The sequence below is a fragment of the Trematomus bernacchii genome, unplaced genomic scaffold (genome assembly GCF_902827165.1).
Source record: "Trematomus bernacchii unplaced genomic scaffold, fTreBer1.1, whole genome shotgun sequence".
Lineage (NCBI taxonomy): Eukaryota > Metazoa > Chordata > Actinopteri > Perciformes > Nototheniidae > Trematomus > Trematomus bernacchii.
In genome coordinates, this window is record NW_022987528.1 from 26,434 (window position 1) to 98,522 (window position 72,089).

General features: G+C 39.3%; 2 protein-coding genes and 1 non-coding gene across 3 annotated transcripts; 2 read left to right on the forward strand and 1 right to left on the reverse strand.

The window, feature by feature from the left end:
• The first annotated feature begins 2,360 nt into the window (after window positions 1-2,360).
• trnal-cag lies at window positions 2,361-2,443 on the forward strand. The gene has a single exon. It is a non-coding gene; the product is annotated as a tRNA-Leu (tRNA).
• Window positions 2,444-4,872: 2,429 nt separating this feature from the next.
• On the reverse strand, window positions 4,873-19,248 carry tdrd15 (tudor domain containing 15). The gene is made up of 5 exons (XM_034121132.1): window positions 19,155-19,248; window positions 15,851-15,908; window positions 6,947-12,547; window positions 6,481-6,632; window positions 4,873-5,337 (listed from the first exon to the last, which is right to left on the reverse strand). The coding sequence occupies exons 2-5, from the start codon at window positions 15,874-15,876 to the stop codon at window positions 5,324-5,326; spliced, it is 5,793 nt and encodes a 1,930-aa protein (XP_033977023.1). The 5' UTR covers window positions 15,877-15,908; window positions 19,155-19,248; the 3' UTR covers window positions 4,873-5,323.
• Window positions 19,249-22,379: 3,131 nt separating this feature from the next.
• rfx6 (regulatory factor X, 6) lies at window positions 22,380-37,309 on the forward strand. The gene is made up of 20 exons (XM_034121440.1): window positions 22,380-22,536; window positions 23,588-23,741; window positions 25,151-25,274; window positions 25,555-25,616; window positions 25,728-25,805; window positions 25,910-25,937; window positions 26,289-26,396; window positions 26,674-26,751; window positions 26,860-26,973; window positions 27,312-27,361; window positions 28,155-28,314; window positions 28,845-28,989; window positions 29,575-29,684; window positions 29,785-29,902; window positions 31,675-31,797; window positions 33,341-33,541; window positions 34,614-34,932; window positions 35,217-35,500; window positions 35,991-36,188; window positions 37,131-37,309. Exons 1-20 carry the CDS (start codon window positions 22,380-22,382, stop codon window positions 37,307-37,309), a joined length of 2,790 nt encoding a protein of 929 aa, XP_033977331.1.
• Window positions 37,310-72,089: the final 34,780 nt, after the last annotated feature.

Below are 72,089 nucleotides of genomic sequence, written 5' to 3' on the forward strand. Positions count from 1 at the left end.
AATACATACTAACATGATTGTGACGAGCATCATATTTGTTCCCCGCCCAACTCTCTAAGTCTAAGTGCTTGAACTCCGTGACAGGAGGATGAAGTATGTATAAATGGATGGAACTATCAACAAAACAGCGTTTTATTCCCCAATGTCATATTTAATAGAAAAATAATAATAATAATGTAAACCAAAGAGGGAGATGGAAAACAGTTCCATGTAGAGCACAAACAGCTCTCTTAACCCTCGCTGTTAACAAAGGGCTGCACTCAACTATAAGGTTCACCGCTGTCCCTTTCCACTTATAGAGGGTTGGGGTTCGATTCCCTGCCTGTCCACCTATAAAGCGCCCAAGGTAGCGCAGCTTTTTTTCTGTTCTTTAGTGGCTCACATGGACATTTAGAGGTCATGCAAAGAAAGGGTTATGTATGTTGTGTGTGTGACAGAGAGAACATTGGCAAAGGGGATTTGTTTGTCCTAGCATGGCTGTACAATTACAAATACAAAGGTTTACCCATTTAGACTCCATAGCATGGAGAAAAAAACTCATTTTAAATGACTCTAAGGATATAACAAGTTTTAGAAAATTGAAAGATTGATGGATTTTTGCCCACATGCGGTAAACATCTTAATTGAATGTTCTATGTGCAACATGAGGACAATAACCACAAGTGTACTCACAGTACCTTTTTTCTCTGGCACTGAAGTTGCAAGGTTTCAGCATGTTGTCCCTCTCTAAACCTTTCTGTTCCCCATTCTTCTTTCTCCAATAAGTGGTGCATCATTATTTTTCTATTAAATATGACATTGGGGAATAAAACGCTGTTGTTTTGTTGATAGTTCCATCCATTTATACATACTTCATCCTCCTGTCACGGAGTTCAAGCACTTAGAGAGTTGGGCGGGGAGCAAATATTATGCTCGTCACAATCATGTAATTATGTATTTGAAGACAAAAACAAATGTTTGCTTCAGCATGCAGACTGTGCCAAGTAAAGCCATATTCCTCCAGTCTCTGTATTAATGCTAGCGCTGGGTGACCACACACACACACACACACACACACACACACACACACACACACACACACACACACACACACACACACACACACACACACACACACACACACACACACACACACACACACACACACACACACACACACACACACACACACAGCTTATTTTTGGTCAATTTCTACCTTTATCTTCACCTAAATGCATTTTCTTGAATTCTGGCGATCTCAAAAGTATCATCAAATGATTGGGCATCCCTAATTTAGTTGGATATGACACCTTAAATGTTTTTCTACAATGTTTGGTTCCAAAATTAAGCGTGTTTGAACATTTGACCCGAGAGACTGGCGGCCATCTTGGATTTGACCTCTCACGGTCCTGGTCCTCACAGGTCAAATCTGACTTCCCTCCACATCTGAAAATAAACCTTATGGTATGCACTAACTATGTTAGAAATGTCATGCTTTTCTCATAAAATGCACAATTGTTGTGCTTATCCGCTGTACTATTCATACATTTCTTCTTGAAATGCATTGTTAACCAGTAAGAAAGAAAATGTAAAAATGACTTCACGTAGTCAAGGCAATAGTGACGTAAACACGCTTTAACGTCCTATTCAAAACTCACAACGTGACTCCTTAACTTCACACCAAAGCTAACATTAACAGTTTGCAACAAAAAGTAGGTCCTGGTCTCATTAGCTGATATTCCCCGTTTAAACTGGGGTGTATTTTTCAATATTTAACCCGTTTTTAATTATATATCGGTTGCCTGTCACACATTTTCAGTAGCGGCTTTGAGTGACATGTGGGTGCTGTCTCGATTAGTGAAAATAATGGCGCAGTGATACTACAGTAATACGGTCAAAGCTTGCTTATGATTGGCCAAATGTTGAAGAATGATGGCGCAGTGATACTACAGAAACTAGCCTAGGTTTCGAGAGCAGCTCATCTCATCCAGTCACAATAACCTTACATCTTCTTCTTGAAATGCATTTAACCTCCATTGAAAAATGAATAAGAATCTGTAAAAACTACTTCACGTCGTCAAGGCAATAGTGACGTCCACACGCTTTAACGTCCTATTCAAACTCACAACGTGACTCCCAACTTCACGCTAAAACTTCCTATTTTAGAATACACCCCACGTCTGTTTTGTACGTGGGGTGTATTCTAAATTATGTAACCCATTTTAATCATATATCGGCTTAAACACATTTTCAGTTGCGTCTTTGAGTGACATGTGGGTGTTGTCTCGATTAGTGGCACTGGCAAGACAGCTGCAACTTCTTTTTTGAGCTTCTTTTATAGCTTAACTATAAGTAATGTTCGAGGACTGCGACGATCCCATGTCAGGATGGCCGAGCGGTCTAAGGCGCTGCGTTCAGGTCGCAGTCTCCTCTGGAGGCGTGGGTTCGAATCCCACTTCTGACAACACTTTTTTTTTTGTTGGCTAAACACAATTTCAAATCTGGATTACAGTTATAACAAAACAACTGCTTCTTCTCATTTAAAACATTCACGCATTGCAGGCTCAATGGGGCACTTTGACGCTTATATTGCTGTACTATCGGTAACATAAACTTGAACACATTTCCACATTATGGGTGAATGAGAAGCAACAACTGAAAACAAAAACACTATTTATTTGAATTACATACTATAGTTCAATAAAAAAAAAGTGTCTGTATTTGTGCAACTGTTGGACTTATATGTACATTTGAACCAAAATATTTTTAAACATTTCATTAATAAAAGAAAGAATAAAAAATTACTTTTGTAACTGAAAAGCCCCCCCCATCTGCATCCTTACATTGCTGAAATACAGTCAGGGATGCAAACTCATCAGGTATGAAAAAGGTGACCAGGATCCGAGCCCCCCGACCCCACGGAATATCGTCTTTAAAATTAGGAATAACAGAGGATTTTAGCAGTCAGAACAACTAAAGCAGCAGTTAATAATAACAGAAACGCCAAAGAGTCACATCTAATAGAAATATATAAAAGCATTTATTTTAATTGTGTAGCAGTCAGTTTATAATTTTGGCAGGACTGTTGAGCATTTTGAAAATGTATTTTCATGCCTCTGTGCAAGGCTTAGTCTTTCTATCTTTATAGCCAGTGGTGTAAAGTAACTAAGTTCATAAACTCAAGTATTATACTTGGGTACCATTTTGAGATACTTGTACTTTATTTAAGTATTTCAATGTTTTGCTACTTTGTTCTTCTTCTCTACAGTTCAGAGGTAAATGGTGTACTTTTCCTCCACTACATGTATTTAATACCTTTAGTTACTTCACAGATGTGGATGAATGATGTGAAATATAATCAAGTGTTAAATCAGACTTTAGTTCCACCTGGAGTAAATTCACAAGCTACCCTGCAGTATATAAGTCATTAAAACTAGCTGCACCTTTACCAGCTTTGAGAACACTTTCATGATCAATCATTATAAAACATATCATATTATTCTGAAATGGACCAATCTGCACAATGACTACTTTCACTATATTTTGATGATAATACTTTTCTACTTGAGGAACATTTTGAATGCAGTACTTTTACTGTAACAGAGTATTCCTACACTCTGGTACTTCTACTTTTACTCAAGTACAAGACCTGAGTACTTCTACTAAAGTACAAGATCTGAGTACTTCTACTTTTACTGTCGCTACTTTAACAATACTTTTGTACTTTTATTTGAGGAACATTTTGAATGCAGGATTGTTCCTACACTCTGGTACTTCTACTTTTACTCAAACCTGAGTACTTGTACTTTTACTCAAGTACAAGATTTGAGTACTTGTACTTTTACTCAAGTACAAGATTTGAGTACTTGTACTTTTACTCAAGTACAAGATTTGAGTACTTCTACTTTTACTAAAGTACAAGACCTGAGTACTTCTACTTTTACTCAAGTAAAGATCTATACTTATACCACCTCCGTTTATAGCCTATGAAAAAAACTATTAGAAAACGAAGGCTAAAGCTAACGTTAGCAGATAGTGACAATGTATGCTAGTTAGCTAGCTCAACGATAATATTGCGACAGAAAAACGTTTCAGTGCACATCACGCTCTGCCGCTCCGACAGGGAGCTCTGCTCTGAACAGCTGTTCACCAGCGGTCCAGTCTGTGCCACAGTGACTCCGGACCGCACAGTTAATATTAACGAACGCACCCGTAGGTAATGTAGCTGCTGAAGCTAGACCATCATCACGGAGCAGCAGAGCCTTATTATACATCCATGAGCAGAGCCGACAGGCAGGAAGACTCGAGCACACAGCTCGCGCTTCATTAGAATATATAAAAAAAGAACACCATGCGTGTCATGATGGCACATAACAGCTCGCGGCCGCAGATTACTCAGGGTCCCAGACCCCCGCCATACCCCAAAAATATTTTTATTGCAGATCTACATGAATCACACAAACGACCTATTTTGGATTGATGACAAGTTTGCAGCCCTGTACAGTATTGAGTTTGTAATCGAAACACCTGCAGAAAGAGAGACTGAAAAGTGGTCCCAGTCTTTCCCAAATTGGGATTAATAACGTATCTATCAATTAAGTAAAATCAGCGCTGACAGGTGCTTTTTTGAGTTTATCACCGTTTTGATAGACTTACCCGTACCTTACACACTGTAAAGTTGGTTGTACCATTGAACAGCAGGGCCGGATAAGTTACTTTATTTGAACAAACATGGATCAACAGCACCCTCTAGTGGTGGTGGTGAACATGAACTGGATTTATTTTTTTAAGTGGTCATTTCAGGATTTGTTCTGCTTTTCCACACCCCTAAAAGAAACTCTGTTACATAACTAGTTAAGTCAATAAAGTATATAAGAACAAAATAAAATGTACCAAGGTTCAATGCTGCTTTTTTAATTTAGATTAATACAAAAGCCACTAAACGTAATGTAAAAAAAACACTGCAGTTTTGACTGCCCCAATTAATCTTTTTTGGACATAAAACACTGAACAGTTTAACGTAGAAACACAAATGAACATATCTAAAGGCTCAATAACATTATTAATGTATAAACCCTGTATGAGAATAACTCCTAATTTAAATAAAACAGTTTACCAACTCAGATTGCTTCTGCTTTAAAGTAACAGTGCAGCCGACATATAATCTAACTGAGGTATTCGTTAACAAAAGAATGTATAAAATATGAATAAAAATAAGTTGACATAATACAATCTTAAGGCAAAGTGCTGAGACTCAATATTTAGCCAAAATATCCAACAATCAGCATCTCACTTGGATAAATCTTACGCAGAGTGATTGGGAATCGCTGGGGAGTTGCTGCCCTCACGACAGAAAACCTGGAACAGAAGATAACAAAGTGACCGAACTGTACATTACTGTGCTAGAGGCAGTGATATACCATGTTTTATGACATACTATATTATATTTTAAGACAAAGATCTTTATCCAAAGCGACTTACAATAAGTGCATTCGACCAAGAATATACAAACTTGAAGAAAACAGAATCATATAAGTACATCAGGTTTCATAGAGCCAAAACATTTCAAGTGCTACTCAACTAGATTTAGATAAGCCAGTCCTTTGTTAGTATATAAGTGCTTTGTTAGTATATAAGTGCTTTGTTAGTATATAAGTGCTTTGTTAATATGCAAGTGCTTAGTTAGTATATAACTACGTTTTTGTGACTGCATCATACATGGTTGCAACTAGGGATGCTCCGATCGATCGCGAGAGCCGATCGCATGACGTAAAATACATGACACTTGTCTCTGTGCACGGCAAAACAAGCTCGCCAAAATGGCTTCACCAGTTTGACAGTAAAATGTTAGACCTAACACACTTTGCTATTTTATCTACCTCTGGAACAAGCTAAACTAGTTATAAATATATGTATTCTTCACTGTCGGGTCACTCATTACTGGATCAGTGAGCTGCATGAGATTCTCTCTCCCTCCTCTGACAGCCTGAGAGAGAGAGAGAGAGAGAGAGAGAGAGAGAGAGAGAGAGAGAGAGAGAGAGAGAGAGAGAGAGAGAGAGAGAGAGAGAGAGAGAGAGAGAGAGAGAGAGAGAGAGAGAGAGAGAGAGAGAGAGAGAGAGAGAGAGAGAGCTTCCGCTCATTTCTCCCGTGTTATTATCCAAAGTTAATGTAAACTTGAATAATGTACTTCATTTGAATGTAATAATTATGTTGGTTGTTGTTTGTGGAAGCGCCATTAACTGAGTTTTAAACATCACTTTAAATGGAAGATCCCCATAGGCCCCGCCCACTCGATCGGTATCGGTATCGGCCGATACTGATTCCAGCGATCTGCCCCAAAATTGGCGATCGGAGCATCCCTAGTTGCAACACTAATGGAGCAACAAAATATTTCCCCAGAGGGAAATCAATGAAAGCCAAGTGTTGGTAAAAAAACACCTTCCAGTTGTGATAAAGATACACTTTCACTTGAAGCAAATACAATACAAAGTATTTACTTACATTTCCGTAATGTAGACACGAGACTCAGTGGCATCTCCGGCTCCGATTCATCAGTAGAGTCAACCAAGAGATCTGACTGATTGTCGGAGCCTTCATCTTCCAGACCGTACTCTTCATCACTCTCGGGGCAACGAGAAATCTGTTCCTGGAACCTGAATGTATCAGAAAAATTGTTTTTATACAGAGAGTATTCATTGATTTCCAAAGCAAAACATGTGGTTAGCTGAAGACAGCTCATTAAATGTCACTACTGAATTAAAGTCATTATGATTTATTTATTTTTTAAACAATGAACCAAAGTAATGGCTAATGAAAGGAAGTGGTATTTATTTTATACTGCCTCAGTTAAATTGGAATGGTGTGTTTACAGTGTATACAGAATATAAATGATTGTTAAATGGTGAAAATTGGACTGACTAGTGGCTTCAATGAAAGTGTAATAAAAACATAAATAATAAAAGCTTACATCATTCCCAGTATGTGGTCGGTATAATCGGCATGTCCATCATCCACCAGCTCCTTGGCCACATGGACGCCATCTGCCAGAATGTCCACCTTCCAGTGTGTGTTCGACACAAACTCTCTGAAGGAGATCTGGAGGTTCTTCTGGTAAAAACACTGCTGGAAGAAGACCGCAGCTTCATCGCTCCACTGGCCACTATCCTCACCTACTGGCTTCACCCCTTGCAGGATACAGGGGAACTTTACTTTTGGGGAGTTTGTTAACTCCTCAGGAAGCCTCTTCAGCTGGGAGCATTCTTCGTACGGGATGCATTCGTAATGGCCGTAATCGACAAGGTTCAGGACCGCTGTGGTGTCAATGTTTACGATTTCAGCTCTGCACCACTTGTCCTTGGTGTCTGATTTAAACAGGCAGCAGGTCCCAGGGACGATATGGGCTTCAGGAAGAGAAGACATCGTCTCAGGGAGGTCCTCCAACATTATGGAGACTTGGTTTGTGACGAGAAGCAGGTCGTCCAGAACCACGCAAAACTCCATGGGAGTCGTCACTTCAGTAGCAAAGCCTGAATACTCTTTATATAAATCAATAGAAGCAAAGGCAAGCTGCCGAGGCGGGTTTGTGTCCAAGTTGGATTCTTCTTCTTCTTTAATGTCAGCTGGTGAAGAGACCGTCTCTTTATTCTGCTGCAGTGAAGTTGTGATATGACTAAAGAGGAACAGTCCATTCATGACTATTTCAACCTTCCACGGTTCATTAGCTTCTGATCGAGACACAAAGACAAGTTTGACTTCTTTGCCAATCATTGGTTTGAGAGTTTCACACCAAAATGCATGAGCATCTTCTGCCTCACTGAACCCAAGGCAGTTCATCTTGCACAATACTGCAAAGTTGTGGATTTGTGTCAGCTTAATACACTGTCGTCGGATTGAGCAACTTTGAACTTCTTCTGTTGTTCCATGATCCACGAGGAGGACCTGGCATTTTCCCTGGCCTATAACTTGAACAACAGCCCTGTGCCACTTTTTGTCATGGTCTACCTGGACCAAGCACTTGAGGCCTTGTTTGACATCCTCTTCAGCCAAGAGCTTGCACACGGATAGGTTTTCAGCAATAAAATGTTCCAATGCAGCAAGCCGTTCCCTGGTCTGATTTAGTCTGATGTAAAAATGTCCATTGCTCAGGACTGACAGAACTGTACCACTCTTTGTGTCTTTAGCTTGAACAGTTGAAGGCATGATTTCATCCGCTTTGACAGTCGGTTCCAGTGTTTGGTTTTCACCATCAAGAGAAGCTCTTTCAGATTGAGTTGTTTGATTCTCACTCACTTTTTTTCTCATGTAGATCTGCTCAGAGGATCTTGCTTTCTCTTCATTTTTAGATGAATCTGCATGAAACACTTCTTCCTTTTTGGTTTCAGAGGTACTTTCAACATCTGCTTCAAGTGCCGTTGGAAGACCAGCAGCTTCATCAATAATTTCAAACTTGACTACCCAATGGAACTCTTGATGGGAGACAAATTCAACCATGAGAGGCTTTTCCATTACAGCATCAGTGAAAGAAGCATCATTTTGGTACATGCTTGTGTCCATCAAGGAGCATGATATGCTGAATCTTGGCTGAGAGAGATACTCCTTTGGTACGGAGTAGGTCTTCTTCTTGATGACTGCAGAGTTTCCATAGTCCACAAACTCAACTTTGATACAGGAATTTCCTTCACAGTCCGTCACAGCAGAGCGATACAGAGCGCCGTCTTCCTCAAACTCAGCCAGAACGATATCATTGACTCTCAAAGAGGTGGTAGTCTTCAAGGTTTCTCTGAAACTACTCAAGTTGAGATCTTCACCCATTTTTAAGATGGAAGGTTCATCCTCCGACAGTTGAAGGTAAAAACTGCTGACTGAGTCGATGTGGGAGACAAAACACTTCGCCCTGAAACCTGCGCTCACACTTCTGTTTGGTAAACACGAGCATTGAGGGATCTCCGATTTTTCTGTCATTTGTGGTTGTTTTGAGTTTGTGTTTGTATAGGTGTACTTTCCTTGTTTTTCAACCCTTGCATTTGTGTTCCGAGTTTGCCCATGAACAGTTTTTACCAGGTTTTCTTTCTTTTTGCAGGGAGCCCTTCCAGCTCGAGTACTTCTGTAAGCATCCAACGTGCAGGAAGAATCTGAAGACGCTTTCTTGCACTTTATTGAATCCTTGGTGTTGGGTTTTTGATGAGTTTTGTGGTTTGTCTTTGTGCTGCTCACGTCAAAAGTCACAACAGTCTTTGGCGTTGGTGAATGACTAAGAATCAGTTCCCTAATCTTCTCATTGATGTTAACATCTCCATCAAAAAGTTCAACAACAAAAGAGCCATCTTTGTACTTTCCATTTACGACGGCTCTTACTTGCTTGTTGAGGATTGCACCATCAAGCCAATCTTTGACATCTGCATAGAGCGGTTCCTTGGACACAGAAGCAAGGTGGCATTTCACAGCCTGCATGGGTGTGTACAACACATCCATAGAGTCTCTGGGGATACACATGACATTGGTTTTCTCAGATATGGTTGCATTTCCATAATCTACAAAAAACACGTTGAGATGCAGAGGTGACTGAACAGGTCGTACCAAGCCCCTGTACCATTTGCCATCCAAGTATTTTGCCAGGCACAGCTTTGTCACTGCTGTCGTACTGGCTTGCATCATTTTCTCACTCTCTGTTGAAATGTTATTTTCAAGCTCATTGATGATATCAGTGTTTCTGTCAAGTTGGCAGTAGACTTCCCAATGACTGCTTACATGAGTGACGTGGACTTGTTCTTCATTTCCAGGACTTATATCATATGAAGAGTAGACGAAAGACTGCGGCAACACTATGGACTGTTGCTTTGTTGAGAATACTGCTTCTCTTGGCAGGCCCTGATCCCCCAGATTAGTTAAGGTCTTTTGAGTTTGGATGTTGTAGAGTTGAACAACACTGCACAGTCCTTTGTTCTTCACATTGAACTGGGAGACAACTTGACATCTTAGACCGATGGGGGTGTCAAGGACAAAGTCTTTCATCAACTCGCACTCCGGACTGCAATTCCCAATGTCATCGGGGCCAGTAGTTTCGATCGGGGTGCTAAGGCTGCATCTGAAAGCTTGTCCTTCCAAATGAACGAATTCTGGCTTTATTGCCTGAAGATTGTGCTCCTTGATGCAGATGGTCAAGCCGTAGTCAACCAACATCACTGTGGCATGGCCATTATGTTTCTGTGTGATGAAGGCTCTGTACCATCTTCCATTTAGAGGTGACTTGGCAATACAACAAGAATCGCCTGGTTGGAGGGGAACTGTGTGGGTTGAGTAATATTGATTCACTTTATCCATCAGTTCCTCCAAAGCTGGAACCTTATCTTGCAGCCGGCACCAGAAATCTGATGGAGACTTGATGTAAGTGCAAGACACAGCAAAGATATACCCAGGCTTAACGCTTATGGTTTTGAATAAAGCAGGGGCTTGCGCCTTCTCAGTTTGAATTTTTAAGGTCTTCTCTTCCTCTGCACAGTCCCTCAATTGCTCTGAATTCCCAGTGATGTCTGGAGTCACACGATGCTTGGGGCGCCTTGTTTTTTCCGTGAAAGTTGTTTTGTTTTTCACCCCAGGCTCTAGGTCAATGTTGTTCCAGTATTGAGCTTGTTTGAAAGAGATCAGGAGGTCAGTGATACTTTGATTGTTGTCATCTTCCACGACAGAGAGATCAACAACACATTTGTTTTTTCCCTTTTGGACAATGTGGACTAGCAGGGCCTTGTTTGACACAGCTCGTCTAAAAAAGTCCGTTTTGGCGGTGGTCCAGAATTCATCCATAGGAAAAACATTAACAAGAGTACAACAGAAGGCAAACTCAGCTTTTTTGGCCAATGTCTCAGGTATCTTCTTGATCATCATGCGGGGCACTTTCTCAATGTTTCCAAAATCGATAAAAAGTACTTCAGATCCATGCTCAAGGGACTCCACCACTACACACCTGTAGAAATGCATGTCTTTTTCATAAACTGCACAGCACAGTGTCCCAGGCTCAGGATTCAACAGCACGTCTTCATCCAGCTTCACTTGACTGTAGTGATCTGCCATTGTTCTCATCATTTCTTCAAACTCATCATTTCGTTTTTGTGATCTGATCCAGAAGACGTTTGGATTCTGGACATGCTCGACATAGCCCACAAAGACAGAGTCTACATCCAACTCTTCTTCTGTGAGTGTTCTAGCCATTGCTTCGCCCATGATTGTTTCACAGTTTAAATGGCCACACTGCGGTGACTTTTTTTCCGTCTCAAAAACTGTGGGAACTTTCATTTTAGGAAGCTCTTGAGTTGGCTTAGGTTCAGCCACTTGATTTTCCTCAGCACCAATTACTGTGATGGAGTACAGGTGCTGTTCTTCCTCAAAACATTTGATCTCCACATCTAACACTTTGCCAAGCAAGCCTGCCTTTAGAAAACTCAACTGCTGAGTTTTCACCGCTTCAACCTCATCACCCAGGGAGAAGAGCGAGCATGGGAATGCCATGATGGGTGTTGAAAGTAATTCAGGTGGCAAACTGTAGACGTTTTCAACTTTGACAGAATCAAAGAATCCGTAGTCAATGTACAAAACTCGAAGTTGAGAGTTGACTGGAAGAAACTGCACAAGGCCTCTGTACCATTTCTCATCTTTGCCTTTTACTGAACACAGCAAACCAAGGTTTTCTGGAGTCTTCTGATTGTGTTCTATGGTTCGGTACTCATTAACTTCAGCCAGCTTCTTTGACATTTCCCAAAGATCTGTGTCCACACTGGTCATCTGACAGTAAAACAGCTCAGGGTTAACAGCAGCAGTTACACGCACTTTAGCACGGGTCCCACAACTCAATCTAGGCCCACAGAGAGGCAGAATTGTTTCGTATCCCTGCAAACCAGACCGTTTGAAGCAGAATTCTTGTGCCCTTGGCTTTTCAATGAGTAAGTCAGGAACTTGCTCTGTGCTTTGCTTGAGTGGCACCTCTGTGAGCATACCAACTAAGAGAAAGAAGGTATCTGTGTCCACATGTCTCCCGAACCCATGTTTAACAAGATCATTGTTAATTTCCGGGGCTTCCAATAGGAGCACTTTGTGGGGCAAAAAGGCTTTAATGTAACCTGTGACATTTCTTCCAATTAGGTTTGTGAAGTATGCCTCCACTACAGAATGAGAACATCCCTGCGGTAATAGTACATTTGCAAGAAAGCCGCAAACTATCTTGGGAGGCAGGCTGAAAAGGTTGTTTGAACAGGAATATATGAGGGCTTCGTCAACACTCAAGACATTACCATGATCTATGAGGAAAACATCAAATAAGTCTTCTTTTCGGTTTTGAACTCTTCCTCTGTAGCAGCGGCCTGAAGTAAAATCTTCCACGAGGCAAAACTCTCCGATAGCCACTGCAGCTTGAGTCTTTGGTGTGTTCTGTATTTCCCCTTGCAAGATGTTGTAGTCAAGATCACATATGGAATGGTAATGTCCCTGGAAGTGTATCAGGGTTGCTTCAGGGTTCCAGTCCAAGTGAGTTAACTTGAGGTCCACAGACCAAAGGGCACATAGTGGTGATTGACCAGACCTGAAAATAAAGGTGACTTATATTATTTACCTACAAAAAAACATGTTAATCATTTTGTGAGTTTATCAATTCTGCCGATTGTACGATGCGTATCAAAGCCCGGTGTGTGTCGCAAAATAGTGTGTTACAGTAGATTTACAAATGAGGAAAAACAAGTATTTAATGGCGCGTTTCCACTACAGCGCGCAGCCCGGTTTAAGAGGGCTGTGACGTCAGCGGCCCGTCTTTGGTTGCGTTTCCACTTGGCCTAGTACCGGCCGGCGGGTCCTAATTCACAGTTTTTCTGGCCTCATAAAATCGTGGGTCCAGGGCCAGAGACAACGAGGCTGAGTCGGGCTGAGTATGCTAAACTAGAGAGAGCATCGCTGGCAAGGGGGCTACAACTACAACAAGATGGACATATTTGAATGTGATTTAATTGTAATACACGTTTCAAAATGATGCCGAAGTAACAACATACTGATACCGGTTAGTAAAAACCATGAATTAATGCTTTGTCAAGTCTGCAGACAGACGGCAGGCGAAAAACCTTTTAAAATGCGTGTTTTCTGAATGGAGATTGGCTAAGCTAACGCAGTATATGCTCCGACCGTCCACACTCACAACAACGGCCTATACAGACATAAATAAAGCAGCGACTGTATTCACCATGACACAGGCAGTCTGTGGTGTGTACTTGTTTAACTTTTGTCTAGTTTCTGAACATATATGAGGAGCTGTGAGCTCTGAGTGCTAACAGCTAACGGCTGTGTGGTTTTTCTGGGGTCCTCTGAAGATCACGTCACGGCTCCGCCTACACTGCGTTACTATAGATCAGGGCTCTCCAACACGTCGATCGCGAGCTACCGGTAGCTCGCGGGCAGCTTTTCAGTAGCTCGCCGCTCGATTATCGATTATAGCGTAGTAAGGTTGCTTATTGATTTTTCGGCCGCGGCTGGACAATAACGTTTTTTTATTTTAGATTTTTTTCTGTCACACGAATATCAAATGGTCGGTGACGCAGAGATCAAGGAACAGACGTGACAGCAGCACAGCGACAACACACACGGAGCAGTCTGCTTTCTCCACCAGCACGAGTCCAGAACTAACAGCAGAATGACCCGCTCTGAATCAGGCCCTGTCGCTGCGGCTCAGAGACACACAGGGAGGGATTTGTGTTTTTTGAAAAACACTCGTTATCGTCATGTCAGGTTTTTGGTGGATTTAATCAAGTCTTGGATTGCAGAGTATGAATGTCCTCTTGCTATTTTCAGTTGATAAATACTTGTGTAAAGTTTGTGAAGGCAGGAGGAAAGCTTCCGCGATCACCGTCTCCTCTCCGTTCCTCCAAACCCCGCCCCCTCCCTGAAAATAATGAGTGACAGGCTGATAGTGACCCGATAGAAACTTTATTATTCACTTAATCACTGATTGAGATATGATGAAGCTAACTTAATCTCATACATTCATGGGATTTATGTAACAGTAACGGGCCGTCTCCACGGCAGCGTTAAAAAATCTTGAAACGCTTCTGCCCATTCACTTTGAATGGGGTGACGTCACTTTTTTTCGCTTTCGCCGAAATGCATTGTGGGCAGGCGAGCGGAGATTCTCAGGATTTTCAAGATCCAAAGTTGAACAATGTTCAACTTTTGAAGCTGAGGAGGAAGCGTCAGCCAATCAAATCCCGTGTACGCAAATCTGACAGTTCAAGCTCTAGCCAATCAAACGGCGTGTATGCTGGGAGAGACAGACCGCAGGTCATTTCCTCATATTCCAAAACATGGAGGAGAAATTAGCGGTAGCGAATCAATCACCCGGTGCTTTATGACCAGACCTACCGGGATATAAACCGGAGGAGCCAGGCATGGAGGGAGCTGGCAGAGACAGTGGTATGTTTTCGCCTGTTTTGGGGAGTTTATATCCAGTTTACTTCGGGCTTTTTGGCTTCATATGTCGCGGGCGGGAGATTCATGTGATTGGTTGATCGCAAAAAAATCCCCAAGCCTCAGATACGCCCACCTCCAAGATTTTTTTAACGCTGCCGTGGAGACGGCCCGTTAGACAGAGAATGTAAGTGTGCACCCACATGCACTATTTTTGTTTTTATAATGCTATTGTAAATACTCCTGCTGTTTTCAGACTCAAGTCATGTGTGTCTTTTTTTTAACAGAAGACCTAGCTAGAAGCTGCAGCTAGACTGCAGAAGTATTAGTTTTTTGTTTTTGAGGATGGAACCATTTTCACACACAGATATAGGGAGGCTAGACCTATACAATTGATTTATTATGGTTTATAATTTAATGTCAAGACGAAGAAGAAGAAGAAAAAGATGGCTGAACAACTGTTCAGTGTCAATCCTGTGGAGATCTCCAAAATAATGTTCAGCTTAAGTCTCAGCAAAACTCACAACATTTCTGGAGCCTTGTAGACCCAGAAAACTATAAGAACATTCACCAAGCAGCACTGAAAATGTCTGCTTTATTTGGTTCTGTTCTACATACCTTTGTGAAGCAGCTTTTTCTGACATGAATGAAATCTAAATACAGAACAAGACCGACTGATGAACATTTAAATGACTCTATTAAGTGAACCTAAGTGGGTCCAGCATACACCTCTATGGTGGACTGTATGCAGTGCCATTAATCTCACTAACAAAAGAGTGAAATGCTTGTAAGGTGGTGATTAAGGACACTTATGTGAATGTTCAGTGATGTACTTATTATGTGGGCCATAATAATATGTGAGAAATCTTCGTTTTCTTGGACCTTATTTTTGATAAGCTTTAGGTATTGCAATTTCACACGTGTACAAAAGTATAGCTTAATTCAACTGATGAGGGCTATGTGAATAAATGTAAGCGATGTGATGCAAGTAGCTCTTGGCCACTTTCATTTTTTGAAAGTAGCTCTCAGATGAAGAAAGGTTGGAGACCCCTGCTATAGATACTACCCCAGTTCCTAAACTGTAATGGAAATGCGCCATAAAGTGAGCCAGTCCTAACGAGGCCCAGCCATACCGAGCGGGGCCGAGCGAGGCCGTGTAGTGGAAATGCGCCAAAACAGATTAAAAGAGGGAAATTGCACATTTTAAATATGGTTGTATTGTTAAATTAGGTGCTCGACTAAATGATATGCCACCGACTCCTCAAATTAAAACCTGGAAAGTAAATGACTAAAAAGAATCGTTAGAAGAAGCTTAGATATCCAATTTAAACATAATATGACACACTATACAACTATACAATGACAATAATGTTGAATCTAATTTAATCTATACGGACTTGTCAGCATCACTTTTTTTTTGCTGCATTGATTTGCTTACTTTTGTTGTTCGGAAACTGACGACATGGCTGCAGCATCAGTAACATCCAAAACAAAACCTGAAAGAAAAGTGAAGATAAGTGAATGTCTCATTATGTATCATTAAGAAACACACACAAAATAAACCAGCGCTGACGTTAACCGTTATATACTATAGAATTTATAACCTAGGGTGCACACAACTTTCTCAGTGAGGTACACTGGAGTCAGTGGCTCCCCTCAAAGTTCCCATGAAGCCCTCGGTATCGCAACGAATGTCAACGGGGGGGGGGGGGGGGGGGGGGTAGTAGAGTACAGAGCTTCGTGACCACAGAGCGTGTGTGAACGTTGTGATCAGCTGTTTTAGCGCAGTGCGGCTGTACAGACCGACGTTAACAGCAGCCCTGTCTGTGCACACGGAGACCGACTCTGTCCGGTGATCTAACCGCCTTCTGGAAAAGCTTCACAAGTATGTCGGTACGCAAATGCGCTTTGTGACACAAGTGACGGTACGCATTTCAGATTGTTGCCGCGCATGCGTACCAGTTATATGCACCCCTGTTTATAACTTAACACCCAACTTTAAAGTGCACCTATCATGCTATTTGTAGGCATATATTATGGGTGTCAGATATATAAAAATATATAAAAACATGTCTATGATGTGTTTTGCTCAAAATACAAACAGATCATGCATTTTAGAAATCCCTCATATCCCTCTTTTGCAGCCCTGTTAGAGAAACGCGGATTTTGGGTCCTTAGCTTGAACAAAACCAAAAAGAGGAGGCGGAGCTAATGCCTGATCAGAATTCTACCGGAGATAAAGTTAAATTCTGCTGTGATAAAACGCCATCATGTTCTAAACCACATCAAAGATTATTTCTGAAACAGTATGGAGCTCAAATGCTTTTTCTCTTGCGGGTTTATCACAAGGTGAGTTCCTTTTTTTATTTCCTGCTTTTTAAACACATGTGCTCTCCAGTACAGGTTAGCTCTGAGTGTTAGCGATGCTTGCTAATGTAAACAAAGACAAGATTACGTCCAAAATACGTCAGGCATTGTTTCTGATAGCAACTCTCTGTGGGTCCACCATCCGAAATTACGTCATATCTGCAGCAAATCTGTATCCACTCGTTGTTCCCCCGTTTTTAAAAGATTTGGGTACGGAGGAAAAGAGAAAGGGTTTTATTTTCTGACGCTGCGTGAGTTCCCTGACACACCGGGGACACATATTTATGTATAAAAGACATCAAAAAGTGCATTTTGCATGATAAGTCTCCTTTAACATATAACCACACTAAGCTTTGTCACTTATTATCTTTAAAAAATATATAATGATGGTTGTAACTGTGTCCATAAACTCATATCTGGCCTGGGGCACATGTTAATGATGACTTTTTATTAACATTATAAAAGACAAGTTGCAGAATATCCTGCCAGTAAGTAATTACCTTTTTGCTTTGTTTTTTGTGGTGTTCATCCGATGATATTTCTATGCACAGATTTAGGTATTGTTTTAAGCGTAAATGATATGAGTAACTTAAGGTGCCCTTTATAATACATGTTTACATAAGAGTAAATACAATATACAGTAAAAGTTACTAATAACACATATTAAAGTCCCATTGTATTCATGCTAGAAAAAAAACTAAAACCACAAACTGGGTTTTTATTGTCATGGAAATGTGTGATTTTAGCAATCTTGTTCATGAAGGGTATATGCAGGAATCCTGAAGTCAAATGTAAGACCTTTTAAGACCTTTTTTAAGACCCTTTCCTCATCGAGGACCTCATCGCCACTTTGAGTTTTAACCGGTTACATTGGCGACACACTTTACTATATACAGTATTGATTGTCCTTCCTCCTTATCTTCCAACCATTTGGACGCAAACTTGCATTTCCCCATAACGATGCTGTTTAACAACCGGCGTAAACGAACTTTCGCGCGCTATCAAGCAGTGAGCGTGCGATGTCCTGTTCAGATGACGTCACATCCAACGGGATGCCATAAATAAACTACACAGAATCACACTACACACCTACGCAATGATTACATTCAGGCAGACTGTAGAATACAACCTCTTTGGACAATTTATATACTTATTGAAAACAAGCTACAAAATGTAATACCTTGGAAAATGCCGTTTAATGCCCTTAATTTTCGCTAAATTGATTTATCAACTTTTAATACTTTTTAAGACCCCGCGGACACCCTGATATTGTAAACATCTTGGTATGCCAGCTTTCTTTGAATACCATGAGACAAATTAGCAGGTTTTATTGATCGATCATCAAGCGGATGTATAACTTGAGCAACCTTGCTATAGCTCGCCATCTTAAATTGTATTGCTACTAAGGAGACATGCATATTGCATTCAGCTTGGTGTACTAACTTCATTTAAATACAGTGGTGTAAAGTAACCAAGTACATTTACTCAAGTACTGTACTTAATTACAGTTTTGAGAGACTGGTACTCCTAAGTATTTCAATATTTTGCTACTTTGTACTTCTATCCCACTACAATTCAGACGTAAAAGGTGTACTTTTATTCCACTACATGTATTTAATACCTTTAGATACTTTACAGATGTGGATGAATGATGTGAAATATAATCAAGTGTTAAATCAGACTTAAATTCACAAGCTACCCTGCAGTATACAAAGTCATTCAAACTAGCTGCACCTTTACCAGCTTTGATAACACTTTAATGATCAATCATTATAAAACATATCATATATATTATTCTGAAATGGACCAATCTGCACAATGACTACTTTTACTTTTGGTACTTTAACTATATTTTGATGCTAATACTTTTGTACTTTTACTTGAGTAACATTTTTGAATGCAGGACTTTTACTGTAACAGAGTATTCCTACACTCTGGTACTTCTACTTTTACTTAAGTACAAGATCTGAGTACTTCCCCTACCTCTTTTTAAAATACCATGAACACTAATGAGAAGGTTTTTTTTTATCAATGTAGCTCGCTATTTTACATTTGAGTGATATTACAGAGCCAAAATTATTGTGGAGTTTGGTTACAGGATACTAAAGAATACCCGGACACACCAAAGGTGAGTCATTAGCCGTTTTAGTGACCGTGTAAATTGACATTCAGCAGGAGTGAGCCGCTAAAACTTGCGACGAGCTAACAATGCTACCTCAAGCTAACGCTAAACTACAGCGACGTCATGGTTCGGCTACACGTGTTTCACTTAACATCACGGTCGGTTTTGTATCTCAAATAACCGTCAGTGGTTTTAAACACAGACTTCTTTCTGAAAAAATCCAACCTTAATAACATTCAGGGCTGTGTTTTACCTTTTGAAGCGCCTCATGTCTGCAACCTGTTGTCTAATTAACCTTTGGATGATACAGAGATTATTAGACATCCATGGCTCCAACTCACTTCCGGCTTCTCTTCGACAACCAACCGTTCTTATTATACATCCATGCAACCAACCAACGTGCTTATATTTCTTCTTCGTCTCTTTTTTGTTGGTAGGCAAATCTGTGTTGTTAATATCGAGGTTAAATCTTTAAAATAATATGCATTAAAGTTGTGTATGAGATATGACATTGCACATGAATAAGAGGTAAATAGAATGAAATAACATACAAATAAATATACATATACATATCAGTGGGAGAAGTAAAAGAAAATACACAAAACAGTGAATATGTAAATCAATAATGAAGGGTATATTTAATACACAATATATATACATAATAGAAGGCAGTGTACAAGTACTCTTATTTCAATCTTTAAAATATGCATTGAAATTGTGTACGGGCAGAAATATGGTTTCATTAGAAACTAAAATGATTGTGTAACTTCAATAATCGCATTAAACTAATAATTGCTTTGCAAAACTAAACCTGAATAGCATAATAAATGTAAAATAAAATACATACGTTTGGGACTGAATTCCAATTAACTTAAAATGGGTGTTATCAGAGATGGGAGAAGTACTCGGATAATTACTACTACTTAAGTAAAAGTAGAAATACCAGAGTGTAGGAATACTCTGTTACAAGTAAAAGTCCTGCATTTAAAATGTTGCTCAAGTAAAAGTACAAGAGTTCAGGTTCAGGTTATTTATTTGTACCCGTAGGTAGATTTTGTTTGCAGAGAAAAAGACAAGGGATCCATCCTGACACTAAAAACAAACACAAACAACAGACACATCTCTAATAAAAGGACTAGTAAAAAGTACAAGTACACCCTGCTCAACCAAATCTCAAAATATTTAAAAAACACTAGTACAAACATGGATATTCAAAATTCATAATTAAATAAATAAATAAAAATAGGCATCTGTGTGACACTACTATGATGTGTTAATTTGTGAAATAGCTGCTGGGATAAAACTGTTTTTATACCGCTTCGTTCTACTCTTTGGGACAACTAACCCCCGGCCCGAAGGAAAAAGCTGCAACATGGAGCTGGATAACCGCTGTCACTGCCTGAGGGTCTCCAGGTTTAGCTCACCAATCAGTCTGCTGGACCACTTTACGATCTGACTCAGAGAGTTTCTGCTCTTTAAAGTCAGGTTACCAAACCATGACATTAGTGAAAAAGACAGAATTGACTTGATAAAAGCACGATAAAACATGATCATCATGGTTTTGTCAATGTTAAAATAGGACAGTTTCCTAAGACAGTACAAACGCTGGTGCCTCCTTTTGCACACAGCTTCACAGTTTGGATCAGAGCTCAATTTCGAGTCAATAATTGTCCCGAGACTTCATGTATGTATAAGTATAAATAAATAAATAAAATATAAGCATTGAAATATACTTAAATTGCTGAAAGTAAAAGTACTCATTATGCAGATTGGCCCATCTTCTAATAATATGTATGATATGTTTTTGCATTGAAAACGTAAACTGATTAGAATAATAATCACATGATTTAGAATTGAATATAAGTTTGGGACTGAATTCCAATAAACGTAGAAATGGGTGTAATATTTTGAAACTGAATTGCTCTGTCAGTCCACTAGTGTTTTTTGCTCTGTTATTTCACAATTTTATAAACCAAACAATCAATTGGACCATAACAAAATCAACATATTCACCCTTAGATGCATAAGTCGGTCTTTTTTGACCTGGTGAAGTGGTTTTCTTGAAGTATCTTTGTAATTACATTTTTTTATCATTTCATATTCCAGCTATTCCTCAAAAAACATGTTTTGGATATCATGCCATTCAAATTTTAAATTTAAATGTTAAGAAATTGTAGTTTTTGTATTACTACCCTAAGCTTCCATAAGTGGGTCAAAAATGAACCGCATGCATTTTCTATGGGATCCTATGGGAACCTTTGATTCTTATCACCTGTTGCCGTCAGGAATATATTCACTGTGGAACACACAGACGACATCACAAGCGACACCTCTCAGGAATATTATTTTTCACAGCAAGATCTGATACCTGTCAGTATAATAATAATAATAATAATAATACATTATATTTTTATAGGGCTTTTCAAGGACTCAAAATCGCTTTACAATATAAGGGAAGGTTAGGGTGGGGGGTATAGGACTATCAAACTTGATCAACCGGCATGGATTGATGGGGGGTGGGCTATGAGTAGACAAGAGGAGAAGAGATGAGTTTTGAAAAGGGACTGGAATACTGTGAGGGTCTCAGAATAGCGGAGATCTTTGCATCCATATGTTCAAAACGTTTTTTTCAAAATGTAAAAAAAAATTCTAAAATTCTAAATAGTGAAAAATGTAATTTAAAATATTTCTAGTGTGAACCAAAATATAATACTAAATATTATACAAGTGATTTCTCTTAACCAAAATGGCATAAATGGCATAAAAACACATATTATTCTAATACGGGTCCTTTTTGACCCACTTATGGAAGAGTGTAGGGTCCAGTCACTCTAAGGGCATCTAAGGATTAACAATTAAAACAAACATTTGCTGGATCTAAAATAAAAACACATGTCTTTATTTTTCCTTTTATTTAAGCTGGTTAAAGTCTGAAAAAAGGCTCAAATTAACCTGTAAATATGTTAACATAATGACAATACTATCAATTTGTCTTATTATGTGAGTTAAAACAATCTAAATGACATGAAAGCAAAGTGGACAATTGTTTTTTTTACATGTCTAACTTTGCATAAAGAGCCAGCTGAGTGTGGGCGGCAGGATAGATGGATGGACAGATGGATGAGGGTTTTTCTGTTAATCATTCATCACCTGGATTAGCCCCAGGCTTCTGTAAATATGATGAATGCATCCACGGCTTCATTAGCTCTGCCTTCCCACAGCACGGCTTCATTAGTCTCAGGTTCTGCCAGCTTGTCAGGTTGTTTTTACTTTGATTTAGTTTCAAAACTGGGACATAAAATGCTGGACGTCGTGATATTTTTAGTCTTTTCCTGGAATTGTGTGAAGTTGGGATTGTCAAGCAGAGTTTAATGATTCACAGTCACATGAGCTGCAGTGGACTTTTTTATTTACATCAGGTTCTTCTTCTTTGTTTTTGGTTGATTTGTTGATCGACTTTTATTAATTTTATGTGACTATGCCGATGAAACGCAGCAGTGAGAGTTCAGACAGAGACGGAGTTTTTCTTATTCACTCTCTAACCAAGACTTTGTGCAGCTCACCAGAAGAAACACACACAGACTTTCATGGACAGACGCTTTTTCATCAGGAGGAGGATTCTGGGATTAAATCAGGTGATTAAACAACTCTTAAACATTGCTGCTGGGAGCAAGTGGGGCGATTTGTTACTTATTTCCTATCCTCACAATCATATTCTCATATTTTCTTAAAATAATCTTTACTCATCAAAGACTTTAAAATGTGAATGTCTTGTGAAGGGACACAGATTGACCACATGATGGTGCAACAACAACAAGATCCCATTCATGTTCTTACATTTTAAACATTACAATAAGGTTTTAATGAAGACACAGAAACATTAGGACAGATATTACTTATAAGAGCAATCGAATAGATTACTGAGTTTTAATAAGTAAAGAAATATGGTCCCGTATAATCATCATAATCATGTCAAATTGAATATGTATGATTTAGGACTCAATTTCAATTAAACAAAACTAGATTGAAATAGTTTGAAAATGTTTTAACTAAAACAATCACCAGGTTAATACAAATCTGAATACAAATCTAGCTGATACATAAATACTAAGAATGGTCAAATTAACCTGTAAACATGCAAATATAATGATAACATGAAATACATTTTGTGGCTCAACACAATTCAATTATTTTAGAGGGTAGCCAAAATAACACCATTAAAGAAGAAGCATTTCTACTCTCTTTTTAAATATGATATGTGATATGGAAACATCAGTATCTGTGTGAATAATACTGAAAAAAGTCAAGTTGTGTAAGAAAATTAAGGTCCTGATTTCTCTCTAATCAATTCATGTTTTCCCCCAAATGTTATATAGTTAAAAAGCTGTCCTCATGGTCCTGTTTTCCTACATCTTTTGACAAAAACACATTGAAGTACACACAGTATTTTTACATTATTACATGTCACTTGTTAGACGTTTTTATCCAAAGCGACTTACGTACTCAATACTGTGGACAATCCCCACAGGAGCAATTTGGGGTGTCTTGCCCAGGGACACAACGACATGCTGACTGCAGTGGGGTTTGAACCTGTGACCCCCTGATTCGAAAATCAACGCACAATCCACTGCGCCACACACCTCCTATATCTCTCCACGTACTATATTTGTCCGTGTGTTTCCTCAGAAGCAGAGGACAGTAACGAGACGCCGTCCTCAGAGGAAGACCAGGACCTGCTGGACTTTAACCCGGACATCAAACAGAGCATCTCGTCCTCCAGGAAAACCATCAGTCAGATCATCAAAGACAAGAAGAAGCAGACACAACTCACCCTGCAGTGGTAGGTGACACAGCGACTCAGAAACTGCTCGTCAGCATCGATTTACATCACAGAAACCTTTCCTTCCTTCATCTTACAAGAGATGGAAGAAAACGATAATAAAATCAACCCCATGTGACATCATGAAATTACTTTTGATGAATGGCATAAAAACTCACAAGTGAAAACTTAAAACTCAACAAAAAGGGTCATTTTTTTTTAACACTTTTGAAGATATTTCCACACAGATTTCTAAAACTGCTCTTCCTATATCTATATCTTCTTATCTTTTTATATATATATAAGTTTTTCAAGATTCCGTAGTTGTTTCCGGTTCTTAAACTGAACTAAAATGACAACCTTTATCGACTTTTTCCCATTTTAGTCGTATGTTTTCCACCAGAATATTATTTTATATAACATCCCTAGGTTGGAGTTTTGCCTGTTCAGTACATCTGAGTCCAATGTGCTCTAATTATTTTATGTTTGTATGTTTTTTCCTCTAACATATCAAAGATTCAAAGATTCTAATATTATTATTTTCATATGCACAATAGCTACAGTGTCCTCCAATAGGGCAATATACAAGACTTAAAGGTCCCATGTCATGGCCATTTCTACTGATCATAATTCCATTGTTGAGGTCTACTAAAATAAATGTATATTGTGCAATTTTCCAAACTCACATTGGTTTCTCATACAGCATCTCTGTAAAGTATGTGTATTCACTCTCTGTCCTAAACGGCTTGTTGGAGCTCACCCCCCCCCCCCCTCCCTGTGAGCCCAGTGGCCGTCTGCGAGACAGCGAGACACAGCGAAACTCAGCCTGGGCACACACACACCCGCAGCCTGGCTGGGAGTTTGTGTGTGTGCCCAGGCTGAGTTCCGTGGTGTCTCGCTGTCTCGCCGACCCCACACCAGTGAGCCAGCTCACAGTGTCCCGCTCCTCGCAGCAGCGAGCCTCGCAACGTCCCGCCGAGTGTGTGTGTGTGTGTGAGGAAGTCCGCGGATTGGTCCAAACGTAACGGCTCCACGGACGTAATAGCACTATATGCGAAATACGTCACTATACCCAAGAAGTAAACAATGGAAAAAGAGAAATCTCCAACGAGGCGTTCTGGGGCAGCATAGACAGGTCTTTTCTGTGTTAGAGTTTTACTCGCTACAGGGTGTACTTTGAGGGTTTGTGACTCTGCAGACCGTTTACATGCAGAAAAACCTACATAACACACAAGGGGACGGGTAATAACCAGAAAAGCATGACATGGGACCTTTAAGACATAAATAGTGCAAGTGACACAATGGTGCAAGTAAAATGCAGGATTTAGAGGTGGGTTCTGTTTACTGGTTTTACCTTTTCTGTAAGTATGTGTATCTCTTATATATATATATCTTATAAAGTTTAATATCTAACTGATGTGTGTATACAGGCTGGAGGAGAATTACATCGTGTGTGAAGGAGTGTGTCTGCCTCGATGCATCCTCTACGCTCACTACCTGGACTTCTGCAGGAAGGAGAAACTAGAGCCGGCCTGCGCTGCTACGTTTGGAAAGGTGTGTGAGTGTTTGCACAGAAGAAACAGACCTTATTTGGCCAAAATGTCCTCTTTAAAATCAGAACAAAACGAATCTGAATAATGTGCAAAAGCTCAAATACACACAAGTGCTTTCAGTTGAATTAAACAGTTTGATTTTGTGTTTCCCGTTGCGATTAGAATAAGAGTTATTCCACAACCCAAGAAGTACTTTGTGTTGTAAACATTACATATTTATAATCATCATTATAAGTGTACTTTACATTTTGATTTATTAATTGATATCCTTTTATCATCAGACGATCCGACAGAAGTTTCCTCTTCTAACAACGAGAAGACTTGGCACCAGAGGACACTCCAAGTAAATGCAAAATGTCACTTTTAGCCTCGATGTCTTATATCTTTTATGCACAGAAAGCTCTTATGCCTCCTATAGCTCCAACATGTTGTCTAATACGTTTGCCTTATACAGATACCATTACTATGGAATTGGCATCAAAGAGAGCAGCGCTTACTATCACTCTGTGTATTCAGGAAAAGGTTTGACCAGGTAAGATCTTATTTCTTTACATGCAGCTCTACGATGTTTAAAGATCTCAATGTCAAAGCATGATATATTTAAAACAAATCAAACCTGTTTCTCTTCTAATGCAGATTTTCCGGGAGCAAGCTCAAGAACGAGGTGAGTGAAAGTTATAAAGAACAACTCAAAAGCGTGCAGATTTTTTGCTGCCCTCTGGTTGAAGGTTTGTCAAAGCGTTCCTGTGTTATATTTCTCCGGCAGTAAACAAAATACACACAAATATAAATTATCTATTTTGAGGACATCTTTCCCAAACAATAGTCTTTTCAATCATCCAAAAAAATGTAGTTTTACACATATATCTAGTATTTTAATTGTGGACATTAGGTGACAGTTCGTCAGCAAAACAGACGTACTGATTTTTCTATGTTGTTAATTTGCTCTTTAAATAAAATAAATAGCGTAAAGATGACAACATAGGACACAATCTCATGTCGTTGTTTCTTTCAGGGAGGTTTCACCAGGAAATATTCTTTGAGCTCAAAAACTGGAACGTTGCTTCCCGACTTCCCCAACGCTCAGCATCTCCTCCTGCAGGGAAACATCTCCAGAGAAAAGGTTCGTGATAGATATCAATTCATTTCCACATATTCTGAATTTCAAATTGCTATAACAAACAAGAAGCTTGTCAGTGTTTATCTACATGTTGCATGGCAGAGAACTGACTTTCAGATGGGGGAACAACACGTTAAAACTAAACTGTTACATTTGCTTAATCTTCAATCAAAAGGTGCTTGATGAACTGTAAACACAATTGAGTTCACAGAAGCTGGAGGGCTGTAACTGACTTGTTTCTGATGTACTTTAAAGTCATATCTTCATTGTTTCTCTGCAGGTGGACACTCTGATCATGATGTATAAAACACACTGCCAGTGCATCCTGGACAACGCCATTAATGTCAACTTTGAGGAGGTGATAGTTACACCATCACCATCACATGAGAGCATTCGGCGGTTCCTGGCACAACCGTTTAACATCCTCTCAAACTAGATTGAACTATTCGTAATGTTTTTGTTTCAGATCCAGAACTTTCTGCTGCATTTCTGGCAGGGCATGCCCGACCACCTGCTGCCGCTGCTGGAGAACCCGGTTATAGTCGACATCTTCTGCGTCTGTGACTCCATCCTCTATAAGGTTGATACAAAAATACTGTTTCCAATTTTTATTTGTGTGCAGGTCCAGGTTGTAGTATCATTTACAAAAGATTCACACTTTCAGTTAAACAAATAGTTAATTGTGAAGTTTGCTTATTCGGTTTACCAGTTTGAGAGACTTTCTTTTGTTTTTGTTTTAAGCCAACCAGCAAGTTGTATTTATAACCATTTACTTTGGGCAGCTGGACACTTACATCTAGCTGTCTTGCTGCGTTTGTTTTATTCATTGGGATAAACTTTATGAATGATATGAATGAGGATCTTCTCCTCTCAACTCCCGAACAGTGAAAACTCTAACAATGTTTTCTATTTTCTCAGGTTTTAACAGATGTTCTGATTCCAGCTACAATGCAGGAGATGCCTGAGAGGTTTGTTACCTTAATGCATTATTGTCGAATAAGTTCCTGGTGCTAAAAAGTAAAAAACACATTTCTTAAAGCCCTTTCCTGTCCTGGAATATCGCACATGTTTGAATTCAGTTTTCCTTTTTGACAGTAAGCTTAAAGGTGGGGTAGGTAATTCACTTCAGAAACACGTTTTGTTATATTCCATGGAATGCTCTTAACATCCCGATAGCAATGAATACATTAAATGCTTTGACAATAAATACATACAAATATTTCATCTGTGGAAGCCGTAGTACTGTAAAAAGCACGACCAATCATCTGAGCCGGCCCGGCTAAAATAACTGGATGGCCTACCTGCCTGTCAGCCTTCCATCTGTGCACAAACTTATCTAGTGCCCTCATTGGTCATGTGCGCGTTCGTGTGTGTTGGAGGAGGGGCTCTGTAAGGAAGTCAGATTTTTTCCGGTTGTGTACTTTCAAAATCTAGCGCACTTGAGCTGGTTTCTCCAAAATTACATACCCCACCTTTAAGTTTGTGATGCCTTGATCTTCATTTTGGAGTTGTGTCAGTTGTTTCCATCATGCATGATACAATTTCACCAGATTTCTTAACTGTTGACTAAACTACAACTGCATTTTGTTGTTTGTTAGCCTGTGTGTGACAATAGCTTATCCTAAATGATTGAATCCTTAAGGTTGTGGGTTTTAAACAAAGTCCAGTCCAACCCAAAATAAGTCATTTTTGTAACTACGACGAAGCTCTAATTCATACACTGGGAATAGAAAACTGATCTGTGTAAATGTTGTTTTTCAGTCTGTTGGCAGATATCCGCAACTTTGCCAAACACTGGGAGCACTGGCTGGCCTCCTCCCTGGAAAACCTCCCAGAATGCCTTGCAGCAAAGAAGCTCCCCATAGCACGCCACTTTGTTTCCTCTCTGAAGAGACAGACATCTTTCTTACACCTGGCACAGGTACGACCTTTACTGAAGGACAGGAAGTACATTTACTCAAGTATTCTTGTTATTTGAGGTACTTCATGCCATTTTCTATTTCTACTCACCTACAATTGGAAGGAAACATTTTGTACTTGAACATTTGATGATTTATTTAGTTAATTTGGAATTTTCTGGCTTTTTTCTTAACGTCCCTTCTTTATAATGCTGCTACTTGATTTTATTTGATTTTATTAAGTGAGCTTAGCTCTATATGTAATGTTAGTCTGTTAATCCAACTCTATTTTTGCCTTGCCTGCAATGTACAGTACCTTTGCTGTAAGACTGTAAATGTCTCCCCTCTGGGACTAATAAAGGATTTCTGATTCATCTGCATTAGGTACTAATATTTGACTTCATTTAGCTGATCACTTACATTTAGCTTAGTAACAATCTCATTGCAGAAGTTTTTTTTACAGTGTGGTATTTTCCTTTTACTTCCACTACTGCTGAAGGACTCAGATTACATAATACTGTAATGATATGGGATTATAACATGTCTTTTCCAGATAGCCCGTCCGGCGCTGTTCGACCAGGCTGTGGTGACCAGCATGGTGCTGGACATCGATAACGTGGATCTGAGCAGCATCAGCTCTCAGCCTCTGCTCAGCATCAACACATCTGGAGACCAGGACCCCGACATCTACTCTGAGTGTAAGACCAGGAAGAATCAAGATTCAAGATTTCAAAGATTCAAAGGTTTTATTGTCATATGCACAAAGCTACAGTGTAGAAATGGCTTTTCAATTATTCTGACCTGAGCTCCTCCAACAATGCAACATATAGAATACAATACAAAATAAAAAGTAGTGCAAAAAGTCTACATATTATACATGTCAATAGAATATGATATGTACAAGAACAGAACATGAAATTAGGGAGGCTGTGGCGCAGTGGGTTAGTGTGTTGGTGTTCGGATCAGGGGGTCACAGGTTCAAACCCCACTGCAGTCAGCATGTCGTTGTGTCCCTGAGACACTTCACCCCAAATTGCTCCTGTGGGGATTGTCCACAGTATTGAGTATGTAAGTCGCTTTGGATAAAAGCGTCTAACATGTAATGTAATATAAGTTAAGACAAAATTAAATACGGTTAAATCAGATTAGATTTTTTACTTTGTTGACTGTAAACATTTCTCTGTTTTAAAGAAACAACCAACAGCTGTTTCCGCTGCTCTAAAGCTAACAAGCATTTGTTGTGTTATTAATAAAGCAACTTCTTCTTGTTTTTTTTACTCCAGACGACTCCATCACCGTCTTCCAGGAGCTGAAGGAGCTGCTGAGGAAGAACGCCACGGTGGAGTCCTTCATCGAGTGGCTGGACTCTGTGGTGGAGCATAAAGTCATCAAGGTAACAGCTGTTCCCTCTGACGCTGTGTTTGTCCTGCAAAATGTCCCGTTGTACAACAAAGCAATCTTTTTATTTTCTGTCCTTCTGTGTCTCTGATCAGCCCGGGAAGCAGAGCGGTCGCTCGGTGAAGAAGCGAGCGCAGGACTTCCTCCTCAGGTGGAGCTTCTTTGGAGCCAGAGTGATGCACAACCTCACGCTCAACAACGCCTCCAGCTTCGGTACGAACAGATTCAAAAGTTACACATTCTTGACACCTTTACAGAAGACACAAGAGTGCAAGGATATTGTACAAATATTTGTTTCCTCAACACACACACACACACACACACACACACACACACACACACACACACACACACACACACACACACACACACACCACACACACACACACACACACACACCACACACAAACACACACACACACACACACACACACACACACACACACAAACACAAGGCTAATACAAACCAGCTCAGAGCAGATTGCTACAATAGCGTCATAAATTGTAATGGCCAGACTCGCCTTGATTAAACAAAGTCTTATCTACGGGTCGCGTGCTTTCTGTTCAAACACACGCACTCACACTCTCTCTCTCACACACACACAAATGGACACACACAGAGAACGTGAATCAACACTAACCATTTGGTCTGAAGATTCCCGGTGGAGCTCAAACACACACAGAAGGTTTTAAGACCAAGCAAAGAGCAGCTTGATCCTAAAGGTCACTCTGTGGATAAAGAAGAACATACAGTGAGGTGTTCAAATGTCTCAGGACATTTTATATGATGAGGTCTGCACAATTTAGGTCTTTATTAAGATCCCTATGAGCACTAGCATGAGCAATGGCTAGTTAAAAGTATTTAATTTAAGATTCCCTATTGTTTATTTTGGGTTTTCCTTTTTCCTGTAGCGTGTTTGAAAGGTGTGTGTGCATGTAAATGGTCTGCAAAGGCTAACATCCAAAGGTTGTGTAGCATATCGACATCACTACGTATCACCTGCGTTTCTATTGGCTAGTGCTTCAACACATTGTACGTTATAGAGAGGCGAAGTCCCTCCCTTTCCGGGGGACCTCCATGGGACCTTATTTTGGAAAAAGTATGTATTGAAGTCAATGGGGAGAGAAAGATTATCTTTCGACCCCGTTTGAATTGTGCCACGAATTACACATATGATGTTTGTCAATTTAAAAGATAATTTTGCAAGTCAAAAAAATACAAATGTGTCGTAAAACTGTGAAGTAACACTTTTTTTGGTGTGAAACCGCTCAATGAACTACATCTCCCGTCTCGCACCACACACCAAGACTGCCGTCACGTTGGCACATTTCACTTCTTTCTTTCAGAATGAGGCGGAAAGTATTAAAAGAGGTGAAAATCACTCCAAGTCTGGGCATGTTGAGAGCTGTACATACACACAAGGGGAGTTAGTCGGTTCATAAGAGACAGCATGCAGGACCGGGGTTCTGGGATTTGTAGTCTTTCTAGTTGCGTATTTTTCATAGTCTTATATTTCAACAGTTTTACGACAAACTGTGACTTTTTTGACTTGGAAATAATTTTTTTAAGATTGACAAACATCATATGTGTAATTCTTGGCACAATTCAAACGGGATCGAGAGATACGTTTTCTCTCTCCATTGACTTCAATACATAATTTTTTCTAAATAAGGTCCCATGGGGCGGAAGTAGAAGGGCGGGACTTCGCCTCTCTATAGGCTAAGGGGCAGGACATCTCTAAGCGGTCGACCAATCACAACAGAGCTAACCAATCAGAGCAGACTGGGCTCTGGTTTCAGACAGAGGGTGAAAAGAGGTGCTGCAGCACAGACAGTATGAGACAAATAAAGAGCTTTTTGAACATTAAAGCATGGAGACATGTCCCAGTAGAGACACTAAATAACATAACTTGAATCATGCTGCCCCAATGTGGAATTAGAAAGTCTTACATTACATTTGGGTTTAATTCTGTGTTTTCTCACAGGCTCCTTCCATCTGATCCGGATGCTGTTGGATGAATACATCCTGCTGGCTCTGGAGACTCAGTTCAACAACGACAAGGAGCAGGACCTGCAGAACCTGCTGGACAAATACATGAAAAATGCAGGTATCAGATATAAAAATAAGGTCTACAGTCTTCTGTCTGTTTTTCTTTTATCATCAAAGACATAGTAAAAGGAAAGTCCACATAACTCTGAATTACAGATGTTTTCTTTGTGGGATAATTATATAGACACATTTTCATTTAACCTCTTAAGCACGGCGGTCCCCCCATTGGACCCCTCCCACCGTTTTGTTTTCGAGATAATGTCTCAGGGTTTCTTAACATTTATGAAACTATTAATGTGTAGCACCAGATTAACGGGAAGAATCTCAGCTAACTGAAGATATGAACCATTTTTACCAAAACAAAACACAAGTCTCATGTCTAAATGACCCCTGAGCGAAAAAAATTCTAACGCACTGCGGCACACAATTCAAGATAAAGATACCCTTATTACTTATCGTAGCTGCACATACAATATAGCCTATTAAAGCTGAGACTCCACTGATTATTTACGTATAGTATCATCACTGAGCGATCCGAACTTGTGACAGGGGAAGCAAACACAGACATCACAACACGTACCTTTACGGAGCTTTTACGGCAGATCGTCTCACCGTAGCTGTCAATTAGGTCAAAAGACGTGTTCAATGGCATTAAAACGAAAAACAAAAATGCTACAACTGTTGATCCATAGGTTGATAATGTACCTGTGCCTTTGAAGAAATTATTTATAATCCATAATTCCATTTTTTATGTAAAAATCGGAGCGGAAAAGTTAGCTGCTAATGGTAGCCACCAGAGTGTATGCAGCTTCCGGTTTTGGTAACGCGTCACTCTCACTCCTTATTTGATAACGTTTTGGTGTGTATATAACTTTCCCTCGATTCCATTGGCTCTAGCGGTTATAAAGAGATTTCATTCATCAAAATCGAGCAAGGGGGGCCAGAGATAGGTCAAATCCACCCAAATGACCCCAGAAGTGTTTTTTTTTGGCTAAATCTCTCTAAAAAGGTCAAATATTACTTGTTTTGAATCAATCTTGATACAGGGTACTTATTATATGTTGTACTTTGGATTCCTAAAGCATTTAGTCTACTAACCCATCATCCAAGGGTAGTTTGCACTATAAGTAAAAAAGAATTTTTGGACGGACACTATAATTTACAGTTTTTTACTATGTAAAATCTGAATTTTCTTTAAATAAAAAATATCTATATTGATTCTGACTTTTCTACATCCAACTCACAGGTTTATCATTACTTTGAGAAAAAAGATTATTAATTTAACCCTTTTAGAAGGGAAGATATGGTCATTTGTTCTGGGAATGTCATTTTCGAGCCTGAGACCTGAAAAACAGGCTCAGGGCTTAAGAGGTTAAAACATGTCATAATATGCTTTACAAAAAGGCAAAAAGCTAAGGAAATGTACAGTAAATAAAATCAAGGATCAATCAAATGCATACTTGTAAGGAATGAGTTGTCTTAAGAGTTTCAAAAGTGTTATTTTTAATAGAAGTATATATTTTAAAAATGAGTAAATACCCCAAATTATGGAGTTTAACCAGATTTTGTTGATGATGGGATGTTAACTTTGTCACTTTCAGATGCGAGTAAAGCAGCGTTCATTGCCTCTCCCAGTTCCTGCTTCCTAGCCAATCGCAACAAGGCCAGCGCTGCCATCGACCAATCGGTGAAGAATGAGTCTCTGGGAGAACACGCCTACATGTCTCTCTCCACCAATCAGCAGCAGAGTCTGGAAACAAGCGCCGTCATCTACCAGGAGACGGGTGGCTTTACTGTGTCAGGTAAAATACAAAATAATTTAACATTTCCTTTAAAGTAGATGAGAAAATATATCGTTTTTCACTGCCCAACAAAACATAATTATGAGCAGGTGCCTTTTAAGGAAATTACTTTTTTATGCACAAAGCAATGTTAACTTTCATCCTTCTAGTTTTCTAGTTCACAAGACGGGTTAATGTCAAAGAATGGTTTTCTAATATTTACTTTTTCTTATTTTGTGTATTAATTGGTCATTTTGTCAACAAATAATAATCCCAACAATGTCAGACTTTTTTCTGCCAGTCCTTTCACAATAAGTTTTGGGGGAAACATTTTGTATGATAGTTTTAAAACAAGCTATTCCTACCTTTTACCCCTTTTTACATTAAAGCCTTAATATGGACATGAGTTGTGAGCAGTTTACCCAAAAAACATTAAAGTTAAGGGCCTTTAAAACCATAATTATGAGCAAAAAGACGCTTAAATGCTGCGTATATCTGCAGAGAATAATTGATTAGCAGAGGTGGGAAGTAGTGGAGTACAAATACTTCGTTACTGTACTTAAGTACATTTTTACTTCTTACATTTTGAACACAAATACCTGTACTTTCTACTTCTCACATTTCCCAAACAGGCTGGTTCCTTTAGTTTGAATGTGTGTTTGGTGGCGTGATCATTATTATTTAGAGTCATTGCGTGCCTTTTGATTTGAACACGATCCGTGTATCCATCATTTCCTGGTCTTCTCTAAAGAAGAGGGACCAATGAAAACGTTGTCATGTTGCCGTTGTTCAGCATGGAAACATTCATTAGCTAACAATGACATTATTGTTCTATTAATATAAAGAGAGGTCAGGTACTCTTTAAAACAGCTGCTAGTTATGGGTACTTTTTACTGAAGTACATTTCAAAGCCCTCTTTACTTTCACTTGAGTAAAGAAGTTTAGTCAGTACTTCTACTTTTACCAGAGTATTTTTAAACACGAGTATCTGTACTTCTACTTGAGTAAAGGATGTGTGTACTTTTGCCATCTCTGTTGATTAGTGCAAAATCAAATAACCCAATCCTGTAATGTGACCACTTCCTGTCCGCAGGGGGTCAGATGGACTTCTCTCAGGTGAGCGGCCCCCTCATGACGCCCCCTATCTCTCCGGCAGCGTTAGTGCACCGAGGCTCCGTCATCAACCAGGGCCCGATGACAGGGAGGCCCCTACATACTTCCTCTTCCTCCTCTTCCTCCACCTGCGCCTCCTCCTCCTCTTCCTCCTGCCTCTCCTCCCTCAGCGCCATGACCCAGCCCGGCCCCTGCTCTTCTTACCCGGAGACCCTGTACCACTGCTTCCCTCAGACCAGCTCCAGCTACTTCCCTTCAACCGGGGCCTCCACGGGGGCAAACTACCAGACTGCACTCAGGTCAGCTTATATTATATGTATTTATTTCATGAAGTAGAAATAAAATAAAACAAAGAAACATGCATATACGTTGAATATGAAAATTCAATTCCAAATTCAATATTTAAAGTCTATTTTTTCTGTCAGAAATGTCTTTTTTTTTTTTTCTTTGATGACCTACTTTGAACTTGTATTGAAAGACAAGCTTCCTACTGCACTCTGTGGTGCAACTTCTTCTTGATCCAACGGTCAAATAAAATATGATTTGTTTGAGACTGAAACTTTATTTTTGCTCCGTGTTTCAGGCCTCAGACTCAGAGTCAGTGTCTGGCTTCGGTCCCGTCTCCCTCGCTCGCCTACCATCTCTCTCGGTACCAGAACTTCAGCGACCAGCAGCTGAGTAAAGACGTGTTCTTCCAGCCGTCCTCCAACAGCACCAGCTGCTCTCTGGGTTTCGGCTCTGGGGTTCGACCCGGCTACTCCTCAGGCTCAGAGGCAGCAGAACCAAGCCTGGACGCTCAGATGCTCGACTCTGCAGAGATCAGCTTTGTGGGCCAGGGCCAGACGTACTCTGCTGCAGGACACAGCGGTAAGGAGGGCATTGTGGGACTTAAAGGTCTCCTATCATGCACTTTGTGATGTCTTTGATACATAAACATGTGTCCCCGGTGTGTCGGGGAACTCACAAAGTGTCAGAAAATAAAACCCTCTCTCTTTTCCTCCGTACCCAAATCTCTAAAAACGGGGGAACAACGGAGCTGATCCAGATTTACTGCCGATATGACGTAATATCTGAAATGTAGGCTGGCTTTACACCCACGGCCCTATCAGAAACGTTGCTATCAGAATCAATACACGACGTGTTTTGGACGTAATATGGTCAGTGTTTACATTAGCATCGCTAACACTCAGAGCTAACCTGTACTGGAGAGCATGTGTGTGAAGAAGCAGGAAATAAAAAAAGGAACTCACCTTGAGGTATAACCGGCAAGAGAGAAAGCCTTTGAGCTCCATACTGTTTCAGAAATAATGTAAAAAAAAAAACGTAAACTAAATGCCAAACTTCCCTCCTGTTGCAGGTTACTATGGGAACAGTTACCTGGACAACCAGCGGATGAGCTCATTGGTGGATCAGCACGTGTCGGTGATCAGCACGGTGGGCAGCCTGCGGGCGTTCCCCTCGGCGTACTCTGACGTCCACGATCCTCTCAACATCCTGGACGAACCCGGGAGGAAAACTACGGGAGCGTACTTCATCGAGACTGAGACCGGAGCAGGTGAGGGTCTATTTCAGGAAATGCAAAGAAAATAAAAAGTTATAAATACATTTAATAACCGGAGAAGTAAATAAATACTAATAAAAAGTATTATTATTATTATAGTAATAGTACAAATATTATTGATAATAATAAATAATACTATTAAAAAATACTATTAAAAAATACTAATAAATACATTTAATTACAATAATAATAATAAAGTAATAATATTAATACTAATAATAACAATAATCATAACCATTATAGTAATAGTACAAACAATATTAATAATAATAACAAATACTAATACAAATAATAGTAAATACATGTAATTAAAATAATAATAATAATAAAGTAATAATAATAATAATAATTCATAAATCTCTCAAAATATCAAAAAGAAAAATAAGAAATGCACAAAATAATCAGAGAAGTAAATAATAATTATAACAATAATAATAATAATAATACAAACAAGAAATGTAATAATAATAGTAAAATAAATTATGGCAATAGTAAAACGTTTAATTTATGAGAGATTTGCATAACACTCAATACAATTAAAGTGAAAATGATCATAAAAGACACTGAAAATATACAAAACACAACATAATTTACACTTTAAAATCAAAAAGTTGTTTTGTAACTTTTAACTTTTATCCATGTATTTTTTCTTTTAATGTTTATTTTATTATCTTTTCTTTTTAATGACTGATTTTAAATGCCATTTTTAAAATGTCTTCCATTTTTGTAAAGCACTTTGAATTGCCTTGTGTTGAAAGGTGCTATATAAATAAACTTGCCTTGCCTTGCCTTGCCTTTGTATATTTTGAGTGTATAATATGTATTTTATTCTGCTTTATAAATGGACATTCATATATTAATAATACAACACATCCAACATGCGTTATTATAAAGCAAACACCTTGTTAAATACCGTTCTGTTCCCTCCTCCTGCAGATCATTCCCTCCCGTCTTCAGGATCTGCTCCCTGCATGTTTGGAGTCCCGTCTCCGTTCACCTCCCAGGATGCATTGCTCTCTCAGCAGCGTGTGCAGTCATCTTCAGATGTGCAGGACCTGGTGTCGTCGCTGCCTCCCATCAACACCGTCTTCATGGGAGCAGGGGGAGTACAATGACTGCAGGAAACACACACTACCTAACAAAACAACTACATCTGGATGTTTAAAATAAAATGGATCATAATAACATTTACCACAAATCACAGAAACATAAAGCCTTGTGCACGAAGATATACAAATATAAGATGATATTATTATTTACAGAGAAAAACCTTCATGACACCTGCCAATTATTTACATCTCCCACTGTGTTATGAACCAGAAAGAAAGGAGCAATATTTATTTGTATAAAAATGTGGAGTATTAATTTAAAAGCATACACATTATAACAATAGACATTATGATAAAGATATTTATAGCATCTCCTCAAATGTATTTTTCAATCTTTCAATTTTCCTTTGTTCCTATAAGACGCCATTGTTGTAAATAAACCTTTGTTAGTCAGAATGGTGTTCAATCTTTATTGACAAAACGACACAGCTTTAAAATAGCATTCAAAATAGCAGCAAACGTAACACATATTTGTATATTCAAATATGTGTACTTAGTGTCTCTACTTTAAAGAGTCCTCTCCTGCTGATGTTCAGGTGTATATCAGTATGTAGTGTCTCTACTTTAAAGAGTCCTCTCCTGCTGATGTTCAGGTGTATATCAGTATGTAGTGTCTCTACTTTAAAGAGTCCTCTCCTGCTGATGTTCAGGTGTATATCAGTATGTAGTGTCTCTACTTTAAAGAGTCCTCTCCTGCTGATGTTCAGGTGTATATCAGTATGTAGTGTCTCTACTTAAAGAGTCCTCTCCTGCTGATGTTCAGGTGTATATCAGTATGTAGTGTCTCTACTTTAAAGAGTCCTCTCCTGCTGATGTTCAGGTGTATATCAGTATGTAGTGTCTCTACTTTAAAGAGTCCTCTCCTGCTGATGTTCAGGTGTATATCAGTATGTAGTGTCTCTACTTTAAAGAGTCCTCTCCTGCTGATGTTCAGGTGTATATCAGTATGTAGTGTCTCTACTTGAAAGAGTCCTCTCCTGCTGATGTTCAGGTGTATATCAGTATGTAGTGTCTCTACTTTAAAGAGTCCTCTCCTGCTGATGTTCATGTGTATATCAGTATGTAGTGTCTCTACTTGAAAGAGTCCTTTCCTGCTGATGTTCAGGTGTATATCAGTATGTAGTGTCTCTACTTTAAAGAGTCCTCTCCTGCTGATGTTCAGGTGTATATCAGTATGTAGTGTCTCTACTTTAAAGAGTCCTCTCCTGCTGATGTTCAGGTGTATATCAGTGTGTAGTGTCTCTACTTTAAAGAGTCCTCTCCTGCTGATGTTCAGGTGTATATCAGTATGTAGTGTATCTACTTTAAAGAGTCCTCTCCTGCTGATGTTCAGTTGTATATCAGTATGTAGTGCCTCTACTTTAAAGAGTCCTCTCCTGCTGATGTTCAGTTGTATATCAGTATGTAGTGCCTCTACTTTAAAGAGTCCTCTCCTGCTGATGTTCAGGTGTATATCAGTATGTAGTGTCTCTACTTTAAAGAGTCCTCTCCTGCTGATGTTCAGGTGTATATCAGTATGTAGTGTATCTACTTTAAAGAGTCCTCTCCTGCTGATGTTCAGGTGTATATCAGTATGTAGTGTCTCTACTTTAAAGAGTCCTCTCCTGCTGATGTTCAGGTGTATATCAGTATGTAGTGTCTCTACTTTAAAGAGTCCTCTCCTGCTGATGTTCAGGTGTATATCAGTATGTAGTGTCTCTACTTTAAAGAGTCCTCTCCTGCTGATGTTCAGGTGTATATCAGTATGTAGTGTCTCTACTTTAAAGAGTCCTCTCCTGCTGATGTTCAGGTGTATATCAGTATGTAGTGTCTCTACTTTAAAGAGTCCTCTCCTGCTGATGTTCAGGTGTATATCAGTATGTAGTGTCTCTACTTTAAAGAGTCCTCTCCTGCTGATGTTCAGGTGTATATCAGTATGTAGTGTCTCTACTTTAAAGAGTCCTCTCCTGCTGATGTTCAGGTGTATATCAGTATGTGTAGTGTCTCTACTTAAAGAGTCCTCTCCTGCTGATGTTCAGGTGTATATCAGTATGTAGTGTCTCTACTTTAAAGAGTCCTCTCCTGCTGATGTTCAGTGTATATCAGTATGTAGTGTCTCTACTTTAAAGAGTCCTCTCCAGCTGATGTTCAGGTGTAATATCAGTATGTAGTGTCTCTACTTTAAAAGAGTCCTCTCCTGCTGATGTTTCAGGTGTATATCAGTATGTAGTGTCTCTACTTTAAAGAGTCCTCTCCTGCTGATGTTCAGTGTATATCAGTATGTAGTGTCTCTACTTTAAAGAGTCCTCTCCTGCTGATGTTCAGGTGTATATTCAGTATGTAGTGTCTCTACTTTAAAGAGTCCTCTCCTGCTGATGTTCAGGTGTATATCAGTATGTAGTGTCTCTACTTTAAAGAGTCCTCTCCTGCTGATGTTCAGGTGTATATCAGTATGTAGTGTCTCTACTTTAAAGAGTCCTCTCCTGCTGATGTTCAGGTGTATATCAGTATGTAGTGTCTCTACTTTAAAGAGTCCTCTCCTGCTGATGTTCAGGTGTATATCAGTATGTAGTGTCTCTACTTTAAAGAGTCCTCTCCTGCTGATGTTCAGGTGTATATCAGTATGTAGTGTCTCTACTTTAAAGAGTCCTCTCCTGCTGATGTTCAGGTGTATATCAGTATGTAGTTGTCTCTACTTTAAGAGTCCTCTCCTGCTGATGTTCAGGTGTATATCAGTATGTAGTGTCTCTACTTTAAAGAGTCCTCTCCTGCTGATGTTCAGGTGTATATCAGTATGTAGTGTCTCTACTTTAAAGAGTCCTCTCCTGCTGATGTTCAGGTGTATATCAGTATGTAGTGTCTCTACTTTAAAGAGTCCTCTCCTGCTGATGTTCAGGTGTATATCAGTATGTAGTGTCTCTACTTTAAAGAGTCCTCTCCTGCTGATGTTCAGGTGTATATCAGCATGCACACTAACCTATACAACACTTCCCCAAAAAGCATAATAGGGTCTCTTTAAGATATCATTGAGCTTGTTATCCTCCTCTGACCCCATGAAAACAACGTGTTGCCTCTGGTTGCATGTTTTTCCATGTATTTATCAGCTGTAATAATGAAGAAGGAACAGCTTGACTCCTTTCTTTTGTCGGCCTCTGCAGCAGATTGACTTCCTGTCAATAATAAACCCCAATACAGTCCTTATCTCGCCCGATTCAAAGAGCTTGTGTCAAAGCTGCGAACACAGATTACAGGACGCACTCACAATTGAACACTGCGGATCAAAGTTGGGAGCTTTTTTTATGTGCAATTATTTGCTTTCTTTGGGACACAATGGAGGGAGATATGAAGCGGATAAAAGTGTTTACCAAAATGTTACGAGAACCCACACAGAGAGGGGGAGAGAGAGGGGGGGGGGTAAAGCTGGAAATCTCACACCCCGGTGAGCTTCAGTAAAACATGGAAACATTTCTCCTCTTGAGTTTGTCGGAGCAGATGGGACGTCATAAAGTCATACGATCAAAAGAGGCTGAAACAGGACGCGATGTTTCCTCTAATAAAACACTTCAGTAAAAAAAACAACTCAAAGCTTTGAACAGAATTACCTTTGAAAGTAACTTAATAGATAAGACAATCCTAAACTGATTAAGGATATTAAATACATGAAGTGTATTACCGTCAAATCCAGTTTATTTACTGTAATACATTACATTTAATCAAATAGATAACAATGATTGTGTATTGTTAAGAAAAGTAAGCATGATTGGATTATTTATACCACTAAGACACAGTTGATATTCTGTTAAAGCATTACTAAAGTATACTTTATACTAATTAATGCCATTTTTACAGCATGACACACAAATAAAATGTGTTTATTCATCTTTAAAGTCAATTATTTAAACCTCAAATGTCATATTTATATTGTTGTATAACAGTTTTTGGGTTAGGGGAAACTACAAAAATGGAAATACACTGTAAAAATGTGTGGAAAATTATAAATACAATGATTAATATCGGCTTTATTTGAAAGAAAAGGAGAGAAAAATAACCAATAACATGTTTTTTTGGATCTTTGAGTGCTTATTTACTTAGGGGAAAACCTCATAGAGTAGATTAAAATAAAAGACATCTGTTGAATGTTTAATAAAACCCTTGTAAGTATAAATCCCCGCTATAATGAGTCACAGTTTTGGATGAATGGCGGTGACGTGGCGCTGCTCCCTCCCTCCTCTCTCCACTGGTTTTATATGTTATCTACTCAGGAGGAAAAATCCATCTCAGGTGCTCGAGCGGCGGCGCAGGGACAGATGGTGCCATATGTAATGATTACAGAATCCCCACGTTAAAATACTTTAATTACTAAGTCAATAATGGCTGCAACAATTGCCGCAGCTTTAGTGTAAAAACAACAGAAGGCAGAAGGCAAACTTTGGGCCAATGTTTAACCAGAACTTTGCATTAGAGCCGGACACGAAAAGGCCTCCATATGTGACCGAGGTGCGGGTAAGAAACCTCCCCTTTGGTGCGTGGAAAATCACTTTAAATATATATAATGGCAATTACAACCCAAAAGAATATGAATGGATGATAATCTGATTTTATTTTACACTTAATTAATTATTATATATATATTATATATTTTATAATATGACAGACATTTTATTGTAAAAAAAGATATATATGAAAAAAAAAACAGTAAATAAAAACAATATATGTATAAAATAGTAAGTAAAATACAAAATAGTGAATTTATATATCAAATAATAAAAACAAATTTTGAAAATAAAATTGTAAATATATATAAAATAAAAAATGTAAAATGAAAATTGTAAATATATATAAAATTAAAATTAAAAATACTAATACAAGTACCTCACCTAAAAGTCTGAAAACACATGTTGAATAAATAAATGAAAAATAAAATGTTAAGGAGAAAAATGTGTCGTCTGATTAGATTAATGACTGCTATTACAATCATGAATCAGAAAATGAAAATAAATAATTTAAAGCAATTCATAAGTTATTTAAATCCAAAAATAACGACGTATTTTTGTAATAATTAATGTTTCTTTAACTTTTCATTTGGACATTTTAATGTGCCTTTAAAATTACATTTGGGAGGCGTGTGGCACAGTGGGTTAGTGTGCTGATCTTCTTATCAGAGGATAGCATGTTCAAACCCCACTGCAGTCAGCATGTCGTTGTGTCCCTGAGACACTTCACCCCAAATTGCTCCTGTGGGGATTGTCCACAGTATTGAGTACGTAAGTCGCTTTGGATAAAAGCGTCTAACAAGTAACATGTAATGTAATGTAATGTAATGTAAGGTTAATACAAACTAAATCGCTTTTTTAATTAATAACTGCGGGGAGATGCATTGGTAATACATAAGTGTAGTTCTCCAGATGTTCACTAGAGGGCAACAAACTCACATGTTAAACGTTTCTGTGTGAACCATGAGAGGAAGAGGGAGCAAACCCAGATTAATTGAACAGTCTCTGAACAACTGGATTTCAGTGCTAAGAGGTCAAGGTCTCCATTCACAAATAAAGGACAGGAAATCATGTATTGATTTTCAGGTTTGCGAAGAGATGTCACATCATTTTGAACTCTTATCAGAGAAGATATTTCAATTATAATGAATGTTCTGTTACGCTGTTAGCCCAAAGCATCGTTAACTCTTCCTGTATGTTGGAACAATGCTATAGTTTAATTTCAGGTTTGACTATAAATCTCTGAGCAGAGGACACATTTTTTATCCTAATATCCGACTGAAAATAATCAAAACTTTTATATTTCAATGTTCAGATTACATTTCTTTTACAGTTCACTAGTTTTTAAAGTAAGCCTCCCAACCCTGGCTGACATGAATGTGATATGATCAAAAGCACCATTAAATATACATAGACCTTATAGTGACATGTGTATTATACTATACCGTAAGAACATAATATAAACACTAGCGTTTCAATCCTTGTGTGAAAAAAGGGTTTTGCTCTGTTGGGATTTTTGAATGAATAAGTGTTAATATAAGTACCATCTTCAGAGTGCCTCTCCATCACCATTCATTCATGCTTCATATAGTGCTGACCTTTCATAACGCAGTCGCACTAACGAGTGGCACACTTGATAAAAGCACGAGCTGCAGATAAATATATTAAAAGTATTATTAAAGCTGCGTCATTGTGGAGTCAACACATAACGGAAACTCTTCTTGTTTTGTAGAAATATCTCTGCAGTAAACACAAAAAACTGTCTTTCAGAGAGAGAAATACAGGGAGAAAAAAGGAAATAAGGAATTAGTATATAAGATATAGTGAATTACAGTTAATCAAAAGTGTATAAAATGCTGTAAGAACCCACTAGGTGAATCTCCCAGATGTGTTTGCAGCTCTTTCAGGTAACATCTACATTTTAAAGTCACCATTTTATTCTCATGCAATCATTTTATTATACTCCCCTTTATACGCCCATACAGGTAACTAGTAACTGTAACCTAGCACATTAAAGTAAGCCTCCAACATACTTGCCAACCTTGAGACCTCAGAAATCGGGAGCATTTCAAAACCACCGCGGGGTGGGGGGGGGGGGAGCTGTATGAGATTAACATTAACATGCTTATTGTTGTTGTAAGGGCACTGCCTTGCGGCCTGTAGCACCATCCTTTATGGAGCATATGTGAAGGACAGGAGTGAGCAGAGGGTAGAGTTGTCGATTCTTGTTCTGTTTTCTGTGACTATTTTCCCCACCCTCTCAGACTTTCAGTTGCGCGCGCTACGAAAGAGACGCGCTACCACGGAAACCAAACAATGGTGTCGCTGTATTAAAGTCCGAGTGGAAACAGTCCTGAGTAAATCTGATTTAGTTAGAAATCGGGAGAAATGCGGGAGAAATATGACCCCGGGAGGAAACCGGGAGAGGGCAATGAAATCGGGAGTCTCCCGCGAAAATCGGGAGGGTTGGCAAGTATGGCCTCCAACCCTATTAATATCTGACTTTTAATGATTTGTTTTGCTATATTATCATTTAGTGACTTCAAAATGCCTTCGTACAGCAACAGATAAGACAATCCACCGCTGTGAATACACTAAACTAATTAGGATGCTCTTTTTATTATTATTCATGAATTCCTGATTACAGCCATTTTAATTACCCATGCTTCTCTACATCTGTTTCTTGCTTTCATGGCTTTTTTTTCTGCTATCTCTAACCTGTCGTTGATTAGCTGAAAGGGTCTCGAGGGATAAAGGCATAAAGGGGCAGCGGATACATTCTCGTTACCAGGTGTCGGGCTTCGAGGCTTTTGCAGAAGAAAAAAAAAAAACCCGGACTTGACACTTGTTGGGGGGAAATATATTCCATCACCCAGGAGCTAAGAAGTCATGCCGGTCATTCAAACGACACAAAACGAATAATTATGCGAGGCAAAAGCAAAGCATTTAATGAACATTTCTTGCATTTCAGCTTAACGTATGCTAGACACATTTCTTCTTAGCATCCTTGTCGCGGGATGCTCTTAATTAGCAGCGGCTCGTTAGCTATATCTCCCTTTAATTCAAGACGAATCAGCCCTCTTTTCATTGTCCAGCTTTGAAGAAAAGGAAGCCTTTCTTGTCCTTTACCCCCTTTTTCCTATCTTTTTTTTTCCTGTTGAAGGTTTTCTTTGAATTGGCAGATAAAGAGGCCGGGGTAATGAAAAGACCCGCGCTCACCAAGGACCCAGGAGCCACCTGATAAATTGGCTTGTTAAGAGGAGAAGGATCACTATGTGGCATATTCCCCTCCCATTCACTCCCAGCAACACAGGTGCAAAAACAGACAACAGACAAATGGAAATCAATCAAATCGCGCTATAGCTGGTGTATTGGTATACAAACACTCACGGTAGGGGAGGGGGGTTGATCAATTCAATTTAGCCTGATTGTTGCATGTGGAAAAACACACACATGAAGGCGAAAAATCAAATGTTTCACAGGGCAAACACACATCCATCCCAAGGCCAATGTCTCTTGTGAAGGAGTGAGGGGACAATGAAAATCTGCGGATAAAAGGTGTGTGTGTGTGTGTGTGTGTGTGTGTGTGTGTGTGTGTGTGTGTGTGTGTGTGTGTGTGTGTGTGTGGGTGTGTGTGTGTGTGTGTGTGTGTGTGTGTGTGTGTGTGTGTGTGTGTGTGTGCCCTATTACCCAGACAGCACCAACATTGTATGGGAGGATGACTCGGTGCGGTGAATACAAGAGGACAGTGAGAGCGCGTTTGATATCTGAAGGGAAAGACAGAGACAAAGACAGAAAGACAGACATGATGGGGGGAGAGAGATGAGGAACTGGAGGTAAATGGGGGAGGATGATGGAGGATGGAAGATGGGGGGGGGGGAGGGAGAGTATAAAGGGTCACACTGACACATCGCCTCTTTTCTGTCAGTCTCCAAGCAACTCACAATAGAAGGTCAGAGAAGAAGGAGAGGAGGAAGACGACAATACAGAACATACAGAATACTCCTTTATTCAAGCGCAGACACACAGCAGACACACACACAGCAGACACACACACACACACACACACACACCAGAAAGTTAAATATAATATCTCCGAGTAGAAATACACATCCAGGATCTGTAATTGGGTTTTTTTTTTACAAGAGTGAAAGTTACAGTAATGATGTGAAGATGGGGAATACAATAGTGTACTTTTATATATAAAATAATCAGGGATCCTAGGGAGAGAAACTATTTTTAGCCTTTGCAGACCATTTACATGCACACATTTAACACACCACAGGAAAGGGAAAACCCCTGTACCCCAAACATGTAACCAGGAGGTCTGCAGTGAGTGAACCTTGCATTTTATTCCTAAAGAAGGTGAAAGTCATAAATGAAATGACTTAAAAAGAAAAATCTTCACATGGACCTTAGCCACGGAGGGCAATTTGGAAAAAGGAGTGTAATTATGGAGATTAAAAGTAAAAACGTTGGATATATATTTTTTTGTATTTCACTGCATTTATCTGACAACTTTAGTCACTCTCCAAATGAGATTTTAGCACACAAAACATACAAAGAGCTTAACAATTTAACTGCCCAACCTCTCTCCTTACTGCTGAAATAATTTGCCGATTAATCAATTAGTCGATTGACAGAAATTAATTGGCAAATATCCCGATAATTGTCAATTTTCCTGAAAAAACAAATGTAAAGATTTGCTGATGACTAGACCATATATAAAGGTCCCATGTCATGCTTTTCCGGTTATTAGAGCCTCGCAGATGGGGGTGCTGCAGCCCCCTCAGCAACCCCCCCCTTCCCGCGTCCATTCGCGATGTCTCGCTGTCTCGCAGACCCCACGCAGCAAGCAGGAAATGAACCCAGCTCACACTGTCCGCTCCTCACAGCAGCGAGCCGCGCAACGTCCCGCCAACACGGCACCCAGACCCCACGCAGCATTCTCATCTGTTTGTCATTACTGGTGTCATTTTCTGGTTGCTAACAAACGCCATTGCAACACATAATCACTGATGTTCCGCTGTAACGGTGGTGGACTCATCAGTACAGAGTGGGCGAGCTGACCAATCAGAGCACAGTGGGCTCACAGGGAGGGGGGGGCAGGAGCTCAAACAAGCCGTTTAGGACAGAGAGTGAATACACATACTATACAGAGATGCTGTATGAGAAACCAATGTGCGTTTGGAACATTGAACAATGTAAATCTATTCTAGTAGACCTCAACAATGGAAATATGATTAGTAGAAATGGCCATGACATGGGACCTTTAATGTTTTTTTTTTATTAAAACGATGATTTTCTAATACTTTTATACTGTAAATGTCTCCGCACTGTAGAGAGCATCAGTTGAAGGCAAGATGGTGTTTTTTCCCCAGATATTTCTTCAATGCAACTCAAAGATGATGCTTCTTCCTTTAAGTATCAACAAGTACCCTCTCTTCAGAGATGTGCAGAAAACATGGCTGTTGTTCGCTCAAGGACGAATAATGAAGAAAAAAAAAATCATAGTTTCCCCCCTCAGTTAGTGTCAAAAGAAAAAGTTGCATTTTCTTTTTATAGGTTTCCCATCACCGGGTTCAATGCCCTGCAGGGCAGGCTGAGATGTATTTCGTATGCATTAAGTGGCATTCAGAAATGGAAACAATTTGCTCAAGGTTCAGGGGGCGAGGCTTCACAAAAAGGATTGTCTGCCATTCATGTGACAGCCCGTGAACAACAGGACTCCCCACGCCCTTGGACTGAATAAGTGAATGCCCTCTTATTCTTACATTCATATGATCATACCTGTACAGTACAAGTGTCCCCTCAATCCTTTAGTTACTTTAAGCTTTAGTGGAAGTTCATCTTTAAAGAATATTTTGTGGATTTGCTAGAGCTTGGCCTGGTCAAACTATTAGGTGATGATTGAAGAAGAGACACTAAAATTCAAGTGGATTTTAAAGAGTGTTTAAAGAGGCCCTCTTATGCTATTTTCCCTTTCCTGTAGTGTGGTATATACTGTAGGTTCTTCGACATATAAATGGTCTGTTAAGGTTAAAATCACAATGTTTCCTATGGAAGGAGTTTCTCTAATGCTGCGTTCACACCGGACGCGATGCGAATATCTTAAATCTTAACGCTCGAGTTTCACCGCGGCTGTCAGCTGTGTTTACTCGCATCATTCAAACAAGACGCGCTGGGGGGCTGCAACTACAACAAAACGAACATATTTTACCCTGATTTAATTGTAATACACGTTTCAAAATGATGCCGAAGTGACAACATACTGATACCGGTTACATACAGACGGCAGGCGAAAAACCTTTTAAAATGCGTGTTTTCTAAATGGAGATCGGCTAAGCTAACGCAGTATATGCTCCGACCGTCCACACTCACAACAACGGCCTATACAGACATAAATAAAGCAGCGACTGTATTCGCCATGAGACAGACAGTCTGTGGTTTGTACTTGTTTAACTTGTGTCTAGTTTCTGAACAGATATGAGGAGCTGTGAGCTCTGAGTGCTAACAGCTAACGGCGGATGTTTTGGTTTTGTGGTTCAACGTCAGTGACGGCAGGCACATTGTTCGTGATTGATCTCCTGAGTCTGGTGGACTTGAAACGTATAGGATAAGATAAGATAAGATAAGATAAGATAAGATAAGATAAGATAAGATGGACCTTTATTAATCCCCGTGGGGAATTTCAGTAGTTTAACAGCAACAGGGTAAGAATGAAAAACAGGACAACAGATTCACACAGATTAATACAATTTAAGATAAAATCAAAGATCCAAATTAAAAATGATAAAATGACTATAAAATAAAAAATGAATTAAAATGAACAGATATACGTATTGACCCCCACACAACAACACAGACTATAACACCCCTTGTTGTTAAATAATAATAATAATAATAATAATAATAATAATACATTTTATTTTTAGGCGCCTTTCATGACACCCAAGGACACCGTACAAATTGTTAAAAAATAAATAAATAAAACGCTAATAGGCAACAAAACATGATAAAAACACAAACAGGAAATCATGGAGGAGACAGTCAAGTGGACACAAATGAAACATATAATAGGGAGCACTACAGTGAGTAGGCAGATTTGAACAGGTGGGTTTTTAATTGGGATTTGAATATGGTGATTGTGTCTGACTGTCGGATGTGCGGGGGGAGAGAGTTCCAGAGTCTGGGAGCAGTGCAGCTAAAAGCCCGAGCACCCATGGTGACGAGGCGTGGGGTGGGGACGGTTAGCAGACCAGCAGAGGAGGAGCGGAGGGAGCGAGACGGGGTGTACTCCTGAAGAAGGTCAGCCAGATAGGGGGGGGCCAGGTTATGTAGGGCTTTGTAAGTGAGCAGTAGGTTTTTGAAGTTGATGCGGGATTGAACGGGGAGCCAGTGGAGTTGGATGAGGATGGGGGTGATGTGTTCTGAGGCCTTGGTGCCGGTGATGATCCGGGCTGCAGAGTTCTGTATGATTTGTAGTTTGTTGATGAGCTTGGTGGGTATGCCTGAGAGGATGGCGTTACAGTAGTCGATGCGGGACGTGACAAATGCATTGACCAGGATTTCAGTGTTTGATTGAGAAAGGGATGGGCGGAGTCTGGAGATGTTGCGTATGTGGAAGAAGGCAGTCCGGGTGATGTTATTTATGTGAGGTGAAAATGAGAGGGAGCTGTCCAGGATGACACCAAGGCTCTTAACTTGGCCAGAGAAGGGGATGGAGTAGCCATCAATGATGAGGTTGGAGGCAGGGGAGGATGAGGTTTTGGAGAGGGTGGTTTTGGTGCCAACCAGCAGGGCTTCGGTTTTGCTGCCGTTGAGTTTTAGGAAGTTCCTGCTCATCCAGTTCCTGATGTCCTGGAGGCAGTTGGTGAGAGAGGTTGGGGGGAGGGCAGTGTTGGGTTTGCTGGAAATGTAGACCTGTGTATCATCGACATAACAGTGGAAATGGACATTATGATGACGGAGGATAGTGCCAAGGGGGAGTAGGTAGATAATAAACAGGAGTGGACCCAATACTGACCCCTGAGGAACACCATGTGAGACAGTGGAGCAGCTTGACCGGTGGGTGCTGAGACGGACATATTGTTTTCTGTCTGTGAGGTAGGATGAAAACCATGAGAGTGCAGTACCAGTGATCCCAATGTCTGCCAAGCGTTTGATAAGCAGTGGGTGCGAGATGGTGTCAAAGGCAGCTGTGAGGTCAAGGAGGATTAGGATGGTGAGCAGTCCAGAGTCAGCTGCACGGAGGAGGTCGTTGGTGATCTTTACCAGCGCTGTTTCGGTGCTGTGCTTTGAGCGGAAACCCGATTGGAAGGGTTCATGAAGGTTGTTTTTGTCCAGGTGTTGTTGAAGTTGGTCAGCAACCACTCTTTCAAGGGTTTTTGAGATGAAGGAGAGGTTAGAGATGGGCCTGTAGTTATTCAGGTCATCTCGGTCAGCTCCATGTTTTTTGAGTGTTGGTGTTATTGCAGCAGTTTTGAGGTTTGGCGGTACAGTTCCAGTTGCGAGGGACGAGTTAATGATTCTTGTGATCAAGGGGCAAGTAGAGGGCACACAGGCTTTAACGAGGACAGTGGGGAGTGGGTCAAGCTGACATGTAGTAGGTTTGGATTTACGGATGAGCTCAGTGATGGAGAACTCAGTAGCTGTCGAAAAATTGGACAGGGTGGGGATTAGCTGGTGACTGGTGGAGCTCAGCCACTGTGGGTCGTCTTTGGAGGTGCTAGATGCAGCCAGTTGCAGGTGGATGGTGTTGATTTAGCTAGTGAAGAAATTCAGAAAGTCATTGCAGTCATCAGATGAGATGTCTGTGGGGAGAGTTGTGGGAGGTTGAAGTAGGTGTCTGACGGTTGAGAAGAGGTTTCTCGTGTTACCTTTTCCAGAATACCATACAATACAATAATAAATACCAACTATGTGCAATATGTGCAATATATATATATATATATGCCGTTAAAAACTGTGCAATATACACCTGGCTGCTAAATCCTCAGAACTGTTACAGGATGTGTATTTTGTAAAATGTGTAACTTTTTAATTATAATTCTTTTTTTTAATCTGTATTACTTTTTCATGCATGCTTCTTAGCATTACGCTGTCTTTGGCTATTTTCTGCTGTAACAATATACATTTCCCCTCTGTGGGACTAATAAAGGTATTCTCATTCTGATCGGGTCACACACACACACACACACACACACACACACACACACACACACACACACACACACACACACACGCACACACACACACACACACACACACACACACACACACACACACACACACACACACAGATCCACTGCAGAACTGACTATTGTATCACATTTTATAGATAACATTTGTCCTGTTTCATATGAAAACCTTCAAGACGTGGACACTTTTCTGACCCATAATGCCACCGGTGGAACAAAGTTCTGACACACAGGGAGAAAAGACTTCCCGGCTACATTCAGACAACCAAAGAAAAAAATGTTATTAAGCACACAAAGAATAGCCCTGAGCTTTTATAGAATAGTTGCTTTTCTCTCTTTCTACAACTTTTATTTTCCACTGTCTCAAAAACACTTTTGTGGTATTTGTGTCCTTTCATTTTTGTGCAAAGGGAGAGAATGAGGAAATCTTTCTAAATGAGAAAAACTGCATTAAATGAAAATTGTTGGAGTATTATATTCTTTCTTGCTGACATTTTTTGCATTCATCTGAAAAGTTTTACAAGTCCCATTATGAACTTAAAAGAAAAAACACCTTTTTAATTAGAAACTATATAAAATGAAGGGCAAGCTGATGCATTATTATATCCTTTGCAAAGAGGAGATTTGCTTGAAACTACAAAGTTTTAAGTTTACAAGTCCCATTAAGTATGAGAAAAACACTTCTCTTCAGTTCAATTTTCTTATAATATGTAGAGTTTTATCAAAAGCAGTGTAAAGAAATCATTTATACGCTAACTGCACACTAACTGCAAAGTATTTTTCGAAGACAAGGCAAATGAGAAATCAGAGTCCCGTGATTCAAACTTGGAAATTAAATTCGACTTCAATGAGATGAAGTAGCTATTGAAGTGCAGCTAAGGATGCAATTATGAGTCTTATTAACGTCTTTTGGTCTTGCCAAGGTGAGCCAAGTCAGAAGAGAGAAGAGGCCTCTGAAGTCTTTTATATCGTCTTTTCTATGAGGGAGATGGGCTTGACTGTGGTGAATAGTTTGTTTCTTTTATACCGTAAGAATGTCTGTGTGTGTGTGTGTGTGTGTGTGTGTGTGTGTGTGTGTGTTTGTTTGTGTGTGTATGTGTGTGTGTGTGTGTGTGTGTGTGTGTGTGTGTGTTTGTGTGTGTATGTGTGTGTGCGTTTGTGTGAGTGTGTGTGTGTGTGTTTGTGTGTGTGTGTGTGTGTGTGTGTGTTTGTGTGTGTGTGTGTGTGTATGTGTGTGTGAGAGATGAACAATTGTATCTGAGCTTGCGCTTACACTCAAGTATACCTTCTCTCTGTCTCTCTCTCTCTCTCTCTCTCTCTCTCTCTCTCTCTCTCGAACGCAAGCCTTACTTTCTTCAAGTATGAGAAAAAAATTTTGGTAGACTGTTTCAAACACTTCAAAACATTTCACTTCCTTCATAAAGATAAACGACAAAATTCAATCAAGACTTTTAAAATATATGAATTAAAAGACTGAGAATAAAAACATACTATTCTGTCCAAACATCTAGCTCAGGGTTAGATTTGCTAAACTATTTTCATTCAAAGTATATTGCTAACTAACCAAAACCATATCAATCTTGTACAAAAACTATTAAAGAGGACATGTTGCTCATTCCAGGTGTATATCAGTATGTAGTGTCTCTACTTTAAAGAGTCCTCTCCTGCTGATGTCCAGGTGTATATCAGTATGTAGTGTCTCTACTTTAAAGAGTCCTCTCCTGCTGATGTCCAGGTGTATATCAGTATGTAGTGTCTCTACTTTAAAGAGTCCTCTCCTGCTGATGTTCAGGTGTATATCAGTATGTAGTGTCTCTACTTTAAAGAGTCCTCTCCTGCTGATGTTCAGGTGTATATCAGTATGTAGTGTCTCTACTTTAAAGAGTCCTCTCCTGCTGATGTTCAGGTGTATATCAGTATGTAGTGTCTCTACTTTAAAGAGTCCTCTCCAGCTGATGTCCAGGTGTATATCAGTATGTAGTGTCTCTACTTTAAAGAGTCCTCTCCTGCTGATGTCCAGGTGTATATCAGTATGTAGTGTCTCTACTTTAAAGAGTCCTCTCCTGCTGATGTTCAGGTGTATATCAGTATGTAGTGTCTCTACTTTAAAGAGTCCTCTCCTGCTGATGTTCAGGTGTATATCAGTATGTAGTGTCTCTACTTTAAAGAGTCCTCTCCTGCTGATGTCCAGGTGTATATCAGTATGTAGTGTCTCTACTTTAAAGAGTCCTCTCCTGCTGATGTTCAGGTGTATATCAGTATGTAGTGTCTCTACTTTAAAGAGTCCTCTCCTGCTGATGTCCAGGTGTATATCAGTATGTAGTGTCTCTACTTTAAAGAGTCCTCTCCTGCTGATGTTCAGGTGTATATTTAAGCAATAGCTCACGACAGGCCGTGGTATATGGCCATTATATCACAGTTAAGGGGCGTGGTTCGGCCCGACGCGAAGCGGAGGGTCGACAACCCCCTTAACTGTGATATAATGGCCATATATCACGGCCTGAAGTGAGCTATTGCTTTTATAAAACGGTTACCAAGTGTGGCAATATGAATGAAAAATACACACTCTAATTTAAATAGTTGTTATTATTAAATAATGATGTTCAAAATAAAATAGTCCGTCCGTTGCCTTCTGCACAAAACATAGTGCGAGGTGGTTGCTATGCAACAACACTAACAACAGCTAGCGAACATATTAGACAGAGAGCGTTGATCCATTATTTGGCTATTTATTTACATTAATGTGTATGTTGCTGTTTATTGTGCAGCCACTGAAAACCTGTCCAGCATCAGTAGCATGGCTTACGTGGTTACTTGTATAGGTTGAGGTTGTTCTAGGCTGTTGCTTGGCGTGGCGAGAATATTGCTCCACTTTCTCCGGTCCCCGAGATTCGGCTTCCAGTAGCTCTGGAGAGAGCTTTCGCACCTGTGGCCACTAACGGTCATAATTTCTCTGCTTTGTTTCAAGACCCGCATCAGAAAGCTTTTGAATGGTGATACTTTTCCAGTCGGTCTACCTGCTCTTCACGTAGCTCTGCATGTCTTCGTTTAGCAGGGGGCTTTTGTTCTGGAGATAGGCACTGCTCAATCCACTCCTCCATAGTAAGACCCCCCCGGAGGTCGAAGTTAATCTTAAATGTTTCCATGTTATGCTCTGTAAATTTGTTTCGTAACGGAAGAAATGTAAATATATTTATAAAACGGACAAGTCAAATCAAGCAATCTGATTGGTCGATAGCGTTTTTGCGGACCTTTTTGATTACAGATTTGAAAACATCGTTGCTTGCTTTAAAAGTAGCACAATCCATTATGTCAAACCTTGGAAAGTATCTAAATATCCCTGCCCTAATGCCAAAGGAACTGCACACTGAATATGTTTTTGCCGTTTGATGTCTATGTCTGGACCGCTGCGTAAAAAGGAGGGTTTCTGCCCCGTTACTTCTCCGCTGCTTTCTTGTTCCAGTTTGAAAAGCAAACTGCAAGCAGTTTGCTTTTCTGCCCAACTGTATACTGTTTATCTCAGACGCGGAGGGATACTGACTTGTTGTGAAAAGTAACTTACAATTCTACCCGTGGTATACGCTCAGTATATCACGGCTAAGAACCAATCAGATTGCTTGATTTGGCTTGTCCGTTTTATAACAGTATGTAGTGTCTCTACTTTAAAGAGTCCTCTCCTGCTGATGTTCAGGTGTATATCAGTATGTAGTGTCTCTACATGTATCCATGCTTTAATGTTCAAAAAGCTCTTTATTTTTCTCATACTGCCTGTGCTGCAGCACCTCTTTTCACCCTCTGTCTGAAACCAGAGCCCAGTCTGCTCTGATTGGTTAGCTGGCCGGCTCTGTTGTGATTGGTGAATCGCTAAGAGATAAAACACAGACATTTTAGCCTTTGCAGACCATTTACATGCACAAAACCATACAAACTACAGGAAAGGGAAATCCTCAAAAGGCATAATAGGGCCTCTTTTGACAAGTAACTAGTAATCGTGAAGGATCATATTTTTAAAGTAACCCTCCCACTCCCAAGCCTGTATTTAAAAATATAAGCTATAGCAAAAGACTTCAAGTCAACACAACAAGGGGTTAAAAAAAAAACACTGCCTTGAATCCAACGTGATAAAAGCCAGACTCAGACAGATAAAAATGACATATCCCTGAACTACATATACAGACCTCTGTAAGTGAAATCTGCCCGTGTACTGCAGCTATTCATGTCTTTCATCCATCTTCAATATGTTAAAGGAACATGACATATACAGTCGAAGGGAAGAACATAGTGTGTGAAGCCTTCAAAAGTTTCACAATGTATTCACTCTCAATTCCTTTAAGGCCTGATATAATGTCACGTTGATTTCGTGACACAGAGACATAAATATGGCATTGGACAGTTTTTATATGAGTAAGAAAGAAACAGTACCCATTTAATGTGACAGTGTGTTAAATGGACGTATGAAATAAGCGTTGTACCCTAACCTTGACCTGACCTCTGCCTGTCTATGTCTCTCTCTGTAACACACACACACGCGCACGCACGCACACACACACACGAATAGACACAAACAAGTTTTCCTTCACTTCCTTGTTCCTCTGCTGCCCTACTAAGGTTTCAGTTCTACTTCTAACTACGTGCCTTTCTGTCTCTGTCACACACACACACACACACACACACACACACACACACACACACACACACACACACACACACACACACACACACACACACACAGGGCCAGATTTCAGGGAAATATCTAACTCTAACTCGGGTACATGAGATGAGGGCAACCACATGACTAGTGATTCATGAGGACGCTCATAGAGCTGTCACACTGGAGGCAGGTGTCTCTCTCTCTCTCTCGTTCTCACACACACACACACACACACACACACACACACACACACACACACACACACACACACACACACACACACGCACACGCACGCACACGCACACGCACACACACGCACACGCACACACACACACAGAAAAAGGGAGTCTGACCTCATCCCTAAACACTGCAAGATGGTCGTCGGATGACTGGCAGAAGAGTCTTGTTGCCGGTCACAGGACCTACACACACACACACACACACACACACACACAACACACACACACACACACACACACACACACACACACACACACACACACACACACACACACACACACACACACACACAGGTCCCTTCTAAATAGTGAGTTGAAACCTGATCAAGCTGCCGAAGCTTCAATATCATATTTCAAATTATGACTCCTGCTGATAACCCAGCCATCAGCACCCATAGATGTTGTTCTTAACATTACAGCTTTCCCCGCTACACACACATTGAAAGGATTACATGAATTAAGAAACTGAAGTTAATTGACCTACACCCTTGAGTTCGTTCTTCCCTGGCAATTAGCAAGAAAAACCCATTGCACATAGCAGCAATAATAACTTAATAAGAACAACATTTAAGATTTAACAATGAACAATTAGTTGAGCTTTGATTTTGTAATATGTTTGCACCCAGATCAACATGGGGATCATGTCTCTGTGTTTAGTTAAAGAGATTATGCGGTCGAGGAGATTATTTATAAGCTGTTGGTCTTGATGAGCTGGAGGTGGGGTTACACAAACTAACGAGGCTGTTGGTAATAATAGAAGGAGCCGCGAAGACCCTGGAGCCCTCAGCTCAGACACAAGTGACCCCCTAAGAAAATAAAAAGTTCCTAAATGACTAAGTAATGTTTGTTAATTATGTTATAATTGTCCAAAAGTTATCCTTCTTCTGTTTTAATGTTTTTTGTGCTCTTATAATGGTCGTTGAAGTTGCCTTACAATAAAATTACTAATTCCGATTTAGCTGATTTAACTCAATGTAATCTAATTCAACCTAAATAAACCCAATTTAAATTGAAACTACAGTGGGTGGTGTGTTTAAGAAACATCTTTTTGTATTTGTTGAAATACTCTTTACACTCTGACATCAATAAATAAAATGCTCTTTTTAAAACTTTTCCCGAAGCTGTTTCCTCGACAGCTGCCATCACTATCAATATCCATGTTTGTTGTGTATGTTCATAATTGGAGGAGTGGCTTGGAGGAAGATTTGAAGGATCATTGTTGACAAATGTTCCAATACATTTAGTGACATTTGGAGCTAATGTTTCCGGCTACTTTCATTTGAAAAGATGGGATTTGGGATTTTCAGTTGGATAACTTTTAACACTTGCTAGTTTCACCAATGTTTACAACCTACCAAAGCTTTAACTTAAATACATCTAACTCAACTGAATTCCAACGAAGCTAACTTAACTTAAATACTTCTTAAGCCTCAATAACACCCAGTAGCATCGAAAGAAACATTTCTCCAGTAAAACCTTTTTTTTATGCAAGACATGCTTTTCTAGTTCATTTGTTAAAAAAGAATAACAATTTAAATATTATCAACCTTTTAGCGCCAGACACAGAGTTGAAACCAATTGTCAATGTCACACTTGATTCAAACATCCAATCAATTAAGGCTGCTTTGCCACTTTGTTCCTGTTTTGTTTTGATGTGGTAGGGCTAGCTAGCAGCTAGCTAACAGCTATCTATCTTGCTGCTACTGCTAGCTAGTTAGCTGTTTGACAGCCCAGCTAGCGGGGAACGTTCTCACAACTTTGGCTAACATTACCTACAGGTTCTAATAATGTTTTAAAGAAACGTTTTAATCTGATGTTCAAATAACCTTTTTAGGATGTTTATTATTTCAAATAATGTTCCTATAAGGTTTAAGGTTAAAGGTGGGGTAGGTAAGTTTGAGAAACCGGCTCGAGATCGCTAGAATTTGAAAATACACAACCGGAGAAAATCTGCCACTTCCTTATAGAGCCCCTCCTCCAACACACACGAACGCGCACATGACCAATGAGGGCACGAGATAAGTTTGTGCACAGATGGAAGGCTGACAGGCAGGTACGCCATCCAGTTATTTTAGCCGGGCCGGCTAAAATCATTGGTCGTGCTTTTTACAGTACTACGGCTTCCACAGATGACATTTTTTTATGGATTTTTTGTCAAAGCACTTAAAATATTCATTGCTATCGGGATGTTAAGAGCATTCCATGGAATATAACAAAAAGTGTATCTCGAGCCGGTTTCTCAAACTCACCTACCCCACCTTTAACTGCAACATAACGTTTTAACTGCAACATTCAGAGGATGTTTTGAGGATGTTATTACGGCCTGAAATGACAGAAAGTTTTTTTATAAAACGTTCCTTTCATGTGATATGTTAACAAAGGTGGAACATATCCGGCATGAATCGCTGAAAGGTTTGTGAAGCTTTGTTTCGTGAAATGCTGGCAGAGGGTGTGGCCTCTGGGTATTCACACGTCACAGTACCCAGGAAGTAAACAATGGAAAATTAGAAATCTCCAACGAGGCGTTCTGGGGCAGCATAGACTGGCATTTTCTGTGTTAGAGTTTTACTCGCTACAGGGTGTACTTTGAGGGTTTTTGACTCTGCAGACCATTTACATGCATAAAAACCTTCATAACACACAAGGGGACGGGTAATAACCGGAAAAGCATGACATGGGCCCTTTAAAAAGGTTATCAAAAACATCTTAAGAAAGTTATCACCAAACATTTTAAGAATGTTTTTAGAGAACGTTATCCTACCTTTCAGAAGAACATTCTGGGAACCAAAATAAAACTTCCTGCTGAAAACATTCCTAGAACAATGAATGGTAACATTCTCAGAATGTTTTTAGAACCAACAATTTCTAGCTGGGAGTGAGCCACTGAGAATGTAAGGGGGAGGGGGGGAAACTAACCCTAACTCACTTCAATAAACTGTTATAAACAACCATTTAATGTACCTTACTTTATCCTAATTTAACTATTAAAGTCAGCATAAGTTACTTAAATACACACAGGGAGTAGCACAGAATGCTATTGTAGCTAAATCGACTAAACTCTAGTTTTAAACATCACCGCACACCTTTGTATTTATTATCTGTGTATTATATTTAGTATACAGTATCGACTGTATATTATATTCTCTTACAGTTTTATTGTATATTGCAGAATCTATAAATTGCTTGGTATTATAATAACATTTTTTGGACGTATTTTTAACTTGCTATAGTTGTGACACTATTTCCATACACTTCAGTGACATTTCTCTTATCTGGAATTATGAATTATGAAAATATTTTAAAAACGAGATGTTTAAGGATACATTACAGTTTAAAACAAGCTGTAAGATAATGAAGTAAGATGTAGCCTTGACAATAATGAGGTATTGTAAAAATGTTAAGTATCTATATGTGTGTCAACTCTTCGGATATAAATGCATGAATTATGGGAAATATTTCTACAGAATTGCTGCATCTTTCCACGCAATTAAACTGATCTGGAACAAGTGAGTGTGGAGGATTCAGTGTCTCATATTCTCCTGCAGAGATGAACTGTGACAAGCCGTGAATTCCTGCTGCTCGCTGCAACACCCCAAATTCCTGGTTTGCAGACTGCGCTCTTCACTTTTTATGGAGACACCAACGGAGGATTTGTGTCAGGAATCTGTGTCACGCAGGGCACAATCCCACGAATGTGGCAGAGTTTTAACACCGCTGCTAAGGTTTCTGAACGCCCGTCTCCACGCTCGTCTGCCTTCGGTTACACGAAGTTTACACCGACTGCTGTTAAGTCAACGTTAAGCTGTTACCATGTCTGTTATATGGACTCTGCCACTGCAAGAGGGGTGGAAGAGAGAGAGAGCTAAAAAATGTAGGCCAAATAATTCTGTTGTATTTGTGTATTAATGACAGTCTTCTTATCTTATTTAAGATAATAGTAAAGATTATTCAAGATAACATGATTTGAGACATGCAAGAATCACATGCCTTACCTATTTTTGTATTCATTAGAACTTTCTGGGGTAATGATTTTTTAACAGACATGCTAATTTCTATCTTATCTTATATCAAAGACAAATCATGATTTGAAACGTGCTTAACTTTTTTAGAAGTTGAATATTTCATGTTTTTTATCTTTTAATTATTATTTGTAAAAAGTTATACACTTTTTATCTAAGCTTTGTAATTCGCACCAACTGCTTTTGTGTCAATGTTAAGCTGTTATAGTCTCAGTTATATTGACTGTTTATCTGCAAGAGGAGAGGAAAAAGAGAGACTTTTTTTTTGCATTTTTTGTTTAATTGACAACCATAATAAATGCGTGGCCTTGATGCACCTCTTTTAAGCTGAGGTTACTTGATTTGATTGATATAATGTACATCACACATGGGTTATCTTTATTAGAAATTCTTATGTTTTTTGTCTGTCATTGTTGAGCTATGTGTGGCACAAGAATTTCACCAATTAAAACATTCATATCTTATTTCTTATCTTGTCCTATTTTGATTTATTTTGTGAAAACCGTATCCTCATTAATTCCCATACAGCTACCTGCTTTGTATTAACATATGTTTCCTTAATAGCAGTATTTTACAAGAGTATAAGATAAACTAAATAATAAATGTGTTCATATTTAATATAAACATTAATTTTCTTTATTTAATTACCCACCAAACTTCAGCTAAAACTGTTGAAATGTTGATGTTTTTAACTCGTCTTTGAATTATTAATTGAAAAGCGTTTTTCTTTTAATTAAAGTTCATACACTACTGTATGAAAAAATAAAGTATTTGTGTGAAAAGACAAATGTAATTTATCTAATAAATACCATAGAAACTTAATAGGATGCTCAACACTGTAACCAAACAATTAATGCATATTTTAAATACATGTAATAAATGTTGTTTCAAGCTGTCTGCAGCAGGTAGGACCATCATTAGCTTACACAATGGCCTCAGAAGATGCAATTACTGGAATATCTTTTGCATTTTTATGTTTACAAGTGTCTATTGATGGTCATGAAGCTGATAGAGAAGGAAATGTACTTCATATTTCTGACTTAAATAGCTTCTCGGTAGAAACGCAGCTCTGTGACATGGTGATCAGTGAAAGCCGGAGAGGAGGTCGCCGCTGTACTGTAAGCTCGGAGATTCTCAAGATTCCCCGCAGCATAGCAGCCGTGCCTCGCAGTGTTTCTGCAGCTTGTTAAGAGGGCATGCCAGGCATGGTTGCGCCTGTGTATATTTTCATTTACTCTGAATGCTTGGCACACTGGGGCGGTAAACGGAGAGGCAAGGTGGGCATACACGGCATAGTTACTTTGCACTTGTATGTGATGAGAGAAAACATTCATTAACAGATCTAATTTACATTGCTCAGAGAGGCAGTGGAGGGGGCGTGAGGCTGGGCTGAGGGTCTGTGATTAACAACAATACACACACACACGCACGCACGCACGCACGCACGCACGCACGCACGCACGCACGCACGCACGCACACACACACACACACACACACACACACACACACACACAAATATCTCACTTTCCTCTACTGACCTCAAGAGTTTTTGGGAAAGGTTGTAACTTTGCAACATTAATTTAACAGCAGCACACTTTGACCTGTACATTTACAATCTGTACTCCATGTATGCACACAGGCATGTCTTGTATGCCAATATATACTATTACATAGGTGCAGCATGCATTAAACTTGCATCATGTGGCCAACATTTTTTTATTTTGTACGACAGTCTATTAGTGCCATTGTCAATAAAGATTAAAAAGAAATCTGGGCTAAGGGAATGGGAATTGCACTGAAAGAATACTTGGAATTTCCCAAATGTAATTATACATTTCTGTCAAAAAAGCTTTGATATTTCTGTGAGGTCAAATTGGTTCGAGAAGAAATCCTTCTGAACTTGTCTTTCGTGTGATGAGGTTGATCCAACCTTGCAAAGTTAAGCGATAAGGTTTCTTTTTGAAAATAATAACACACACTTCCAAGTTTTTTTCTCGTAAATGTGTCACTTTAAGCTCTTTCATTTTCTGTAAAATTTATGATTTTATGTTCTCAGGAAATGTGCTAATTTCTCAATTTAAATTATCCACTTAATCTTAAAGAATATACATACATGTAAATGTCAACTATAATCTCTGTATTTATAATTTTTTTAACCTACGATGAGCCTTATACGGCGTTGTATTTACGTTTATTCATGCAACTGAGAATAGAGAAATATGAAGGTAAAAAAACTGCAATATTCTGTTTTTCCGTTGTGTCTGTGTGTACTGAAGAGCAGCACTGTCATCACATGTTGTGAATCCATTCTTATCCCCAGTATGACTTTACGCGACCCCTTGTTTTCCGTGTGTGTTTGTGTGTGTACACTTGTGCGTGGTATGTGTGTCTGTTAGTCCGCTGAGCACCTCTTCTCCAAGTATGGTCACTATGAGGCAGAGCTGTCGCTTAGGGGCCTTTGGAGGAAATTAATGAGCGACAGCCAAGGGCAAAAAAGAGGAGACAGCTGGGCCTGTCAGCACCCAGAACAGAAGCAGGGAGCACCCAGGGTCCAAAGAGGAGGAGGGGGAGGAGGAGATGAAGAGGAGAGGAGACCCTCAGCATGAAGAGAGGGGGTGACAAAAGATTATATCTATTGATCTCTGCAGAAAATCAAGTGAAATGTGGTATTTTTTTGCATTTTCTTAGAGAAATATACGAGAAAATACAATATATATGCAGAATAATGCAAGTTTATGGTATTAAATATACTTTGTGAACAATACTAATACATTTTTATTCATAGAGTGCTTTTTAGGGTACTCTAAGACTAAGACTCAACTGGTCAGGCCTCGGGACCCACTTTTTCCTTTGTCAATAGATCGCGACCCGACATTTTGAACGACTCAAATCTAGGAGATTTTTAGAAATACTAACATATAAACTACGCATTCTGGTACACTCTGAGAAGAAAATAAATAAATCTATTGCTACCCGACATATTAATAATATTTTCTGCCATTGTTTGTTTGTCACTTTGTTCTGACAGCTGCTGCTCCACACAGAGAGAAGAGCAAAGAGGAGATAGTCTGTCAATTACTTTAAATTGTGGGTAAGGGTAGATAGCCCCCATTGTTCTGTGACCTGTCAATCATCAAACCGGGGGTCATATTTCATTATGTGTTCATTTGTATCTGAAGTTGTACCCATGGATGTATAAAGAATAGTTCTACCTCAAAGATATTCTCCGTGGGGACTTCCGGCAACAATCTTGATTCTGATTGGCCAGAAGACTCGAAAAAACATCAGCAGAGATGTTTTATTGAGAAGATGATCACTACGTGACAGAAGTCTTCAAAACCGTTTATGGTCTCCGGTACTTCCAGTCCAACGCCTACTGCATGCACAGCGTTAGAAAATCGGGCCTTCAAAATAAAAGTTTGACTTTTTTCAACAACAAAAAAATCAGTTGAGAACCACTGCTCTAAGACACTTTTAAAATATTTGGGAGCACCACAAACAAAATTACATTCATCTCTAAATGCGAGAATCCCTAAACCGCTGGTATAAGTGGGAAAATACATTGATGGAATGTCAGTAGTGCAAATAATCATGAATTATGAATAGAGATTGAAAAGAAAATTGTATTCAACATTAATGAACCCATTAATAAAGTAAACTATGGCTGTTAGTTAAATTAAATGAAAGTATTAGAGGAAAATAACCCTTTTGGTCCCTTTGGCCGTTTATATAAATGTATACGCAGCTTCTTTTCTACTTGAGATTGAACGGATGTTTGTGATCTATACTAAAAGACGTGAATCATCTTTAGTAATTAAACAAAAAGACAACCTTTAGTAGTTAATGGTGTACTGCATCATATGCCTGAATTAGCCCTTTATGCGTTGCAATCATCTAAAACATGTCCTTTTATGTGAATTTCTCGGTAGCCTTGTGTCTGATGGCTCTCTTTTTCATAAACTGGTAATGGTTTCTATGAGGGCGGTCACACAGAAGAGCTGTTTTCCTCCTTAAGGCGCAGCAAAGTGTTTTTACAGTTTTTGATGAATGTTAACTGTACTGAGGTTTAAAGACATGAAGAGGAGAGTGAGGAGCAAATGTGAATGTTAAAAAGAAAGAGACACTCTTCAGCGGTGATCTGCTGTTCGCCTGTGTTGCTGCTAATGGCTCTGCATAGAGGAGGCATTGAAACAAAATACAGAGCAGACAGTTTGGATCAAGGACAGCCACGCTCTGCCTGGGTCACAAGTCTTCAAAAATATGTTTTTATAACTAATGTTTTTCATCACCAACAAAATACAGGCAATGCAACAGGTTAATACGCCTATCCAAATCCACACCAACCGTCTCTCATTCATTCAATACACTTGTGAGAAGTTAGTGTTAATGGAGTGGTAAGCCTTTCATTTTCTCATGTTACATATTTTTGAAGGTTTCACCAATAAATTACTACTTCTTAAGTTTTAGGCAGCAAACAAAGTCTTGCTTTTGACCAACACACTACAACGTCTCGTGTTCAGACTCACACCTTCTACTTCTTTACGCATTTGCAACAAACTACTTCATTAGGTTTAGTCAACACACGACAACGTCTCGTGTTCAGACTCACAACTTCTACTTCTTTACGCATTTGCAACAAACTACTCCTCTAGGTTAAGTCAACAAACTACCACGTCTCTATGTTTAGGCAACAAACGACTTCTTTAAGTTTAGCCAACAAACTACCACGTCTTACATTTAGGCAACAAACTACTTCTTTAAAGTGGACCTATCATGCTATATTATAATAATATAGTGTAGGACCATACCTATATAAGGCATATTTATTAGGGCTGTCAGTCGATTAAAATATTTAATCGCGATTAATCGCATGATTGTCCATAGTTAATCGCGATTAATCGCAAATTAATCGCACATTTTTTATCTGTTCTAAATGTACCTTAGAGGGATATTTTTCAAGTTTTTAATACTCTTATCAACATATGAGTGGACAACTATGCTTTATATGTTTGTTTATTATCATTTGAACAATGACAAATATTCTCATGAATATTAAACACAACAACCTCTGAACATTACAAATATTCGCCTCAATTCAACCTGGAACCTCTCTCATACAATACTGTGTGTGTGTGTGTGTGTGTGTGTGTGTGTGTGTGTGTGTGTGTGTGTGTGTGTGTGAAAATGTGGAGGATCGTTGGAGCTATGTGCAGCTCAAGGCATATATGCCTGTGTGTATGAGCTGTGTTGCGGCACTATCCGTGCTGAGTGTGCTGTCTGGCTACCTGCATAAAGTCAAGTGCTCGGCGCAGTTGTCGGCGAAATGTCGCTCCTCTGTTTTCATTGAAACAGCTCTTTATATCCGTTAGCTCAGCTAGCTAGCACCAGATGCTAACAACAACACGTAAGGTGTGCTTTGCTCGCGCCACACATACACACACCCTCCCGGTCCTCCCGATGGCCAGACCGGGCCTGCCGGTGAGCGTGGAAGTGTGGTCTGCCACAAGCGGGCAGCAGGAGCGGGGCTGTCAGCATCAGCTTGTAGATGGTATTTTAAACTCGATGCGCTCTGAAACTACGGCGGCCGAGGACAAAAAATACACATGCGTTAATCGCGTTAAAATAATTAGTGGCGTTAATTTTTTTTTGCGTTAACGCGTTATTAACGCGTTAACTTGACAGCCCTAATATTTATACTTTATTTTTTTCAAAATACCAAACAGATCATGCATTTTAGCCATGCCTCATTTCGCTCAATTTGCACTTTTTTAGCTCTGTTTTAGCAAGGGCTGATTCTGTGAGAACAGCACCATCTAGAGGCCTGGCATATGTACTACAGCGTCTCCAGCGCTTTTGAACGGCAATGGCCGTGGCTGTCTCCTCCTGATTGGTGGAGTTGGCCCAATAGCCGTAGCGCCACCATCTTGACGTCAGGACAGTGTTCAAATCTGGATCAGTTTTTATCAGATCCGTTGCAGCCCCTTTTTTAGAGATTTGGGTATGGAGGAAAATAGAGAGGGTTGTGTTTTCTGACACTTGGTGAGTTCCCTGGAACACCGGGGACACATATTCATGTATAAAAGACGTACAGAAGTGCATTTTGCATGATAGGTCCCCTTTAAGTTTAGGCAACAAACTACAACTTTGTTACGTTTTGGCAACAAACTACCACGTCTTACATTTAGGCAACAAACTACAACATACTAACATTGAGGCAACAAACTACTTCTTTAAGTTTAGGCAACAAACTACAACTTTGTTACGTTTTGGCAACAAACTACCACGTCTTCCATTTAGGCAACAAACTATAACATACTAACATTAAGGCAACAAACTACAACTTTGTTACGTTTTGGCAACAATTTACAACTCCTGTAGGTTAAGGCAACAAACTACGAGGTCTTACGTTCAGCCAACAAACCAACACTTTTTTTTATTCAGGCAACAAGCTACAATTACAACGTCTTAAGTTTAGGCAACAAACTACAACGTTTTACATTTAGACAATAAACTACAACTTTTTACGTCCAAGCAACACATTACAACGTCCCATTTTCACTCAACAAAATCTCGTCCCGTGATTTGAATGCATCTCAATATCATCTTTCTCTGATTAAATATAAGCAGGTTGAAGCTCTATTATATCACTATTCCCGCTAATTGTTATATGTTTAAAATATTATTCACTGCAATAATCCTAATATAAATTCAGACAGTAGATTTGATCCCTATTCCACTTCAGCAGGTAATCCCTGAACCTTCAAGGTTTTCTGTTGCAAGGACATCACAGAAGTTATTATTTCCAAAAACCAACACAATGAATAATAACATAAAAATAAATGGATATTCACACACACGTTCAAAACACTGTCCTTGCTATACCTGGCGTGATAATACATTTAAATCATTTCAAAATGAAATTGTGAAAGGGTGGAAGAAATGTCACCCATCTTTTTGTGTAATCTTAAAAGGAAAAACAGACTATTTGTTAGGTTATGAAAATGTTTTATTTGTCTGCAAATCAGTTATTTTGATCAAAAGATAAGAATATCCAGGGACACGAGTACAATCTTTTTTTATCTTTCTGTACCGACTTTATTTCAAATGGAGTGAAACTATATTTTCAGATGTAAAATGACAATTGTTAAAGGAAATGAAAAAGATGCATTTTTTTGGATTTGAATATATTTGAGTGGTTCATCATACTGTACACTGTTTAAGGCACAGGATGTTCTGAAGTCACGTAAACAAGTAGTTTTGTTACAATCCTCAAAGTTTTACCTTTTTCTGGCTCTATTTAACGCTCATTTTGAGATTCATTGACAAAAGTAAGTGTTGCAATTATGATGTAAATAAGAAAACGTGATAAACACAGTAAGGTATTTTAGAACTGCTATATTATAGCAAAACTTATCTTATATAATATTTAATTAAATTAAGTTATATAGTACATATGCACACAGGAAACAACATACTTAGCACATGCTGTATCAACTCATGTTGGTGTTTTTGTCTCAATAAATCCTGTGAGTTAAGGCGTGTCTAAAGAGCTGACAGGATTATATGAATGGACCAGTGTAAGGGAGGAAGAGGTAGTTAGTGCGGTAAGACACACACACACACACACACACACACACACACACACACACACACACACACACACACACACACACACACACACACACACACACACACACACACACACACACACACACACACACGCACACACACACCTGTCACTTACTCTACATTAAGAAACAATGAAGTTGGTGTGCGTGTGTGTTTGTGTGTGTGTGTGTGTGTGTGTGTGTGTGTGTGAGAGAGGTTTGTTGCTGAGAGGAAGTAGCTAAAATCCCAACAGTGGAACAAGTCTTTAACTCCACATGGACCACAGTGAGCCTCCGTCAGCTGTTAGCATGTGTGCGTGTGTGTGTGTATGTGTGTGTGTGTGTGTGTGTGTGTGTGTGTGTGTGTGTGTGTGTGTGTGTGTGTGTGTGTGTGTGTGTGTGTGCGCAATCGTTGTATTCCAGATATGTTTGTGTTTAAAGTTTCAGGTTTGTAGTATTGTGCATTTCATGTCAAGCAAACTCTTATTTCAGTGGCTAACAATCATTTCATTAAAATAAAAAAATGTGCTGTATGTTTCAATATTGTTTTAGTCCATTTAACACAGTGTTGAGGGTTATATTTTGTATATAAAGAGTGTTCATTAATACATATAAAATGCACTATTGAATTTGCAGGTTTTTTGTATCAATTTAAAGAAGAAACATGTATTATTTCGGCTTCAATCAATGATTTTCCATTAGATGTCGTTACTTAGATACTAAAGGGATAGTATACAGGATATTATTATCGCGTCAACAATATGCAGGATCTGTATTTCATTACATCCTTGTTGTTTGCTATTTTTCTTAAAAAATCACACCATACCATCTGGATGGTTTTTTTGCTTACTTTACAAGTGATATGTTAAAATTTGAAATTATAAATCGTTTAAACATACTTATAATTTATTCTCTTTTGAGAAATTGAAAAAAACCTGCAGTGTTCCTTGGAGAAACCAACATATACCCCCTAAATATAAACAGGATTTCAAGGGCGAAAAGCTTTGAATTCAATGTATTTTTTTACGTGTATTTGAGTGTGTATGTACTGTATGTGTGTGTGTGTGTCAACTTAACACTGGGACCCCTACACAAACGTTAATGCTTACAATCACCCCTAGATGTACCTATACACACTCAAAAACGTTTCAACACAAACACACAGACACACACACACACACACACACAACACGCACACACACACACACACACACACACACACACACACACACACACACACACACACACACACACACACACACACACACACACACACACACACACACACACACACACACACACACACACACACACAGAGTGCTGTCCTTGGTGGGACATTGGGGAGACTAGTGGAAATGGAGGGTCATCGGGTCTCCTCATCATGCGGCTCCGAACAAAACATGCACACTCCTCCAGCAGAGAGGAAGAGCGAGCGTGGGAAGGAGGAAAGAGCCGCAACAACCACACACACACACACCACACACACACACACACACACACACACACACACACTACACACACACCACACACCACACACACACACACACACACAACACACACACACACACACACACACACCACACACACACATACATACACACACACACACACACACACACACACACGCACACACACACACACACACACGCACACACACACACCTGCTCAGTCTTCACATGTTTACCTCCAGTACATACAGTGAAAAGGAATATTTAGACTGTGTATTTATTGCATGGCGCTGCATCAAACAGTCCATGAGAAATCTTATTTTATATCAAAATGAGCTGATTTGTTAAGTTTTTATTAGATTTGTGAATTAGATTTCTTGTGGACATCTGAAGAATGCTTTCAATATTTCCTGGACTCAATTTTAATAACAACTACAGTATTATTAAAATGCTGTATAATATTAAAAAAATACTAGAAACTGTCAGCACAAAATGCGTTAAAGAAAATGTTAGCAAAAAAAGGAAGCCATTTTCTTTTAAACATGCTAGGGGAAAGTAAACTAAGATACATCTCATTCATTCTTCTTTTAAAACCAGAATCTTGAGTTTCTAATCCATATTTATTGATTGATTGATTGTGTATTTATAAATCATTATCTCTCAAACGCATTGGACTGCTTTTTATCGATGTGAAGGAAACAGAACAATTCAAAATCCATTTTGTTCTAAAAGAGCGCAAGGGTTATTCCCTTTCTTTAATCAACTTCTTAACCAATGTATGTATTACATATGTAGGCATTTTATCGAAGTAATAGTCATTTCAATTACACAAAATAATCACAAGTCCTGCCTTCAAAATGTTCATACTTATAGTAAGTTTATAACAATCAGAATACAAGTCTTAAATGGACTACAGTCCAGTGTGTGTTAAGCACTGAGCAATTCAGCATTAACTATCTTTATTAATACTAAAACACTACTAAATATATTGTAATATATATATTTTGCATCACACAAAACCCCGTTTCACCCCTGGGATAAATAAAGTTAATGCAGTTTACATTTTTGTCCCCACATGTGGTTAGCATGTAAGGATTTCTTCGTCAATTTTTCATCCAACTAACATTTATCTCTGGTTGTAGAGCGCATTAGAGACTCACGGGGCTATTACTGTAAAGTGGCTTTAGTTATTAAGATAAATGATTGTGGTACAGAAAGGACGGTGCAGGTCAAACTCTTGGTGGGAATGCGGGGATATTTAAATTTCAAAATTTCAAAACAATTGGAATCAACAGAAGCTTTTCCTCTCTGGTGGTGAGGAAAATGAAACAGTACTCTGTCTTTCTTTAGGCAGACATAACACGAGGATCAGCAACAAGCATGTGGTTCGGGACACATTCCAGTGTGTGTGTGTGTGTGTGTGTGTGTGTGTGTGTGTATGTGTGTGTGTGTGTGTGTGTGTGTGTGTGTGTGTGTGTGTGTGTGTGTGTGTGTGTGTGTGTGTGTGTGTGTGTGTGTGTTTGCACATTTGTTAAGTCTCAAGCACCCCAGAGTCAGTTTCCACTCATGCTCAAGCTGTTAATTGTGTGTTAAAGAGGATTAATGTTTCATTGAGTGTTTGTGTGGTGTGTGTGTGTGTGTGTGTGCGCGTGTGTGTGCGTGTGTGCGTGTGTGTGTGTGTGTGTGCGCGTGTGTGTGTGTGTGTGTGTGTGCGTGTGTGTGTGTGTGTGTGTGTGTGTGTGTGTGTGTGTGTGTGCACGTAGGACATGCTCGTAATTGTGTGTCAGCCAGTGAGGTAATTTGGGTGCAAAAAGTGTCTCTTATTTCAGAGTTTCTTTCCGTAATCTTACTGGAGAGTTGAAACATTTTCATGAGGTTTTGTTGGTTTACGTCATTTCTACTACTGCTATAAAAACTAAGATTCTAACACCTTGTCATTTATAAGCTTAAAGAAGAACCTCAACAACAATCAATATCTGAAACTGAAACTTACATATCTTACCAGTGGGTATACTTTCTTTGTACAGAAAGAAAAACATATGAAGTGATGAGTTGTTTTTTATAATCTAGAAAAAACACAAACACAAAACCTATATGTATGATATTGGGCTTATTTGAGGCTAATGCACGTGCAGGAATGAGACTTGGATTTGAAGAGGACTCGACAGCTGTGAGACTTCACTGGAAACTATGGACCGTCTGCTGCAGATGATTTACTCCAAAGTCTGTGAGTTAGAAGAAGAAATGCAACAATTCAAATAGTGTCCAAATCTATTAATGTCAACTGCATTGCTTTGAGGAGTGGATAATGGAGTATACATTAGGCAAGGCAAGGCAATTATTTATACAGCACCTTTCAACACAAGGCAATTCAAAGTGCTTTACAACAATGAAAGACATTCAGAAAATGGCATTTAAAAACAGTCATTAAAAAGCAAAGATAATAAAATAAACATTAAAATAAAAAATACATGATCCTTTGCTCTTTACACTCATTTCTTGCCCTATTCTTGGTTTTTCTCCTTTCCGATAGGGTCCCCGATTCCTATTTTGAACACTTCCATAGGGTCCCCAACTCCTATTTTGAACACTTCGATAGGGTCCCCAACTCCTATTTTGAACACTTCGATAGGGTCCCCGACTCCTATTTTGAACACTTCGATAGGGTCCCCGACTCCTATTTTGAACACTTCGATAGGGTCCCCGATTCCTATTTTGAACACTTCGATAGGGTCCCCAACTCCTATTTTTAACACTTCGATAGGGTCCCCGACTCCTATTTCTAACACTTCCATAGGGTCCCGACTCCTATTTTTAACACTTCGATAGGGTCCCCGACTCCTATTTTTAACACTTCCATAGGGTCCCCGATTCCTATTTTTAATACTTCGATAGGGTCCCAACTCCTATTTTGAACACTTCCATAGGGTCCCCGACTCCTATTTTTAACACTTCGATAGGGTCCCCAACTCCTATTTTGAACACTTCCATAGGGTCCCGACTCCTATTTTGAACACTTCCATAGGGTCCCCGACTCCTATTTTTAACACTTCGATAGGGTCCCCAACTCCTATTTTGAACACTTCGATAGGGTCCCCAACTCCTATTTTTAACACTTCGATAGGGTCCCCGACTCCTATTTTGAACAC

Coding starts and splice junctions, on each gene's coding strand:
- rfx6 (XM_034121440.1), top strand. CDS start 22,380: ATGCCGATGAAACGCAGCAGTGAGAGTTCAGACAGAGACGGAGTTTTT. Junction 22,537..23,587: donor GGATTCTGGGATTAAATCAG/GTGATTAAACAA, acceptor GTGTTTCCTCAG/AAGCAGAGGACAGTAACGAG. Junction 25,938..26,288: donor GGAGCAAGCTCAAGAACGAG/GTGAGTGAAAGT, acceptor TGTTTCTTTCAG/GGAGGTTTCACCAGGAAATA.
- tdrd15 (XM_034121132.1), bottom strand. CDS start 15,876: ATGTCGTCAGTTTCCGAACAACAAAA. Junction 12,548..15,850: donor TCAGTTTCCGAACAACAAAA/GTAAGCAAATCA, acceptor CTTTATTTTCAG/GTCTGGTCAATCACCACTAT. Junction 6,633..6,946: donor GACCACATACTGGGAATGAT/GTAAGCTTTTAT, acceptor TGATACATTCAG/GTTCCAGGAACAGATTTCTC.